General features: G+C 37.8%; 1 protein-coding gene across 2 annotated transcripts; it reads left to right on the top strand.

Annotated features, from left to right (window-relative positions):
* The first annotated feature begins 32,229 nt into the window (after nt 1–32,229).
* CLEC2D (C-type lectin domain family 2 member D) lies at nt 32,230–46,550 on the top strand. Of its 2 annotated transcripts, XM_039223983.1 has the most exons (5): nt 32,230–32,452; nt 35,931–36,041; nt 40,259–40,443; nt 44,925–45,028; nt 46,186–46,550. In XM_039223983.1, the coding sequence occupies exons 1-5, from the start codon at nt 32,353–32,355 to the stop codon at nt 46,322–46,324; spliced, it is 639 nt and encodes a 212-aa protein (XP_039079914.1). In that variant the 5' UTR covers nt 32,230–32,352; the 3' UTR covers nt 46,325–46,550. The 2 variants fall into 2 exon arrangements, with proteins under 2 accessions (XP_039079914.1, XP_039079916.1); XM_039223985.1 differs by lacking the exon at nt 35,931–36,041.
* Nucleotides 46,551–72,089: the final 25,539 nt, after the last annotated feature.

Here is a 72,089-nt window from a genome sequence, read left to right as displayed (position 1 = left end):
ATAGATGATAGATCTACCTGTCTATATCACATTTATAATATCTATCTATCTACCTCACATTTCTTTATCCATTCATCTGTTGATAGATGGTTAGTTTGTTTCTATACCATGGCTATTGTGAATAATGCTACAGTGAACAAGGGGGTCAGATATCTCTTGAAGATAAAGATTTCCTTTCCTTGGATATATAAACCAAAATGTGATTGCTGGGTCATATGGTAGTTCTATCTTTAATTGTTTGAGAAACTTTCATACTGTTTTCCATAGTGGCTAAACCATTAATTTACATTTCCAACAACAGGGCACAAGTGTTCCCTTTTCTCCATATCCTCACTAAAACTTGTGATTTCTTGGCTTTTGATGCTAACCATTCTAACAGTATGAGGCAATATCTTATTGTGGTTTTCATTTGCCTTATTCTGATGATTAGTGACATTTTCTATCTTTTCACTGACCTGTTGGCTATGTGTATGTCTTTTGGAAAAAAAAATCCGATCCACATCCTCTGCCCATTTTGTTTGTTTGTTTGTTTTCATGTTATATTGAGTTGTTTGAGTTTTTTAAAAATATATTTTGAATACTAACCCTTTATCAGATAGATGGTTTGCAAATATTTTCTCTAGTTCTATAGGTTGCATTTCATTTTGTTGATCTTTTGCTCTACAGAAATTTTTGACAGCAGTGAGCCCAATGCAGGGCTTGAACCCATGAACCATGAAATCACGATCCAAGCTGAAGTTGGTTGCTCAACCGACTGAGCCACCCAGGTGCCCCTATGCAGGAGCTTTTTAAGACTACAGCAAATTGAATGATTTTTCTTTGGTTGTTTGTGCTTATAGTATCATATCCAAAATACTATTTTAAAGACCATTGTAAACGAGATTCTTCCCAATTATTTCTTCTAGATGTTTTATAGTTAGGGGTCTTGTGTTTAAGCCTTTTATCCATTTTAAATTAATTTTTGAGTGGTATAAGTGTCTAATTTTTATTTCCTGCATGTGGATATCCATTCTTCCCCATACCATTTATTGAACAGATAATTGTTTCCTCATTGCATTCTCTTGGCTACCTTGTCAAATATTGGTAGACATTCTTGGAGGATTATTTCTGGACTTTCATTCTGTTCCATTGGCCTATGTGTCCATATTAAGCTGGTAGCACGTCATTTTGATTATTATTTCATTATAGTATACTTTGTTTTTTTTTTTTAATGTTTTTATTTATTTCTAGGAGACAGAGAGACAGACAGCGTGAGCAGGGGAGGGTCAGAGAGAGAGGGAGTCACAGACTGAAACAGGCTCCAGGCTCTGAGCTGGCAGTCAGCACAGAGCCCGACGCGGGGCTCGAACCCACGAACCGCGAGATCATGATCTAAGCGAAAGTCGGACGCTTAACCGACTAAGCCACCCAGGCGCCCCTCATTATAGTATACTTTGAAATAAGAAGTGTGATACCTCCAGTTTTGTTCTTTCTGGGCATTACTTTGGCTAATTGGCTATCCACACAAATTCTAGGATTTTTTTTTCTGTTTCTTTGAAAAATGCCCATTGGAATTTTAATAGGGATGGCATAGAATCTATAGGTGGCTTTGGGTATTATGGACATTTAACAATATTAATTCTTCCAATCCATGAATACGGGATATCTTTCCATTCGTGTCTCTTTCTATTTATTTCATTAAAGTCTTATAGTTTTCATTGTACAGGTCTTTTACCTCTTGGTTAAATTTATTCCTAAGTATTTTATGTTTTTGATATTATTATACATGGGATTGTTTCTTGATTTCTTTTTCAGATATTTCATTGTTGGTATATAGAAATGCCACTAATTTCTATATCTTAATTTCATATCCTACAACTTTTCTGAATTTGTTAATTAGTTCTAACAGTCTTCTGGTTGAGTCTTTAGGATTTTCTGTATATAAGATCATATGATCTGCATATAGAGACAATTTTGCTTTTTCTTCAGATGTGGATACTTTCTATTTCTTTATCTTTCCTGATTGTTCTAGCTAGTACGTGCAGTTCAGTGTTGAGTGAGTGTGGTGGGAATGACACCCTTGTATTGTTTCTGATCTTAGAGGAAAATCTTTCAACCTTTCACCACAGACTGTGATGATAGCTCTGGTCTTGTTGTATATGGCCTTTATTATATTAAGATATATTATTTCTATGCTCAATTGTTGAATCTTTTTATGGAAGGATGTTGTATTTTGTCAAATGCTTTTTCTGCCTCTATTGAGACGATCATATAATTTTAAAAATTATTGTATTCATATGGTATATCACATTTATTGATGTACATATGTTAGATCATTACTGCATTTCAGGAATAAATCCCACTTGATCATGCCATGGGATTCTTTTCATGTGCTGCTGATCTTGCTTTGCTAATACTTTGTTAAGAACATTTGTATCTATATTCATCGGGGATATTGGTCAGTTTTCATCAGGGTAATGCTGAACTTGTAGAGTGAATTTGAGAGTAGTCTCTCCTGCCCAATTTTTTAAAAAATGTTTGAGAAAATTTGGTATTAATTCTTCTTTAAATGTTTGGTAGAATTCACCAGTGAAATAATCTGGTCCTGGGCTTTCCTGTGTTGGGAAGCTTTTGATTACTGTTATATTATCCTCACTTGTTATTGGTCTGTTCAGATATTCAATTTTTTTTGTGATTCATTTCTGGTAGAATGGAATTTATCCATTTCTTGTAGGTTATCCAATTTACTAGCATCTAATTGTTCTTAGTAGTCTCTTGGGATTCTTGTATTTCTGTGCTATCAAGAGCTGAAGTGATCTCTTACAACATATAGTTGGTCTTGTTTCTTCTTTTCTTTATTTTCCATCTGACCACTCTGTGTCCTTTAATTGGACAATTAAACCCATTTACTTTTAGAGTAATTATTGATATCTTAAGAGTTCATAATCCCATCCTATTAATTGCTTTCTATTTTGTAGTTCCAAAATATTTTGTTCTTTTTTTTCTCACCTGCTGCCTACCTTTGTGAATCGGGGATTTTCTGTGGCAGTGTGCTCTGGTTCCCTTCTCTTTGTTTTTTTGTGAATCTACTATAGTTTTTTGTTTCGTAGTTACTATGAGACTTAAATAAAGTGTCTTACAGATATAATAGTCCATCTTATGCTGATAGCAGCTTAAATTAGATTACATACAGAAACTCTACCCTTTTAGCTTTCTTTTTTATATTTTTAATGTCAAAATTTGCCTCTTTTTATATTTTATGTTTAAGTAATTATAGTAGCTATAATTTATTTTAATATTCTTTTGCTTTAACCCATGTAATATAACACACTATCAAGTTACAGAATTAAAATTTTCTGAATCTGATTATATATTTACCTTTACCAGTGTTGTCTAACTTAGTATTTTCTCATGTTTCTAGCATTAGCATCTTTTCATTTTCAGTTTGAAGAACTCCTTTCAAGATTTCTTAGGAGGTAGTTCTAATAGCTTTTGTTTGTCTGAGAAAGTCTTGATTTCTCCATTTCTAAAGGACAGTTTAGCCAGATTGTGTATTCTTGGTTGGTAACTTTTTTTCCAGCACTTTATTTTTTTAAATGTTTGTTAGTTTATTTATTTATTCATTTATTTATTTAGGGAGAAAGAGAGAGAGAGAACAAGCAGGGGAGGAGCAGAGAGAGGGGGAGAGAGAGAATCCTAAACCCACTCCATACTCACCACGGAGCCCGATACGGGGCTCAATCACATTAACCATGGGGGATCATGACCTGAGCCAAAATCAAGAGTCTGAGGCTTAACTGACTGAGCCACCTAGGTGCCCCTATTTTGGCATAATTAAGAATTATGCATAATTTGGCACAATTATGAATTGTATATATCTTCTCCACCTTACAACAGAGCAGACTGGCTTCTGTAATCTCTCTTTTCTTTTCCTGCAGGTGGTGCTACAGCTGAAGGTGCTACAGCTTCCTCCCTTTGCCTCTAACCATAGCTTGTTTTCTGCATATGCTTTTTTTTTTGTCTACTTAGCCTCCTCTTGCTTCCACCCTGGGAAGTGCACACAAAAACCAGTCACGGAATTGGGGGGAAATGTGAGCTTGGCACTTAGGGCCAGTTGGGGGAATTCCCAGGTGTTTTCCTAGCTGTTGACCAGACTTCCTGCTGGAGACTAGAAGGCAATTGGCAAGATCAATGTCACTTTAATGCTCTGTGATAGCCTCCTCTCTCGCGCTCCCAATCTCCTCCCTTCTCTAATTCACAGAATTCTTACTTCAATCCTCCGGGCTGTGTGGGAGAGAAGGCTTTCTCTAGCAGTGTCCTGCACAAATTGGGTAAGTGAGGCGCTCACTCGTTCTTCCTTTTTCTCTCATGGGGGGAATCACAGGTTTCTTTTTTCTCTAAATTGTGCCATCTTCTGGGAGGAATAATGTTTGCAATGTTCCTCTTACCCCACTCCAAGGCATTCAAACTCTCCTGGGTTTTTTGTTCTTGTTGTTGTTGTTGTTTATTTTTTCGTGCTCTAGTGGTGTACTGGAACTTTCCTTCTAGAAACCTGAACTTCCAAAAAGGCTCTCTTGTCTGTAAATACCTGCCAAGACCGTGTTTTCCGGGCACCATGACCAAAAGGGATTGGATCTGGTTCACAGGATCCTGCTGGTTTCACTGGGGTCTATCTGCCTATTATCTAATTCACAGGTGAGTAAGGCTTCTCCTAAGTTCCTTGGCATGTGGCGCTAGATAATACAGGCTCCCCCAGAAGCACTTTTGTTCATGGACAGATGCCCAATTTTAGATGCTGAGAGGGGACAAATGAGGAATGTCTTATCCTGCTATGATGTTGACGTTGCTCTGTAACTTTTATGATTTAAGTTAATTTTCTTAATTTCAAATTTGTTGGCTGATCAAAAGTCTATCACATGAGCTTCTACCTTTGCCAGAAGAATTTAGGCACATTTACATTATATATAATTTAGGTACTGATAATTTCAATTGTGACTTAGCCTTAGTTCTTACTTCATCATACACAGGGTTAATATTAGTTATACCGCACCACCTTAAAATTTATATTAAGTACAATCATTACTTCTAGTAATGAATCTGTACTTCCAGTCATTTCATACAATGTCTTTATCTTTTCTGAGATCCTTAGGTTTACTCATCCATTAGTGGGCTGAGTTTATTCATCAGGTTGTTTAATTTTAGAACAATATATGGTGTATCTGTCATATTCGGTAAGTTCCTAAGGTTAAGTTGTTATTTTCATTTGCACAACAACTAAATGAGTATAAGAACTTGCCTCTTTCACTGCTTTTCTCAGACAGTGTCGACATTATGCTGGTATTTCCAGCCATTGATGTGTCTGTAAATGAAGTCTAGAGTGGGGTTGACATTCCCCATTGTAAGCAACATACTTTTTCTTTGTACCGAAAAATAAGAAACTTTACCAAGACTGCTTTATTTATTTATTCAATGCTCAGATTTAGTGGTCTTCTTATTTCAATGAAGTTTTCTTCAATTAATACTTAGCTGTTTTCCATCATGGGCTAGTCTTTAGGAATACCAATTTTATGCATGCCCAAACTGCTTACTCTTTCTTAACAACTACTTTTTAACTGCTTTGACCTGGTTCACAAAATTACTTTTACATCATAATTATCTCTAACATAGTTTCCCCTTAGGAGACATCAGAGGGCATTCTTATCTTTCTGATAAGAATATCAAAGGTATTTTGCACCTTCCTTTTCTGTGGTGAAAGCCACCAGCTCATGTTTTCTTTCTCTTCTATATCTTACCCTTTCAATTTTATCTGTTAGAGGAGGTCTTTTTCCAGCCTAAGTTGTCCGTAGTTTCTTCAAGTATGAAAAAGTATTTCTATGAAATTACCTAATTTCTCCTGAAACATTGATTCTAAGACAAAGTTTTCATCTTCTTTTTTATGCTAATTTTAACAGGATAGCAGTATAATATGGTAAAAGGAGTGTTTATGCATAGATCCTCTGGAATTTCTTTCTGGACATTACTTATTTTCTATGGGGAAGTTTTCCAAGCCAGTCATAGTTTTGGAAGGGATGGGTATGGTAGTATAGATGATCCAGAAATTTTCAATTTTATACCAGGGATGATATGAAACCATCAAAAGATTTTAGTAAAAAGGAAATCACATATACATATATTAAGAACAATGCAAGTAGAATTTGTGTGAAATAGAGAAGTAAAAACACACATAAATAAATATGATACCATTTTGAAACAACTGAAAGGAAAACAAAAATCCATGGTTTGTCTCTAAATATTTAGGCAGAACTCTTAAAATCAGCTCATTTTCAACTTTTCAACCCTCCCCCCATTTTCTGATGGTACTGGAAATGGTCTTCACCTCCAGAACCCTGAGTGAATTATTTTATTTTATTCCAACTAGTTATTTCATTGAGATGTAGTTGACATACTCAAGTGATCTCTTTAATGCTTAATGTCTCATTTATGAGAAAAATATTTTAAGTATTAATAATAATACCATTCTAATTTAGAAACTTTAGTAGTCACTAACCTACACTTAATCCTCTTCTAACCGACTTCACATTTTCTATTTCTTGACTCATTTTGATGGGTTTGTTGGCTTCATTGTTGTTTAACAATTCACCTTCAGAATTTAGCCTCTTAAAACAACAAACATTTATTATAGTGCAGTCTCTGTAGATCAAGAATTTGAGTGCCGCTTAGCCAGATGCTCTGTCTGAGTTTCTGAAGATGCTGGACAGGGCAACAGGTTTGTCAAGGTTCAAATGGAGGAAGTTCTGTTTCCAACTTGATTCACGTGGCTGCTAGTTGGCTTCAGATCTTCAAAGCCTTTTTGCTGTAGACATCAGTTGTTTGACCTGTGAATCTCTTCACAGGGTCGTAAGAAATAAAGAGGAAGAAAGTTTATGCCATACAGAATTCAGGTTTTTTGTAGCCTAATGTCAAAAGTGACATGCCATCATTTTGTTGTATTATATTCATTAGAAGTTAGTTGCGAGGTCCAGCCCATGCTCCTGCATGAAAAATACATTCATCCTCCCAAATTCCCCAGACATCTAATCCCACTAAAATATCAGCTCTTAGTGCAGAATCTTATCAGATAAATCAGGTTCATATGTGGATGTTTCTTTGACTATAGTTCTTTAAGTACAGTTTCTTTAGGTATACAGATCTGAGAAACTAAGGAGACAAGCTATCTGCTTCCTGCACACAAAATATACACCATCATACAAATGAGAAGAATTGGATTTTTGTCCACACTGTTTATCTTTGGGTCTTTAAGGACTTAAAAATTTTAAGATTCTCGACCTCTTACTAATTGTTTGCTAGAAAGTTTGTGTCAACTGAATCCCATGCTAATTAAGTATAACAGTGCCACTTCTCATCCATCCTCAGCATCCCCAAGTACTTTCCTTTTACTTCTCTAATATTTGCCAGTTTAATAGGTGAAAATGGTACTCACTTATTTTTGTATTTTATTCTAGTCATTTTGTTATCTTAGGGATCATTCATACACATTTTTAGCTTGAATGTACCTTAGTACAGTGCAAAGGATTAAGCATAGCTTTGGTTCAGACCCACAGAGCTGTGCATGACTTATCTTTCCCTTATTCATTGCAACATACTAGGTCTTCCAACTGTCAGTTTGTATAAATCCTAGAACCAGATTGTGGGGATTCAAGCCCTCCCTTTCCTGCTTACTTATTTTGTTGCCTTGGACAAGATACATAATCTTTTCAGACCTATTTCTTAGTATAATCAGGAGATTTCTTAGTATAGTCGGTACGATTGGGAAACAATGATGTTTTGTGGAGACTGAGACCGTGTGTGTAAGGGTTTAAGAAAGTTTCTGGCTGGTGGTAAGCTCACTCCTCTGTTAGCCTAATATATGTTGCCTGTGCTAAGTTACAGTCTCTACAAAAATTAAAAAAACACACAAATTATCCACTTGAAGTATATATGACATCCTTTGGTCATTCAAAGAAAATGGTGTTATTGTTATCTTTTAAGTGCCTTGTGAAGTAGGGAGGAAAGTCGTTATTGTGTATATCAGATTTTTAATCTGCAAAGTGTTCTTTGCAGTTTTGCACAGGAAGCACTAAACTTTATCAGAGGGTGTAGGCTTGATCTGCACAGTCAACAACACAGGCATTGGTGCATCAGATTAAATAATGGGAGTTTAAGCACTTGGCAGATAGCTTTAACTTTCTTACTTCGGTATATATCTTTGTGAAACTCAGGTACAAGAAGGGATGCAGATTATTTAACCTAACAAAGATTTCAGAATCTGTTTCAGACTTCTTTAAAGCCCAAGACATATTTCTTCCTAAAACAACACCTCTTTCTGAGCCTGGCAATGGGGAAAGGGGGAAAGAGCAACCGAGCAGTTTTGAAGTTGACTGAGACAGACATGGAAGTGACTTTCTTACTGGGAAAGAAGTTTTTAAGGAAAGTGAGTTAAGGAAGGAGGTATGATTCACAGTTATACTTCACTCCTGCCTCTGGTCTATCTGGGAGGTGCCTAAAGGGAAATCTACTTCAAGAGTATGTGGAAGGAATTAGAGGTTTATGGAATGGCATTCATGGTCTTAAAAACAAGACAACAGGCCCCAAATGGAGTCGCTTGTATTAAGCCCCACATTATCAAACACACTTAATTATAATTTCAGCATTCCCAGGAATGGAATCTTAAGCCAGGCACTCAGAAATCGCCTGATCAGTGCTAGTGAGGTTATTTGCCTGAGAGACCCCTGCTATCCCCTGAAGGAAGGTAACTTTGTAAAGACCAATCTACTGTTTTGCCTAATACAACTTCCTCAATGCTACTTCCTTCTTTCATCTTGCATAATCTTCCCTTTTGTAAAGCCTCTCAAAACTTCCTTCTGTCTGCTAGACCAGATACTGCTGATTCGAATGAATCCATTTTTGTTCAAATAAACCCTCAGCATTTTTAATATGTTTCAGTTTACCTTCAACAATGCTGTGATCCCTCCAGGAAGCAGGTCAGAGGAGAAGGTAGGAGTTTTAGTGGTCAGGGTATGTCCACTTAACAGCCTACCTCCACCTAGTAAGAGATGAAAATAAGTTCTCATATGCCAACTTTTCCCTCCCTTCCCAATTTTCCCTCTTACTAACATCTTGCATTAGCATGGTACATTTGTGACCAAAGAATCCATAGTTTACATTAAGGGTCCCTCTATGTTATACGTTTGCTGTGTTTTGACAAGTGTATATGACCATGTCCAGCTTTACAGTATCAGAAAGAATAGTTTCACTGCCCTGAAGATCCCGTGGGTTCTGCCTATTCATCCCTCCCTTCTCTTACCCCTCAGCCTTGTGAATCACAGGTCTTTTTACTGTCTCCATACTTTTGCTTTTTCCAGGATGGCAAACTGTTGGGGTTTTATAGTATGTATCCTTGTCAGATTATCTTCTTTCACTTAGCGACATGCATTAAAGTTTCTTGACTTAAGGACCCCTCCCCCTTCCTATTTAAGTCCCTAGATAATATGCCATTGTTTGGATGTTCTACACTGGGTTTGTTTATCCATCCATCTATTGACAGACATGGTGGTTGCTTCTAAGTTTTGACACTTATAAATGTGGCTGCTACAAAAAAGCTCAGGCAGGTCTTTTGTGGACATTCGTTTTCAAATCAATTTTCAACTCATCTGTGCAATGCCAAGGAAATAAAACTCATTTGTGAAACACCAAGATCTGGATGCTACGATAAGCATATTCAGTGTCTCAAGAAACTACTTACAGTCTTTCAAAGTCATGTGCTTTATTATCATCACCTACTGAAACTTTTAACACATTTCAGAGATTAAAATAGTCCGGGGAGTCGAGGAAGTTGAAACTAAGATGGATTTTCTCAGTTACTGCCTTGTTTTAACAGTATGAACAAATGCTGCTCCAACTGGACAAATTTCACTGTGGACAATCGTCGGCTTTAAAATCTAATCCCCTTAAGAAAATCCAACAGAGGGTGATGGAGACAGACTTAACCCAAAGAGGCAGAGCCCTGTCCTCATCTTTGCTAGGCCAGGCCATACCCACGAGGTACAGCCTTGAGCCGACTTTTCACCTGCAGTGGTCCCGCAGGGAATGGCAGGGACCCTGGAGGAGCTCTATCCCCAGTCCCCAGTCAGGACAAGGGGTAAAGACGCCCCCACGGGTGCCCACCACGACCCCAAACTGCAAGGAGGTTAAGTGGCCCAGCTGCGTGTGGAGAGGAAGCCAGTGGACGGTGTTGGTTTCTGTTTGCAAGCTTGCTTGGTTTTGTCCTTCCTCTTTGCCTATTTTAAAGGTCTCACAGAGAAAAGAAACACAAGGAGATGAAAGTGAAAGCAAGAAACTGAGCAGGTGGTGGTCAGGCCCTCTTTGCGTCCTGGGCAGCTGCCCGCGCCGCCTTCCATGGGACTGGACAGGTCTGCGCGGCCTGGAAGATGGGGCCTGGAGCCCAGCCGGGCGGACGCAGCCACGGGCGAGAAGGCAAGGCCTGCAGAGGTGGGGGCCCTGAGGCTCCTATGTCCACACTCTTCCTCTTTCTCCGAAGCTCCCAGTAAGTGAAGGAGGAACTACCACCAGGGGAACCAAAAAAAGGCAGAAGAAAAGGCCTAACGGGCTTTGCCCAGGGTATGACCTACAACGGCCTTCCTAGCCTGGCGAACATCTGCCCTGGCCAGGCCGTTTGAAAAATCTGACCTAAGTCCCCCACCTCAGACGTCCTGAGTCCCTGACCTGATCTGTTCATCAGAGTTTGCAGAACTTGGGGGGAGAAGGGGACAAGTAATGGAGTCCCTGGGACAGACCCCGTGGGCCAAGGCTGAAGGACTTTTGGGAAGGCTGCAGGGGGAAAACCAATGTTTCGTGTTGTAGTTCCGGTTCCCTAGCCGTCTTATTTCTCAATCCCCTCCCTTCCTCCACCCCCACCCCAACTCCTTGGCCTTGCTGCGTTGAAAATTTGTGAAAGCTGCTCTCAAGAAGCATTGGTATTTTAAGTGGAAGGTAGAGATCCACTTGGAACTCTTTCTCCTTTTCCAAGAACACAAATACCCCAATTCTGGGGTGGAGACTTGTTTTTAAAGTGGGTCTGGGTGTCCTCAAGCTCCCTGTGGCAGAGCAGGGGTGTGTTAAAAAAAAAAATGTTCCTTTCCAGGTGTCAGGTGCTTATATGTGCCACTGTTTTCCTAACGTATTGTTCTTAGCTCTGTCATGGTTTTCAGGGTACAATATGATCATGATCTTTAGAGATGTCCTCTTGAATAGACACCAGAGTGATGACCGACCTTGCCTGGCTCATTCTGGAAAATTTGGCCAGACCTTCCCTTCAGGTGTCCAAGGTGCTTGCCCTCCTCCCCAACCTACCCCCATCAGAGTATGCAAAACTTTTGTTTCTCAGGCCACAACAGTAAACATTCTGCAAATATTTGCTGATTGGATAAGAAATGATTAGTTACATCTTGTTTTTAAATCCTTTTAGCCCCTCTGTGCCTTTTGATTGGAGAATAAAGTAATTACTGACAAATAAGAGCTTGCTAACACCATCCTGTTGTTTTTCTGGCTATTTTCGTAGTTCTGTGTTCCTTTCTTTTTCTTTTGCTGCCTTTTTTGGGTAGATGATTGATTTTCTCTAGGGGTATGCATTGAATTAGTTCTGTTTATGCTTGGTGAATTTTCCATGGGTTTGGGTTTGCGGTTACTATGAGGGTTACATAACAGGTGTTGCAGATAAAACAGAGTGTTTATGCTGAAAGCTGATCCCTCCCCCACACTTTACCCTTTTACCTCCGCCTCAATGATTTGTGTTTTCAGGGTCATAACTTACTTCTTTTTATAATGTGTGTCCATGAAAAAATTCTCATAGCTATAGTTATATCTTAACAGTTTTGTTCATTAAGACTTTATGCTAGAGAAGCACTCTCCACAATAGCTAAAACATGGAAAGAGCCTAAGTGTCCATCAACAGATGAATGGATCAAGAAGATGTGGTTTATCTATACCATGGAATACTACATGGCAATGAGAAACAATGAAATCTGGCCATGTGTAGCAACATGGATGGACCTTGAGGGTGTTATGCTGAGCGAAATAAGTCAGGCAGAGAAGGACAAATATCATATGTTTGCACGTATAGGAGGATTAGGAGGAACTTGACGGAGGAACAAGAGGGAGAAGGGCAGAAATGGTGGGGGAAAGGGAGAGAGGCAAACCATGAGAGACTCTTGAATGCTGACAAAAACTGAGGACTGATGGATGTGGGGGGGAGGGGGGAATGGGCATGGAGGAGGGCACTTTGGGGATGAGCACTGAGTGTTATGTAGAAACTAATTTGACAATAAACTATTTGTAAAAAAAATAATAATAATAAAATAAATTTAAAAAAAAAGACTTTATGCTAGAGTTGTGTTACATACCACCATATTACAGCATTTGCATATTCTGAACTTGACTATATATATTTACCATATACGTCTTTCCCAGGATGTTTTGTAATTTCATATGTTTTCTTGTTACTAACTAGCATCCTTTTGTTTCATCCCAAGGAACTCTTTTTTCAGCATTTCTTGTGAGGTACATCTACTGGTGATGAACACCTTCAGTTTATGTTGGTTTTGGAAAGTCTTTATCTCACCTTCGTTCCTGAAAGACAACTTTGCCCCGTAAAGTATTCCTGGTTTGCAGTTTTTTCTTTCGCACTTTAATTATATCATCCCAGTCTCTCCTAGCTTGCAAGGTGTTGGCTGAGGAAGCTAATAGCCTTATGGGGGTTACTTTATTTGTGAGAAATTTGTTTTCCCTTGCTTCTGTAAAGATTCTCTCTTTGTCTGTGATTTTAGACAGTTTTGTTATTTTGTGTTTTGGAGAAGATTGTTTTAGGTTGAAAGCGTGGGGTGACCTATTAGTTTCGTGAACTTGGATATCTAAGTCTCTCCCCAAATTTGGGAAGTTCTCAGGTGTTATTTCTTCAAACAAGCTTTCTGCTCCTTTCACCCACTCTTCTCCTTTGGAGGGTACAACAATGCACAGATTATTTCTGTGCATGATATCCTGTAATTCATATAGGCTTTTTTCACTCTTTTTTTTCCCATTATTTTTCATTTTGCTTCTCTGGCTATATGATTTTAATAGATTTGTATTCTAGTTCACTATGCCTTTTGCTTGGTGGAGTCTCCTGTTGAAGCTCTCCTTGAGTTCTTCAGTGCAGACATTGTAGTCTTGGACTCTAGGATTTCTACTAGACTTACTCTGTTTTCTGTTTCTTTGTTGAACACACATTTTGTTTATGCATCATTTTCTGAATTTTCTTTAGTTGTCTGCCTGTGTTTTCTTACAGTTCACTGGATTTCCTGAGGAGGATTCCTCTGAATTCCTTGTCAGACAGTTCATGGATCTCCATTTCTTTACGGTCCATCATCGAAATTTTATCAGTTTCCTTTGGAGATGGTGTCATGTGTCCTTGCTTATTCATGATTATTGTGGCTTGTATTGGAGTCTGTACATTTGAGGATGTAGGCACCTTTCCAGTCTTCATAGACTAGTTTTGGAAGGCCAGCCTTTCCTTAGTCAGCTTGTCCAGAGATTGGGTGGGCAGTCTAGTGTTGTCCCAGAGTGGACTTGCTATTGGAGTCCTTGGGTGACCTGATGCTGAAATTGGTTGTAAGTCTGGACCAGCTGTACTCAGCATGATGTTGAGCCCTAGTGAGACATTGGGTTCATAGGTGTTGCTCCCATGAAGCTAAGGTTTGTGTGTATTGATTGGGAACCTGAGTTCATAGGAGTCACCCAGAGCCATGGGAGCCAGCTGGTGCTGGCATGTGGCAAGAGCCTGAGTTTGCTGGAGCCCGCTAGGAATGATCTGGTGACATAAGAGCTGGGAAGGGGTGAGCTGGGAATGTGGGTTCATGGGAGCCCACTGGAGCTATCTGGGGCCATAGGAGCCTTGTAGGTGATGGAGTGGACCAGGGGCCCAAATTCTTGAGAACAGTGGAAGATACCTGGTGTAATGGGGATTCCCAGTGAGGGTCTAGATTCTTGGCAGTTTTCAGGAAACCCTGCCTTGGAGGCTGCCTGGAGCCATGTATGGGATCTGGGACCTCTGGATCAGGCAGGCACTGGGTGAGCTGGTTTCATGATTCATGGGAGCTGGCAGGGGAGTCACAGGAGTGGCTTTGGGTCACTGGAGCCAGCAGGTGCCTGAATGAAATGACACTTGGATTTCCAGGACTCTGCCTGGATCCTGGTGTATGGGGCAAGTTAGCTGGTCCCTGGAGCTGGCAGGCACTTTCAGGGAGGAGACCCTAGGTTAATGGGGACCTGCAGGGAGCCCCTTAGACCTCTGTGCCTTGGCGCTAGTGCTCAGTTTGAAACTCTGGAAAAACTGGTAGAAAGTATTTTTGGATCATGTTGTTTGTTGAATACTTAGCCCTCTGAGAGGAGTAGGCTGCATAGGGTGAAAGCTGAAAGATAAGGCAGAACCCTATTCCAGGTTGGTGGCCTGGGTGCATATTAGTGCCTAACCTTTATTGTATTCTCTGCCTGGAACCCTGTGAGATATTTTAGATCCACTCTTTCGTGGAGTCTGCATAATTAACCTCCAAGACTAGATGTGTTGCTTCCACTGGATGAAGAAGTATGGAAATCATATAGTTTATCACGTAAATATCATCTAAATCATCTTCATTTAGGAAGTGAAAATGATAAGAGTGCTCCAGAACAACAGGCATAACCTGGGACTTTCCTCAACTGGGATTCTTTGGTCAATTTCACAAAAGTAATTTAGAATCAGAGACATTGACTGAGTTAAACTAAAAACTGGGAAGGTCAAACCCTAAAGTCTATGCTTCTCAATCTTACCATGCTACCACGCACAAAGAGAAGGCTGTAGAGAAGAAAGGCTCAAGAGTAATGTGACAGAAAGATAACACACATACTCACTTTCCGTGTTTTAGAATAGAATTTCCTGTAATTCATTAGATAGGCCTTAGCAGAGAATTATTCTATCAGACTTGGAAATGAACAGACAACACTGAATATAGTGTCCGGTATATTTTGAGATTTCTTTCTACTGTGATTATGTATGCGCATACACGGGCATTACATTTATGAGAAAAGCTTAATATCATGGGCCACTTACTGCACCATGGGGTAAGATATATAAATCCTTTTTATGCTCTTCCAATTATTAAATTATTTTAATAACCAAAGAGAACAATTACAAGCTGGCCTGCGACTCGCCTTTAAAAAGTGTTAACACATTCAAAATTCTCTTATTGTTAGTTACAAATATATAGGAATCTTTAAAAAGTGCTAAAACTATTTGCTTTGTACTCTGTATTTTAAAAACTTAGAAACACTGAAGAGTGCTGTTTACACTTTAATTATTGGTGTCTTAAACTACAGGTGCTAGATAAATATTATACCTGTAAACCCATACTGTGCTTTATTTTACCCTTTCTTGGATTTAAAATTTTGCTTTTATCCCAGATTACATCACAAATAGTTAATTACTTGAACTCTTTGAGCATTCAATCCCCCATGTCAAAGTTCTTTATATACTATTGAATTTATAAAACAAAATGTTAAAAGTTTTTATAGCATTAGCTACACTGTCCTGAAGATTCCCCGAAAGAACAAATAGCAATTTACATTGTATCTTTTCTCTTATTCCATTTCTCCTCCTCTGTTGGTATACCTGTCAATTTCTTCTTGTAATTTTGCAAAATTTTATTATATATACTTTAAGGCTATGTTATTAGATGCATACAAAGAAACTTCGTTCAGGAATTAAAATTTTTTCCAGTGAGTAGTAACTTTATTTCACCCTAATGATGCTTTTTGCCATACAATCTGTTATTGCTCAGGTTTCAAAGAGGCAGGAACTCGATCTAGCTCACATCTGTATCCTCAGAGATTAACATGGTGTCTCAAATACAGCATATGTTCAAAACCGGTCTGTGGACATGACTTCATTATTATAAGACTCTGTCTTGCTTAGTTTCCCTGACCTTTATCGGGAAGAAAGGTAAGTTCTTGCAGATGTCTGGAGAGTAAAAAGTAGAACAAAGCAAAAACCCCCAAGACTTTATATTGATAAACTGTGTGACTGACTCACAAATGAAGTTTGAGTCAAAGCGTGACCCTAACTGACCTAGTATCCTTTTATAAACTAGGTTCCTAGTTTCTAAAGCATGGATTCCATTTCTTAACCAGCTATGACCTTGATCAAATTACCAAGTCCCTTAAGCAGAGTTTCTTCATATGAATGGTAAGTATAAGAATAGCAATTTCACTGCCTAGTTATAAGATTCAAATGGGATAACATGAAAGTCTTTGCCAGCATATCAAGCTCATAGTAAATGTTAAATGTGTTGTTCTTCCATCATAGCTCTATGGAAATAAAAATAAAATAACAGAACTAGTTCTGCCACCAGAGAATTCTAAGTGACATTTAAGTTTATTTACAGTTTCCTGCTACTCCCAGCAGAAAGTCAGTGAGCTGTTTTAGTCAATTTCTGATACTTCTGTGGAAATTATGATTCTTTGAATTAATTATTCAAAGCACATGTGCAAAACATTTCCTTATAAGAACAAGCTTGCAAAAGTACATGGTTTATAACAGAAAAAGTCCATGTAATTTGGGACTTACCCAGTTTTCTCATTTAAATACATTCTGATTCATTCTTTACATTGCAACTAGAGTGATCATTTTAATACAGATGGGATCGGGTCACTTTCTTGCATAAAATCTTTCTATAATTCCTCCTCTGCTGTCAGTATACAACCCTAACTCTAACAGTAATTAAGGCCACGTCGTAGAACTTTGTCACTGTTTCCTTTCCATATTTAAAATGCCTGCCCCTCCCAACTTGTTACCAAAAAAACAAATAAATAAAAGACATTGTACACCAAGTATGTTTCCAGCTACTGTATAGCACCAAACTTGCGGAAGGGTTCCAGAATGTGCAATTATCAAGTCAGAGCTTGTACAGAAAGTCTATGGTGTTCATGTCCATTGGGCATGATACAGTGGTTACTCTCTTGTGCATGGTTTCTTTTTTCTGTGGTTTCAGAGACCCTTGGTAAACTGTGGTCTGGAAGTAGACAATTCTGACATAACATCAGAAAGTCAACCGTTGCCTAACATTATATCTCGATGTCTACCTACATCATTCACCACAGTTCATCTCATCATATAGGCATTTTACCATCTCAACCATCCCAAGAGGAAGGGTGAGTATATTATAATCATATATTTTGAAAGAGAGAGAGACCACATCTGCATAACCTGTATTATAGTGTATTGTTATAATTGTTCTATTGTATTATTATTACTTATCTCTTACTGTACCTAATTTATAGATTAACCTCTATCCTAGGTGTGTGTGTCTAGGAAAAATACAGTATGTATAGGGTTTGGTACTATCTGCACACATCCACTGGGGATCTTAGAACGCGTTCCCCATGAATATGGGGGGACTGCTGCATTGCTGTTTTAGCAATCTGAGAAGTAAGCAGGGCAGTTTGTCTCCTTCTCTGTTTTTATCTTATCTTTGCGTCCCTTCTCCTATGTTCATCTGTTTTGTTTCTTACATTCCACGTATGAGTGAAATAATATAATTGTTTTTCTCTGACTGATTATTTTGCTTAGCATAATACACCCTAATTTCATCCACGTTGTTGCAAATGTTAAGATTTTCATTATTTTAGATTGCAGAAAATATTCTATTGCATATATATGCCATTTCTTCTTTATACATTCACCAGTCGATGGGCATTTGGGCTTTTTCCATACCTTGGCTATTGTCAGTAGTGCTACTATAAACGTTGGGGTGCATGTGCCCCTTCTAATCAGCATTTTTGTATCCTTTGGATAAATACCTTGTAGTGCAATTGCTAGGTCATGAGGTGCTTCTACTTTTAATTTTTTTGAGGAACATCCACACTGTTTTCCAGGGTGGCTGCACCAGTTTGCATTCCCACCAGCAGTGCAAGAGGGTTCTGCCTTCTCCACATCCTCACCACATATACTATTTCTGGAGTTGTTCATTTTAGCCATTCTGACAGGTGTGAAGTGGTATCTCGCTGTGGTTTTGATCTGTATATCCCTGATGATGAGTGATGTTGAGCATCTTTTCATGTATCTATTAACCATCTAGATGTCTTCTTAGGAAGAGTGTCTATTCACGTCTTTTGGCCATTTCTTCACTGGATTGTTTTTTTGGGTGTTGAGTTTGAGAAGTTCTTTATAGACTTTGGATACTAACCCTTTATCTGATATGTCATTTGCAAATATTTTTTCCCATTCTGTCTGTTGCTTTTTAATTGTGCTGATTGTTTCCTTTGCTGTGCAAAAGTTTTTTTTTTTTTATCATGATGATGTCCCATGTTCATTTTTTGCTTATTTTCCCTTGCCTCTGGAGATATGTCAAGTAATACATTGCTATGGCTGAGATCAAAGAAGTTGTTGTTGTTGCCTGTTTTCTTCTCTAGGATTTTGATGGCTTCCTGTGTTATGTTTAGGTTTTTCATCCATTTTGAGTTTATTTTTATGTATGGTGTAAGAAAGTGGTCCAAGTTCATTCTTCTGTGTGTCACTGTCCAGTTTACCCAACACCATTTGCTAAAGAGACTGTCTTTTTTCCATTGGATATTCTTTCTTGCTTTGTCAGAGAGTAGTTAGCCATATATCTGTGGTTCCATTTCTCGGTTCTCTATTCTGTTTCATTGATCTATGTGTCTGTTTTGGTGCCAGTACCATACTGTCTTGATGATAACAGCTTTGTAATATAGCTTGAAGTCTGGAATCTTGATGCCTCCAGTTTTGGTTTTCTTTTTCAACATTATTTCACCTATTCGGGGCTTTTTCTGGTTCCATACAAATTTTAGGATTGTTTGTTCTAGCTCTGTGAAGAATGCTGGTCTTCCTTGGTAGAGACGGCACTGAATATGTAGATTGCTTTAGGTAGGATCAACATTTAACACTGTTTGTTCTTCTAATTCAAGAGCATGGAATGTTTTTCCATTCTTGCGTCTTCTTCAATTTCATTCATAAGCTTTCTATAGTTTTTAGTGTATAAATTTTTTTACCTCTTCAGTTAGGCTTATTCCTAGGTGTCTTATGGTTTTTGGTGCATTTGTAAATGGGATCGATTCTTTCGTTTCTCTTTCTGCTGCTTCATTATTTGAGTATTGAAATGCAATAGATTTTTGTAAGTTGGTTTTATATCCTGAGACTATGCTGGATTCATGGATCAGTTCTCAAGGTATTTTGGTGGAGTCTTTTGAGTTTTCCCCATAGTGTATCATGTTGTCTGCAAAGAGTGAAAGTTTGACTTCCTCCTTGCCGACTTGGATGTCTTTGATTTCTTTTTGTTGTCCAATTACTGATGCTAGGACTTGCGACACTATGTTGAATAACAGTGGTGAGAGTGCACATCCCTGTCGTGTTCCTGACATTAGGAGGAAAGTTCTCAGTTTTCCCTCATTGAGGATGATATTAGCGATGGGTCTTTCATATATGGCCTTTATGATCTTGAGGTATGTCCCTTCTATCCCTACATTCTTGAGGGATTTTATCAAGAAAGGATACTGTATTTTATCAAATGCTTTTTCTGCATTTTTGAGAGGATCATGTGATTCTTATCCTTTCTTTATTAATGTGATGTATCACATTGATTGATTTGCAGATATTGAACCAGCCCTGTATCCCAGGAATAAATCCCACTTAATCGTGGTGAATAATTTTTTCAAAACATTTTTAGATCCAGTTGGCTAGTATCTTGTTGAGAATGTCTGCATCCATGTTCATTAGGAAAATTGGTCTGTAGTTCTCCTTTTTAGTGGTGTCTTTGTATGGTTTTAGAATCAAGATAATGCTGGCCTCTTAGAATGAGTTTGGAAGTCTTCCTTCCATTTCTATTTTTTGAACAGCTTCAAAAAAATAGGTGTTAACTCTTTAAATGTTTGGTAGAATTTTCCTGGAAAGCCATCTGGCCTTGGACTCTTGTTTGTTGAGAGATTTTTGATTACTGATTCAATTTCATTGCTGGTTATGGGTCCGTTCAATTTTCTATTTTTTCCTCTTTCAGTTTTGGTAGTTTATATGTTTCTAAGAAATTGTCCATTTCTTCCAGATTACCCAGTTTGTTGGCATATCATTTCTCATAATATCCTCTTATTATTGTTTGTATTTCTGCAGTGTTGGTTGTGATCTCTCCTCTTTCATTTGTGATTTTATTCATTTGGGTCCTTTCCTTTTTCTTTTTGATCAGTCTGGCTAGGGGTTTATTAATTTGTTTAATTCTTTCAAAGGACAAGTTCTTGGTTTCATTGATCTGTTCTAATGTTCTTTTTTTTTTATTTTGATATCATTGATTTCTGCTCTAATCTTTCTTATTTCCATTCTTCAGCTGGTTTGGGGCTTTATTTGCTGTCCTTTTTCCAGGTCTTTTAGACGTAAGTTTGGGTTGTGTATTTGAGAGCTTATTTCATTTTTTTAAAAAATTCTTTTAACGTTCATTTATTTTTGAGAGAGAGCAAGAGAGAGACAGAGCATGAGTGGAGGAGCGACAGAGAGAGAGAGGTAGACACAGATCCACAGCAGGCTCCAGGCTCTGAGCTGTCAGCACAGAGCCCAATGCGGGGCTCAAACTCATGAACCATGAAATCATGACCTGAGCCAAAGTGGGATGCTCAACCAACTGAGCCACCCAGGCACCCCAAGAGAGCTTATGTGATTCTTTAAGAAGGCCTAGATTACTATATACTTCCTTATTATGACTGCCTTTGTGGTATCTCAGAGATTTTGGACTGTCATGTTTTTGTTTTCATTTGCTTCCACATACTTTAAATTTTCTCTTTAATTTCGTGCTTAACCCATTCATTCTTTAGTAGGATTTTCTTTAATCTCCAAGTGTTCCTGGTCTTTCCAAATTTTTTCTTGTGGTTGATTTCGAGTTTCATAGCATTGTGTTCTGAAAATATGCAAGGTATGATCTCAATCTTTTTGTACTTGCTGAGGGCTGATTTGTGACCCAGTATGTAATCTGTTCTGGGGACTCTTCCATGTGCACTAGAGAAGAATGTGTAGTCTGCCACTTTAGGATAAAATGTTCTGGTAGTATCTGTTAATTCCATCGAGTCCAGTCCAGTGTGTCATTCAAAGCGATTGTTTCCTTTGTTAATTCTCTGCTACCTGATCTGTCCATTGTTGTAAGTGGAGTATTGAAGTCCCCTACTATTATAGTACTGTTATCAGTGAGTTTCTCTATGTTTGTGATTAATTGATTTATATATTTGGAATCTTTCACATTGGGGTCATGAATATTTATAGTTGCTAGATCTTCTTGTGGACAAACCCCTTACTGATGATATAATGCCCTTCTTCATCTGTTAGTCTTTATTTTAAAATCTAGTTTATCTGATATAAGTTTGGCTATTCCAGTTTTCTTTTTATGTCCATTAGCATGATAGTTGTTCACCATCCCCTTACTTTCAATCTGCAGGTGTCTGTAGGTCTAAAATGAGTCCCTTGTAAGCAACGTGTAATTTGGGTCTTGTTTTCTTATCCATTTCTAATACCATATGTCTTTTGATTGAAGCATTTAGTCTATTTACATTTAGAGTGAATACTGAAAGATATGAATTTAGTGTCATTGTGTTGCCTGGAGAATTGGTGTTTCTGGTGATGTTCTCTGGTTGTTGTTATTGGTGTTTTGTTTTGTTTTGCTTTTCTAGTCTTTGTTGTTTTTGGTCTTGTTTTATTTTGTCTTTTGTACATTAAATGAATTCCCCTTAAAATTTCTTGCAGGGCTGGTTTAGTGGTCATAAACCCTTTAGTTTTTGTTTGGAAAGCTCTTTGTCTCTACTCCTGTTTTGAATGACAACCTTGCTGGATAGAGAATTCTTGGCTGCATATTTTTCCAATTCAGCATATTGAATGTATCCTGTCACTCCTTTCTGGCCTGCCAAGTTTCTATCAATGGGTCTACTGTAAACCTAATCTGTCTTCCCTTATACGTTAAGGAGTTTTTTTTTCCTTTACTGCTTTCATAATTCTTTCCTTGTCTGTGTATTTTGTGAATATGACTATGATATGCCTTGGTGATGGTCAGTTTTTGTTGAATCTAAGGGGAGTTCTCTGTCCTTCTTAGATATTGATGTCTGTTTCCTTCTCCAGGTTAGGAGGTTTTCCCATTTGCTCCATAAACCTTCTGTACTCCCCCCCCCCCCATCTTCAACTTGTGAGACTCCTAGGATTTGGATGTTACTCCTTTTTAATAAGTCACTGAATTCTCTAAGTCTTATATCATGATATTTTGCTTCTGTTTAACTCTTCTTTTCTGCTTTATTATTCTCCATAACTTTATCTTTTATATCACTGATTCGCTGCTCTCTTTTGCCCATCCTTGCTGTCTTGGCATCCATTCCAGTTTGCATCTTGGTTATAGCAATTTTAATTTTGGTCTGACTATATATATTTTATTTATTTTATATTTGCAGAAAGGGATTCTCTAGTGTCTTCTATGCTTTTTTCAACTCCAACTAGTATTCTTATTATTGTGGCTATAAATTCTAATTCAGACATCTGATTTATATCTGTGTTGATTAAGGGATGCCTGGGTTGCTCAGTTGGATGAGCATCTGACTTCGGCTTAGGTCTTCATCTCTCATTTCATGGGTTCAAGCCCTGCATCTGGCTCTGTGCTAACAGCTCAAGGCCTAGAGCCTGCTTCAAATTCTGTGTCTCCATTTCTCTCTATGCCCTCCCTTCCTCACACTCTGTCTCTCTGTCTCTCAAAATATAAACAAAACATTTAAAAAATTTTATATCTGTGTTGATTAAGTCCATGGCTGCCATTTCTTCTTGTTCTTTCTTTTGGGGTGAATTCCTTCCTTTTGTCATTTTGGTATAAGAAAAAAATTTAAAAAAATAAAAATTTAAAAATTAAAAGCAAAACAAAAAATTAAAGGAAGCTAGATCCTAGGTGTGATTCAGTCTCCTTGTTGAAAGAATCTTGATAGAGACAAAAAAGGGAAAGGAAAGAAAAAAGGTCAGAAAATTTAAAAAATTAAAAAAATATGTAATAAAGTAGAATAAAATAAAGAAAACGAAATTGGATAAAAAATTTTAAGAAATAAAAACTAAAAATAAATAACAAGTTTTCTCTTTTTGTATCCAAGAAGAAGAAAAAAGGAAAGAAAAGAGAAAACAATTTAACCAAAAACTGAAGCAAAGAAAACAAATAATAAACTATCCAACAGAATGAAACTCAGATGAAGTTAGATCCAATTTCCCCTAGAACTGAAACTATGAAGCATTCTATAGTTTGTACACTAAGCAGGTGGGTGACTTGTGCTGGTCTTCTGGGGTATGTGCTTGGAGGGCATAGTTGGGTGGGCCTTGGTATGATGGCTCTGTTCTCCACTAGGTGCTTAACTTACTGGGGTGGATCCATGTGCATATGTGCATGCACATATGTGGGAGAGGTGGAAATGACTTCACCCAGCTCCCTAGTCTCTGATGAAGGAACTTGCTCTCACTGACCCACATTCAAGCACTTCTCCTTTGTCTCAGGCCTCTGTCCACTCCCCACCTCTATCCTGTCCATGTCCAAGCTGTTGGCCTATCAGGTGGCAACTCCCTCCAGAGTTTTATCTCAGATGGAGTTGTGTTTCAAAACCCCACACTTCTGAGATCTCTGTGGCTTGGACCCACACTGACTGTCTGGGGGAGGGTCTCGCTGAGCAATGGCTTGCCCCAGAAAACGTTCTTATGATCACCCAGTGGCAGAGGTTCAGAGATTATGGCAAATCACAACACAGAGCCGATGCCAGGTTTTGCTGCACTCTGGCTTCTTTGTCCCAATATCAGAAAACGTGGCTACTCTCTGGGTCCGCTGGGACCTTTGCCTGTGGAGAGGCAAAGGCATTCCAAGCCTGGTACTTCCATGTGGGGAACCACTTCTCCCCATGTGGCACACAGACGCCTTAGAATCTTGAAGATTCACCCTAGTTCCTCACCAGAGCATTGCCAGGCACTAAGCTCTGCATCTTCAGACTCAGTGCTCCACTGTTTATAGAATCCTGGTGGTACTGAATCCCTTTTCTTTCTCCATGTCAGTGGTTTTGGGGAACAGATTTCCTGTTTAGTCCTCTGTGAGTGTTTTTACTCTTTCTCTTTCTTTTTCTCCAGCTATTTTCAGGGGGAGTGCTTTTCTTGCACAATCCCAATGTGCCACAATTTGCCCCCTTTCTCTTTCTCCCTGTCCTCTCTTCTTAACCTTTGCAGCTTCTCTTTCCCATAGCTCACCTTTCTACCGAATTCTGTGCCCAAGTTATGCAGATTGTTGCGTTAATCCTCAGGTCAGTTTCCTAGGTGTTCAAAATGGTTTGGTACTGATCTAGCTGCATTTCAGGAACAAAGACAAGCTCAGGGTCTCCAAGCTGTTCCTCTATTTTAATTAACTATCTATGTATTTTTGAGAGAGAGAGAGAGTGGGGAGGAGAGGCAGAGAGAGAAATAGAGAGAGAGAATCTTAAGCTCCATGGTGCCAGTGCAGAGCCTGACGTGGGGCACAACCTTAGGAACCATGAGATCATGACCCCAGCCAAAATCAGGAGTCAGGCACTTAACTGACTGAGCCATGAGGCAGCCCAGAAAATTGGATTCTTTCAGTATTCCAGTTAGATCTAAGATTGGACTTCTGTGTCTCTTACAATACAATGTAATAACCAGAGAGACCACTGAGACCTCAAGAGCAGGAATAACCACAGAACAGGTGGAGAGCAAGACAGAGAAAGATACAAGTAATAAAAATGGAAAAGGAGAGAAGGACAAAAAAGTGAACTTGGATAAGATTTATTATAACAGGTATTCGGATAGAAAATATGGGTGGGAGCATAACTTCTGGTAGGACGATCTGGGCTAGAATTATCTCTCCCTGACTCTCATCTGAAAATCACATAAGGGATAGGCAGTCGAGAATTTTTAAAGATGGTAGGATGAAGGGGACCTGGTTTGGGATCCTAAACTGGAGAACTAACACAGTGGCAGGGTATCTTGTGTGCCCTTCCCAGTGTACCTAAAAGAAGTTCACTACAGCTTGGAATTTCCTGACCCCCCCCCCCCCAACAATGAAAGACAACCCAGGTAGATTTTCTTGCACTGATTGATAGCTTCCCACTAATAATACCAGGCAAGTCCAGTAGCGCTAGTGAAAGGGATCTACTGGGATACACACTGTCAGTAAGCAGCCGAGGAAAGCACTCACCCTTCCAGATCTGAGACTCTCCTTTCCCATGCAGAGACACTACAAAGTCAAGAACCCCAGCAAGGGTGAACATACCCTAATGAGCACAATGTCTAGGCAGTTTTCTTCATTTCTGTGGCTGAAGACTCCTTTCTTCTAGCTGGATGCACCAGGCTGGGCAGATGGGAATGCCCCTTCTGCCCCCTCATACAGCACCAGCAGACACCTGAGGAGCCCCTGTGGTACCAGATAAACCAAGACCAAATTTCACAGTGACTGTGAAAATTGTCACTGAAACCACAGATCACAAAGGTGGGCCATAACATGCATTCTAAATCTAAAAATTTAGAATGCTCAAATAAAGGTGAATAGTTCCCAGAGTCTCCAAACATAATGGCCAAAATGTCTAGGACATGATAGAAAAGTATCTATATACCATGAACCAGACAAAGAACTTGATAAAAACTCTCAGAAAAGTAGGAGTGAGGGGGAGGAGCACCTCAGCTCAATAAAAAGCATCTATGAAAAACATGCAGCTGACCTCATATTTAATAGTAAAAGAATAAATTATTTCTTCCTGTTATTTGGAACTAGGTAATTATGCCCTCTCTCACCACCAGTGTTCAACATCATAGTGGAGTTTTAGGCAGTGTAATGAGACAAAAATATAAGTGAACAAACAAAAATAAATAAGATGTATAGAATACAAAGGAAGAATTAAAATTGCCCTTATTTGCAGATCATAAGATTGGCTATACTGACAACCCAAGAAATATAAAAACAAAACAAAAGCCTCCAAGAATTAATAAGTGAGCTCAGAAAGGTTGCAGGATACAATTTGAACATACAGAAATTAATCACGTTTCTCTATACTAACAATTAACATGTGAGAACAAATAAAAAAATGCAATAGAATCTACAACCCAAACCCTGGTCATAACAGGCAAAGAGATCTATTGCAGACAACTGGACTTAAGGCAAAGGCATCTCAACCCTGATGAGAGGATACACACAACACACTTAGCATCAAGTTCTGGTACACAGGGGACATTGTACTACAGGGCACTACCAGACCTCTTCTTCAAAAAGCCACTATTTTTAAGAGCAGGAGACATAGCTGACTTTCCTATTACATAGAAAGAGACATAAAGAATTAGACAAAATGAGAAGATAGGAATATGTCCCACATGAAAGAACAGGGCATAATCACAACAAAAATGCCAAACAAATGAAGATAAGCAATATGCCAGAGAGAGAATTCAAAGGAATGGTCATAAAGATCCTCACCAGACTTGAGAAAACAGTGGAAGGTCCAGTGAGACCTTCAACAAAGAGACAGAAAATATTAAAAATAACCAAACAGAGATGAAGAATTCAATAACTGAAACTGAAAATACATTAGATAGAATAAATAGTAGACTAGAGAGAACAGAAGAATAGATCAGGGAGCTGGAGGACAAAATAATGGAAAACTATCAAGCTGAACAGGAAAATGGAAAAAAGAGTAATAAAAATAAGAATAGGCTAAGGTAACTCAGAGACACCATTAAGTGTAATAATATTTGTATAAGAGAGATCCCAGCAGAAGAGTGAAAAAAGGGGGCAGAAAATTTTAACTGAAGAAATAATAGCTGAAAACTTCCTTAATCTGGGGAAGGAAACAGAGATCCAGATCCAGGAGGCACAGAGATCCCCAATTAAACCAGTCCAAGGAAGTCCACACCAAGACACACAATAATTAAAAAGGCAAAAAGTAGTGATAAAGAGAGAATTTTGAAAGCAGCAAGAGAAATGAAATAGTTACATACAATGGAAATCCCATGAGGCTACTAGCTGACTTTACAGCAGAAACTTTTCAGGCCAGAAGGGAGTAGCATGCTATTTTCAAAGTGCTGAAAGGAAACAAACAAACAAACAAACAAACACCCTCTGTCCAACATGACTATGATTCAGAATTGAAAGAGAGATAGTTTCCCAGAGAAACACAAGCTAAAGGTATTCATCTCCAGCCTTCTAAGAAATGTTAAAGGCTATTCTTTGAGTGGAAAAGAAATGCTGTAATCAAGAAAAAAGAAATTACAAAAGGATAAAATTTCACAGGTATGTATAATCATAATAAAAGGAGTCGATGAATCACTTATAAAACCAGGACAGAGGTAAAGCACAATAACAAAATCAATTCTGTCTAAAGAAATTAGTCAAAGGATTAAAAAAAAAATAAAAAGATTTAGGCATGAGAAAGTACCTAAAATATGGGTCAGGGAGAAATTTAGTGCTTTAAGAATGGGTTCAAACTTAAGCAACAATTAAACTAACATAGACTGCTATATGCATAGAATATTATGCATAAACATAATGGTAACTACAAATCAAAAACCTGTAATAGATATGCAAAAAATAAAGAGAAAGGAATCCAAACATATCACTAAAGAAGGCCATCAAACCACAAGGAAAGAAAGCAAGAGAAGAAAGGAACAAAGAACTATAAAACCAACAATGAACCAAGTAGCAAAATGCTGTAAGTACATACTTGATCAATACTTTGCTTGTAAAAGGATTCAACACTCCAATCAAAAGACATAGGTTACTGAATAGATATAAAAAGAAGACACATCTATATGCTGCTTACAAAAAAGACTCATTTCAGACCTAGAGACACATGCATATTGAAAGTGAAGGGTTGGAGAAAAGTACCTAGACACATATCTAACATCCTTCCCAAAAGCTAACTAAAAGTGGATCATAGACCTAATAGTAAAGTGCAAAACTGTAAAACTCATAGAAAATAACATAAGAGAAAACCTAGATGACTTTAGATATAGTGACGTCTTTTTAGATACAACATCAAAGACACAGTCCATGAAAGAATTAGTGAGTAAGTTGGACTTTATGCCCAAAGTAGATATACAGATAAGCATATGAAAAGATGCTCTGCATCATATATCATATATACCATATATCACATCATCAGAGAAGTGAAAATTAGAACACCACTGAAATATCACTACACACCTGTTAGAATGACCAGAATCTGGAACACTGATGACACCAAATGTTTGCAAAAATGTAGAACAACAGGAACTCTGATACATCGTTGGTAGGAATGCAAAATGAAAGTCATCTTGGAAACAGTTTGGTGGTTTTCTCTAAGACTAAATATAATTGGACCATATAATTCAGTAATCATGCTCCCTGTTATTGGCTGAGTGGTTAAGTAAACTATGGAGCATTCAGACAATGCAATATTACTCAGAGCTAAGAAGAAATATGCTATCAATGCATAAAAATACATGGAGGAAACTTAAATGCATATTACTAAGTGAAAAATCCATTTGAAGCAGTTTATGATCCCAAATATATGACTTTCTGGAAGAAGCAAAACTATGGAGACAATAAAAAGATCAGCGGTTATGGTGGTGAGGGGCTCGAAGAAGATAAATTAGCAGAGCAAAGAGGTGTGCCCTGTTACTGTGGTTCATATGTGTTTGCCTTTGGTCTAGTTGTCTGCAATGGCTCTCTTTGCCTGTTGTAGACAGGGTTTGGTCTCTGTGATGTTAAGGGGCCAGTCTTCAGACACCTTGGGCTTGAGTTGGGTCAGACCAGATGCCTGCCCTCAGCCCACTGCTGAGGCTAGAGTCATACTTAGGTTTGTGGTTATCTTATCCTCTCCCCAGGACAAGTCACTTTGGAGTGGTCCTGGCCATTGCTGGGGACGCTCGCAAGATGAGACCTGCAGCCACGTTAGGGTCACTCTGCTGATTGAGGGTGGTTGGATGGTGCCGTCTGCAGGAGAGTGAGGGGACAGGGTTCACTGTTAGCAAAACTAAGTGGCTGATTCCCGCCGGTGTCCATAAATCTAGGCTGGTGGGCAAAGGAGAGAAATGGCGCCAGCCAGCTCCTTTGCTCTTGGAGAAGTGTCCCAAAGATATCTGCCCCCCCCATACATGCTCTGAGAGCAGAAAATAAATGTACTTTCCTGCATACCCCATATGCTATGCTTTTCAAACTGCTGCTCTGATGCTAGATCTATCTAGATGGGGTTCCTTGTGATGCTGTTTCTTTAAGGGTTAGGACTCAGTTTCCCTATCACCCTCAAGCTCCCTCAGAGCCAAACCTGCTAATTTTTAAAGTTTCTGGTGTTAAGCCCTGCTGATTATTATAAAAACTTGTGAAGTTAGGCCCCTGTGATTTTCAAAGGCAAGCATGATGGGGATTCATCTTCTCAGTGCAAGTTCCCCTTGTCTGGGGTGACTGGTGTGAGCCTCTTCCCCTCCCTTCTCCATGCTTATGGTGTACTTCCCTTGTGTGGTTAGCCTTGCAAGTTAGTTTGGTTCCCAGCCAGTCTCCAGCCTTTCTTCCATTTTTGGTGTGGCTTCCTCTCTATGAGTAAGCGTGGAAAGTCCGTTCAGCAAGTCTTTGGGTCATTTTCTAGGTTAGTTCCACTGATGTGGGTGTTATTTAGGTTACCAGTGGGACGAGGTGAGCTTCAGATTCTCCCATGCCACCATTCTTTCTGGAAGTCTCAGTATTTTAAACTTCGATGTTCATTAAACCCTTGTCTTTGTTCTTAGTGACCCCCAGGAGTTTAGAGTATGGCAGCCTCCATCAGAATTAGTATTGTTTTGGCCTTGTTAGCTTTCTGAAACTGGCAAGTTAGACACTGATGGTAGCATATTAAACTGAGCAGGCAAAGTGGTCGTGTGATTTGTGTGGTCCACCTCCTTTTAATGAAAAGCTGGCAAGGGACTTTACTGCCTCGGCACTGAACTGAAGAGCTGTGGGAGATGCCTTCTTGCTCTTTCAAAGTGGCCCCTTAGTCCTCTGTAGTTCCCAGGAGATTAGTGTACCTCTTGTTCATTAGCAATTCAAGACAGCTGTGTTAGAAGCCAGCCCTTTAGGGAGCACCTTGTGAAGTTGGGATACTGAATGTGCAGTCCAAACGCTTTGCTCCTCATGGAGAATCTGGGAGTTGGTCATTCCCTCCTGATTATATGCCACTGTAGAGAGGATGGGGGTTATGGTGAAAGAGTGTTGTCAGCTTTTCTTACCAGTTTGGATGTGGGTAGTTAGGCCATTCCCCACCCACCACCCCTCCAGCAAGCCTCAGTTTATTCTCTATAGTTAGGTCTCTTATGGTTTGCTTCCCTCTTTTTTCCCTTCCCCTATGTTCATCTAATTTGTTTCATAAATTCCACAGATGAGTGAAATCATATATTTGTCTTTCTCTGACTGACTCATTTTGCTTAGCATAATACATCTAATTATATCCATATTGTTGCAAAGGGCAAGATTTCATTCCTTTTTGATCACTGAGTAATATTCCATTGTATATATACACCACATCTCAAGATTCTTAACCACATCTTCAAAGACATTTTTTTATTTTAAATTAATAATTTATTTTAGCGGGAGAAAGAGAGTGAATAGGACAGAGGGACAGAGAGAGAGAGAGAGAGAGAATCTCAAGCAGGCTCCATGCTCATCATGGAGACCCACGAGGGCCTCGATCCCATAAGCCTGGGATCACTAGCTGAGCCAAAATCAAGAGTTGGATGCTTATTTGGCTGAGCCATCCAGGCGCCCCTCTTAAAGACATTTTAAAATCTTTTCCATGTAAGGTAACATATCCATGGGCTTAGGTATTAGGACAGGGAATCTTTGAGGGGCCAATATTCTGCCTACTATATACAATGAAAGTTAAACAACTACCAGGCTATATGAATTGTGTCTAAGTTGAGAGTATTTTGCTCCAAAGGCCATGTTCTTTCACACAACCTTTTATGGTTCTCTCACACTGACTACGTTAAGAGGCGCTATTTCAGAAATAGAAACTGAGAGATTTTTTGGGTAACTTTATGACTAACAAAGTCAACTTTTGATCTTTACTGACTGTGGAGAGTATGAGTTTCAAATTCTTTCCTAAGTCAGATCATTTAATCATGGCGTCTTTCAGTAACTGTGAATTTAGACAAATTCCTTTGTCCTTACTTGAGGAGCTCATTTTAAAATAAAAGTAATAGGGGTGCCTGGGTGGCTCTATTGGTTAAGCATCCAACTTCAGCTCAGGTCATGATCTCACGGGTCATGGGTTCAAGCCCTGAGTCAGGCTCTGTGCTGACAGCTCAGAGCGTGGAGCCTGCTTCAGATTCTGTGTCTCCCTCTCTCTCTGACCCTCCCCTGCTCATGCTGTCTCTCTCTCTATCAGAAATAAATAAAACATTAAAAAAATTAAAAAATAAAAATAAAATAAAATAAAAGTAATAATGTCAACCCCATTATCTAGTGGCACCAGTTAAACGAGAACACATATTTAAATCTTTTGTCAGTGTTCCTAGATCATGGTAAGGGATAATAAACTGTAGTGTTTTGTTATCATGCCATGATAATAATAGTAAAAGTGATGTTATTAATTCTGCTGTGTAGGAATTCCAAAATAGCGTGAAATCTCTCAAGGTTCACTTTCTGTCCTCTTTGATGCCAAAATCATGAAAAACTACAAAAAGGGTAAACCTGACAATTCATATTTACCTCTGTCGATGGTATTACAAGTTGAGAGACACTACGCTTAAGCTGAGAACTAGAAGAGGTGGATTCAGAGAATAAAAACAAAACCAAACCCAAAACAAGAGCAACCTCTTGTAAGTCAATGGAGAAAAGCCTCTTTTAAAGTATTGGAGAGTTTCAGGGTTAACTGGAAAAGCCGCAATATTCTGGATTTAAAAACTTTTTTTTTTTTAAAGGAGAATGAGTTCTTGAAATAGGTTTTAATTTGAGATTTGGATTGCTGTCACTTTTATGTGCCTAACACTTACTGCCTCTGAGAACCAATCACTTTATCTTCACAGCAGTAATTCTGTTAATGCTCAAATATTTCAACTAAACTGACTAGCTTTCCTGTATTTTTTTTTAAAAAGTTTCACAAACACCCACCTACTCTGCTGGGGCAAGTTGCTTTCTGATTCAAAGTGTGCCTCTTTATGAGGCATTTGAAAATCAGGAAGTTCTAAACCGAAATAATGAGGTTTTGTCTCGGTTTTGAGACATTCTGAAGCAAACGGACGCTGTGGACTGTTTCATTTCACTGCAATGTAGGGGCAAAATGCATGACAGAGATTGTGTGGAGAAAGGCTCTGTGCCCGTTGAATTGCTGGGGAAGCCAAGAAGCTGGTCTGTCTACAGCATATATGGAAATCAGGGTGGTAAGATAATGGCAGTAATGGGGTCTAGTGTCTGCACAGGGAAGATGATTGACAGTCTTTTTAAAAAGAGTTTTCAAGGGTGAGGATGGAATGCTAGAGGTTATAAATTGATTTTTAATTTGTGTAAAAATATGCTGATGCTTGAGTACCACTTGTCCTAACAAATAAGGAGAGAGAACTGTAAGAGAAACATGTCAGAGAATTGAATCAGGTTAACTTTAGGATTGAAGATAAAAATTTAAAAGTTAATCTCACTGAAATATACATATATTAATATTTATTAATAAATATCAGTTCATAAACATTAAAGATTAAAAATTTTTAATTTAAATTAAAAATTAAATTGTGGAATTAAAAATTAATAACTATTAAGAGAAATTATTTTCACTGACAACAATACATGTTTTAAAGTGTTATACAGATGTAAGGTTTATCATTACTAAATAAGATAGAAAATAAGAGTGCCTGGGTGGCTCAGTAAGTTAAGTGTTTGACTCTTTATTTTGGCCAAGATCATGCCCTGAGGGTTGTGAGATCCAACCCCATGTTGGGCTCTATGCCTAGCATGAAGCCTCCTTGGGATTCTTGATCTCTCCCTCTACCTCTTGCTCTCTCTCCCTCTCTAAAACTAACTAAATAAATAAATAAACAAACAAATAAATAAAATGAGGTAGAAAATCTATCATGGAAGCTCAAAGGAAAGACAGAAATAAAAAGTAAAGAAAAGGTAAACAGTATACAGTTCTTTAACAAATAAAAAAAGTAAACCGAAGTCAATGGAAAAATAGTATAGCATTCAAATGGAATTATAGTTGTATTATATATTTATAATATTATGTATGTATAATATATATTATGTTTGTGTATCTATACAATACATGTATAATTATTATATTATATGCACTAAATATCATACATGTATATATTATACACATGTAATATTATATACACATAATATGTGTATGTATATATTATATATGTATATATTATACATGTATTATATATTTCTAATATTATATGTATTATATATGTGTTATATTTGTATGATATATGTATTATGCATGTATCATCATATATGCAACATATATTATATATGTATTTATTATGTATATATAATATCACACACATATGTGTATGTATATATTATATATTATATGTGTATATGTGTATATATGTGTGTGTGTATTATAATACATAATATTATATGTGTATGTATATATTATATATTATATGTATATATATGCATATATATGTATGTATATATGTGTGTATATATAGGTGTATATTATATGTTTATGTCATACACATATAATAGTTATACACATATAATAATTATACACTTATAATCTCATATATATATCATACATATATATGAAGCTTGAAACTTTAAAAAACCACTTGTATTTGAGGCTTTATATGATGATTTAATAGGTGAAAAAAATAGTATTTTGTACCAGTTGAAGAAAATTGAAGTGTCATAATTTAGGACTGAAAAAAAACTTTTGTCTTTGATAAAAGTCATCAATTCAGAGGAAAAAGGAGTTCAGATGAGGAAAAGATGATTTCTAATTCTTGTTAAATGACTTCATTTATTTTTTTATTCATTTGATATTTTGAATATTTCTATAATAGCTGCTTTAAAGTATATGTCAGATGATTCCAACATCTGTCATCTCAGCATTGGCTTCTGTTGATTGTCTTTGCCCATGTTTGTTGAAATTCACATGGTTATTCATATGGTGAATAATTCTTGAATGCAATCCGCACACTTTGAGCAAACATTTTGTTATAAGAATTTTGACTTTGTTTACATTTTTGGAGTATATGGGTATTTTTGGTTTTAGGAGGCAATTACTCTGGCTAGTTCAAGCATTCTGTAGGCTTTAATTCCAATGTCAACTCAGTTTTTGGATCCTTTGTAGTGTATTTAGATCTTTCCTGTGTGTGCATCAACCATTGGTTATTCTGGGAAAAATTAATGAAAAATTTTCTAGTGTGGAGAGAATGTTAGAGGCAAATATGTCTGTATCACCAAGAACATCTTAAAAATTTTTTAATGTTTATTTATTTTTTGAGAGAGAGATAGGGTGTGAGCCAGGAAGGGGCAGTAGAGAGAGGGAGACACAGAATCTGAAGCAAGCTCCAGGGTTCAAGCAGTCAGCACAGAGCCCTACATGAGACTCGAACCCATGAACCATGGGATCTTGACCTGAGCCCAAGTCATACACTTAACCAACTTATCCACCCAGGGGCCCCTAGCCAGGAACATATAGTAGCTAAACGTGTGTATGGTGGCCAACTGATGGGCTCTAAAGAAAGTTCCAACAACAAAATTTACAAGAGGGTTTAGGGGCACCTGCGTGGCTCAGTCAGTTAAGCTTCTGACTTTGACTCAGGTCATGATCTCATGGTTCATGAGTTCAAGCCCAACATCCGGCTCTCTGCTGTCAGCACAGAGCCCACGTCAGATTCTCTGTCCCCTTCTTTCTCAGTCCCTCCGCTGCTCAGGCTATCTCTCTCAAAAATAAATAAACATTAAAAAATATTTACAACAGGTTTCAGATAATATAGGATGTTTTGAGATACAACACAAATAGAGAAAATTGTACAAAACACTTATACAGCTTAATGAATTATTCTAAGGTGAGCATTCTTGTTAAATGCTATCTTTTTCTCGGGTGCCTGGGTGACTCAGTTGGTTGGGCAGCTGTGACTTTGGTCAGATCATGATCCCACTGTCATGAGATCTAGCCTGCATTGGGCTCCATGCTGATTGTGTAGCCTGCTTGGGATTCTCTCTCCCTCTCCCTTTGCCCCATCTCTGCTCAAACACACTCTCTCTCTCCTTCCTTTTCTCTCTCTCAATAAAGAAAATACTGTCTTTGTTAGATAAAGAAACTTGGCATCCACCTCAGAAGCCCTCTAGGCATTCTTTAGGAATAACACTAAGTTGACTTTTATGAGGATCATTTTCTCACCTTAATTTTGACTTAAATAAAAAGCCTTTAAATCCCTTTTAACCAAAAATCCCCTATGATTACTTTTCAAAATTTGCTTTTCACAGTTTTTTTTTAAGATTTAAGATACTTTATTATGTAGAATTTCCAATAGTCTGAAGTTTGCTGATTTTATTCCTGTCATTTAATTAACATGAATCTCTCTTACATTTCTTTTAAATTGGTAGCTGGGTCTGTAAGTAGAATGAGATTTGTACTTAGTTTTTGGAAGGGGTGCAAAGCTACTTCATGGCTTGTGTGTTAAGAGCAGTGCTTCTGTGAGCAAGTAAACTCCAGAGGCAAAATTGCAAATTCATAGAATGACAGGCTAATTGTCCCCTCTAGTGAGAAGGAATGAAGAGGAAGTAACATTTTGATGATTAATGGTTCTAGGAGTCTGATGGGTGTTCTGCAGTTAATGTAAAAAAAACAAAACAAAACAAAACCTAAAGAAAAATGTGTTCTTCATTCTTTTTTTCCAGGTTCTCTGCTTTCAAAAAAGTATTTTACTGACATTAAAAAGATTCTAGCTGTTTCCCTCATAATCATAATCTCCATAATTTTATTATGTATGCTGTTTATTTTTATTTCTGGTAAGTAAATTGTAATCTTGTTCATCTAGAGAAGTTCACTTTCCAAAAGAAGAAGGCACTTAGTGATAATTTTCCTGTTCTTTACAGTTCCTATTTTTTTTTTCATTTCACCAATTAAGTTAAATTCCAGTAACCTTATAAGTGGGGTCTAAGATTTTAATTGTGTAATATAGGGGTTATATTATTACAAACTTAAGAGAATGACCATAGTTTGCAAAAGGTAGAACCCAATTGCCAGTCATATTGTGCTTTAACTTATGTTATTGCTAGGCCTTTTATCATGTAGTTTTACTATATATATTTATACATATATATCAGAAAATTATGCCCTTGAGTCATAGAAAACAAAATCCATGATTCAACTCAAATGCAAGTAATAACTGTTTAAAATATATGTTTGTGTCCTTCTATATTTTTATGTCTTTTTTAATTCTTTTCACACCTAATCACATACTTCTTAATCCTTTATTAAATTCTTGGTCACCAAATTGCTGGTCAAATAATAGGTTAATCAGAGTATAGAGTTTAAAAGCACAAATTTGAGTAAAAATCCTGGATTTAGATGGCTTGGGTTTGAATTCTAGCTCTTTCATTGGTGTAGCTTTGTAAACTTGGAGAGCTCTAATACCCTCTCAGTGCTTCAGTTTACTTAATGTTGTTGAAACAATTAAATATATTTGTAGATGATTGAACTTGGACAATGTCTGGAGCACAGTTAGTATACAATGAATATTGTTATTTGTTAGAAAACTCAAATTATTTTTAGTTAAAATAATATTGGAATCTGTATGTTGCTAAAAATTTCAAATTTCCTAAAATCATACAAATCCTTCATGTAATGAAATCTGATGAAAATCAGAAATGGTTGAATAATTGTCCCAAAGTCATACATTTCATATAGGGCAAAGGCAAGACTCTGATCTAATTATTTTGGATCCATTAGAATTTACTCCCTTTTAAAGCAGGTATATGTTCACACAAATTTATAAAGTGTTTCCATTTTTCAAGAATAATATATTAATTTATACTGGTCATACCCCTAAGTTCTCATGGCATTTGTTATCTGAGGGTTATAATTATTAATTTGTATGTGCATTTTTTATATTTGCTGTGAGCAACTTCAGGGGGGAAAAACCTTTTTTTTTTCTATATCCTTAGTCCCTAGCTTAGTATCTGGAACAGAATAAGTGTTCAATAGATGATCACTGATTGCATACATTTCTAATATTTTACATTTTGAATACAATTTTAAATATCTAGGCTTCCTTTTCCAATTTTCCAACTTCTCTAATCATACTATCCATACTAGAATTTTGGATAAGGATTGTTCCTTCTAAAAGAGAGTAGTGCAGTCTAGTAATAAGGCACATACACATTTTCACCACCAAACTCTCTGGATTCAAATCTCAAATCTGCGAGCATGAACTGTGGAAATTTTAGAAAATTACTTAAACATCTATTCGTAATCTCTCCATCTGTAAAAATGGACATGATACATCAATCCACCTCATAAGCTTATGAGCATTAATAAACTAAACCAGTAGATAAAGTAGACAGAGACTTTTCTTTTTAAATCATTTTGGTTTTCTTTTTGTATGTTCTGTATAGTCACTATGTGACTGTGATATGTGAAGGACTAATTTTCAGTCCTAGGTGGACTACTATAGTTTTACTTGTTTTTAAATTTTTCATATTATTTTGACAGAAAACTAATCTGAGCCCTGTGATACAAACCACTCAACATGGTTGACATGTAAATGAACTTAATAGTGCCTTCCCTTGGACTGTGAGTTTTGCTATTATCCAGTCATACCAGAAATTTTGAAATCTGTGACTTCCCTCTAGTGTTGGTAAGAGATTATATAGACTCTTTTAGCTGAAAAAAGTCTGATTTTATTAATTTATTTTTAATTTTTATTTTAAGCCCAGTATAGTTAAGAGATAGTGTTATATTAACTCAAGTGTACGATAGAGTGATTCAACAGTTCTAAAATTACTCAGTACTTGTCAAACTAAATACACTCTTTAAAAAACTTTTTTTAATGTTTAGACAGGGGGGAGGGGCAGAGGGAGAGAGAGACACAGAAGCAGGTTCCAGGCTCTGAGCTGTCAGCACAGATCCTGATGCGGGCCTTGAACTTACAAACTGTGAGATCATGACCTGAGCCAAAGTGGGCCACTCGACTGACTGAGCCACCCAGGTGCCCTAAGCAAAATACACTCTTAATCCCCTACACCTATTTCACTCATGTCCTCACTCAGCTCCCCTCTGGTGACCATCTGTTTGTTTCTTATAGTTAAGAGTCTGTTTTGGGGGGACGCATGAGTGGCTAGGTCAGTTAAACATCTGACTCTTGATTTTGGTTCAGGTCATGATCTCACGGTTTGTGAGATGGAGCCCTGTGTCCACAGAGCCTGCTTGGGATTCTCTCTCTCCCTGTCTGTGCCCCTCCTTGCACATACGCGTGTGAACACATTCTCTTTCAAAATAAATAAATAAATAAATAAATAAACATTGTTAAAAATCTGTTTTTTGTTCGTCTCTTTTCTTTCATTCCTTTGGCTTTGTTTTTTAAATTCCACATAAGAGTGAAATCGTATGGTATATTCTTTCTCTGCTTTTAAGTATCTGGGTGCAAAAGGCCACTAATAGACAAGAGACGTGGAATTTATCTTTAACTCTAAAGTGGAAAGGTAACGGGTAAGTAATTGCAAATTTAGTGTATTGAAAAATAATCAGGATTGGGACGCCTGGGTGGCTTAGTCCGTTAAGCGTCCGACTTTCGCTTAGGTCATGATCTTGCAGTTCGTGGGTTCGAGCCCCGCGTCGGGCTCTGTGCTGACTGCCAGCTCAGAGGCTGGAGCCTGTTTCAGAGTCTGTGACTCCCTCTCTCTCTGACCCTCCCCTGCTCACGCTGTCTCTCTCTCTCTCTCTCTCTCCTAGAAATAAAATAAAAAACATTAAAAAAAATAAAAAAAAAGAAAAGAAAAATAATCAGGATTAAATAATTGGATGCATTGGATAATTGGATGCACCTAATAAAAAATAAACTGTTTGCTGTTATTTTATTACCATAAGTGGCATCACTACCACCGTTATCATCTTTAATGGAAATGTTATAAGGTTACAGATAAAGAGAAGGTAGAAAAAGTGATCATTAATCCATTGTGGTCATCCTCAGTTTAAAGATTTCTCAGTGTGATATTTGCTTAGGATCACCTCGGGACAGCAGCCCTGAGTAGAGTGATTACTTATCACTTTCTCTGCCTAAACTCGAACTTTGCAAAACACATACAAAGAGGGAAGACTTGTTTGAATTTGGTCAACATATGTAGCAGTCTCTTGTCTAGTCTGAAAGTTGGGGACAAAGATTTGATTTTACTTCTACAACACAAATACATGAAACAAGCAAATCAGATAGAGAGAGAGAAAGCAAAGAGAGGGACTATCAATGCGACTAACTGGCTGTATAATAGTGCAAAAATAAAGCCATGGGGATTTAAATTAACATTACTTATTTAATAAAGAAGCTGTGAGGTTAATTAGAGAAAATGGGTATAGAAATAAAGGAGTTGGTTACTAGTAAATCAGTAAAGGTCACCTGGGGAGACTTTTCTTGTTTTCAATCTCACCTGCAGAGAGCATCTCTCCTGGTTATATGGGAAGTGTATCAGAAAAGCCTACCCAATGGGGTCCTGTCAGCTTCAAAATAGAGAGAGCCTCACAAAACTTCCTTAGTAGAAGGCTGCTCAGGGTAAAACTACTTCTTTCATCATCATGGGACTCTTTACATATCTATCTGGCCATTTCATTTCTAGAAACTCTATTCACAAAAGGTATCTATACCGTCTCTCTTTTTATTGAGGAAGGCATCTAGAGCTCTTGAACTGTCTATTATCTAAGAGTGATAAAATGTTGCTATTGATGTACCTAGTATTTTAAGAAAGGTAGCATTGTTGAAATCCAAGTAGACAGGTCTATGGTCCAGATTTTAAGACATCATTAATTCTTTCAACTCATCCACTAACTAAGGCATTAGTTTGAATCTCAGCTTTGACATTTGCTGTGTGATATACACAGTGACCTTCAGAATCGTATTCCTTGTTTGAAAAATAAGGATTATATATTTAGCAGTTCACACAGTTATTGAACAGTGTATTAGAAAGCACTTGCTAATGTATACAGGAAAATGTAAGTCAGCTGTTTTTATTTTTAGTAAGGGGAAGACGATCCCATGAAACACCATCAGAGTGCTTTGAACCTGCATGCCCAGAAGACTGGATTGGTTTCCAAAGAAAGTGTTTCTATTTTTCTGATGACATCAAAAATTGGACATTCAGCCAGAGGTTTTGTAAGTCACACGGTGCTGATCTTGCTCAAGTTGAAACCCTCCAGGAACTGGTAAGAAAATAGTTCTGTCTACAATAAAATCATGTGCCCCACCTATACACTACATAATTCTATGGAGAATGTCTAAGGTACCAGTTTAGACACTTACCTAGACATTGATTTTTTTAACATAAGGAGAGAAAAACCAGTAGGTGTTACATTCTGCAGTGAATCACCTACAAGTTACCTTAACATTCATAGCAGGAAAGTGGCCAGAGAGCAACCCAGGGCTTTCTTTGACTACTGAGCAAGAACTGTGCAAATAGAATTAGAAAATTAGAGAGGGAAACATGATTTTAAATCTGAATTAAGTTAACATTGCTTCAAAATAAATCAGGCAGGAGTGATGTCAGAGAAGATGGCAGAGTAGGAAGCTCTGAAATCTGTACCTACACCTGAACAGCTATTGGACTGGTAGAAACTCTCTCAAGTAATGGATCTGGAACTCTGGAGTCTTGCAGCAACCAAGGGATAACTTAATGCAGAGGTTAGTAAATTTACCTTAATCTCCATGGATTTCAGCCTTCCCACTGAGCAGCTAACATTCCCCACCATCATGTCTGGGAATCATGGGGCCTCCTGGCCATGTATCTGGTAAAGCTTGCTGGAGCCAGGATGGTCAATAAGAATGTGGTGCTTCAAATACTGTGGTTATGTGGTGTTACTTTTGACTGCTGCTTTTCATTGTTGAAGGGCAGACAAAGAGGTGGACTGCCATTTTTCTTCTTCAACTCCTACCAAATGAAGTGATTTTCAAAGCACTTAAAGAAACAGTACTTGTTTTTCCCCCCTTTGGGGATCTAGGCATTTAAGAAAACCCTGGCAGGTAACTGGCTGACCATAGAAATAACAGAATAGAAATTTCAGTGACCACACACCGTAGGGAATAGACATTTTGTAAAAATTGTTTGGAAAAGTCATAACCAGATGCCTTTGAATCACAATAATCAAAATTTCAACAATCTCTGAAGAAAAGAAGTATATTCCCAAAGTTAACACAATAGAGTATGCATAATGTCCAGTTCTGAACAAAGAAATTACAAAACATACAAAGGAATAGGAAGCCATAGCCTATTCACAGGAAGGAATATTTGACAGAAGCCATCCTTGAAGGAGCCCAGACATTGGAAATATTAGTCAAAGATGTTAAATCTATTGTATTAAATATGTTCAGTGAGCTAAAGGAAACCATAGACAGAAAAAGTAAAAGAAATCAGAAAAAATGGTATATAAATAAAATGAGACTGTCACCAAAGAGGTAGAAATTATTAAAAGGAACCAAGTAGAAATTCTAGACCTGAAAAGTACAATAATTGAAAAGAAAAACTCCCTAGAGGAGTCAAAAGCATATTTGAGCAAGAAGAAGAAAGGGCCAGCAGGGGCGCCTGGGTGGCTTAGTCGGTAAAGCGTCCGACTTTTGCTTAGGTCATGATCTTGCGGTTCGTGGGTTCGAGCCCCGCGTCAGGCTCTATGCTGACTGCCAGCTCAGAGCCTGGAGCCTGTTTCAGTCTGTGACTCCTTCTCTCTCTGACCCTCCCCTGCTCACGCTGTCTCTCTTTCTCTCTCTCCTAGAAATAAATAAAAAAACATTTAAAAAATTTTTAAAAAAATAGAAAGGGTCAGCAAACTTGAAGATAAGAAAACTTAAAGAATCTTGTCTAGGAATAGAAAGAAAATTTAAAAATAATGACAAAGAAAGAGATCTCAAAGGAACTATAGTACGTCATCAAGCAAACCAACATATGCATGGTGAGACTCCTAGAAGGAAAAGAAAATAAGTAGAAAAAATATGTAAAGAAATAATGGCCAAAAACTTCCCAAAGTTGAGGAAAGATATGAATATACATGTCTAAGAATCTCAACAAACTCCAAGAAGGATACATCCAAAGAAAACTACATTAAGACAAATGAGAGTCAAAGCCTAAAGAGAAGTTGAAAGCAGAAAGGGACGAGGCATGTACCTAGGATCCTCAATAAGGTTACTAGTTGACTTATCCTGAGATACCATAGAATCTAGAAAGCAGTGGAATGGCATATTTTAAATCCTAAAAAAAAAAAGCCCTGCCAGTCTAGAATTCTGTATCTGTCAAAACTATCTTTCATAATGGGAAAAAAATTAAGATACTTCTAGAAGAACAGCAGCTAAGTGAGTTTCTTATCAGTAGACCCATCCTATAAGCAATGATAAAGGCTGAAATTAAAGCACATTAGAAAGTAACTCAGAGCCAAAAGAATAAAGAACTACTCATAAAAGTAACCACACAGATAAATACAAAAGCCAGAATTACTATACTTTTCATTTAGTTTGTAACTTCTCTCCTTTCATATATGATTTAGCAGGTGAAGTCATAATTCAATAATTATAAATCTATGTTAATGAGCATATAGCATATACATATATAGTCTATGACAATATTATAAAGAGAGGGTTGGAGATGTATAGGGGCAAAATGTTTATATGCCATTGAAACCAAGTCCACATTATAAACTAGGTTGTTAGATGTTTAAAGTGTTAATTGCAATCCCCAAGGTAACCACTAATAAAATTACTAAAATATATACAGAAAAAGAAAAAGGGAATAAAAACAGTACTTACAAAAACTCAACTAAAAAAATTTGCAATAATAGAGGATTTGAGAATAAAAACCACATAAGACATATAAAAATAAACAGATATATGGTAGAAATAAGTCTTTCATTGGGAATCACATTAAATGCAAATGGATGAAACTATCTGATTAAAAAGCAGAGACTGGCAGTAGGCTAAAAACAAAGCAAGATCCATCTCTATGCTATCAGAGACTCACCATAGGTATAAGGACACAAAGAAGTTTAAAGTAAAAGGATGGAAAAAGATATGACATGAAAACTGTAAACAAAATAAAGCTGTGTGACTATATTCTTGTTGGACAAAATAGACAAAAGCAGAAAGTTTACAAGAGACAAAGAAGGAATATTACATCTTGATAAAAATTTTGTTACAGTAAGAAGAGATAACCACTATGAACATATAGTACTCACAGCCCCCAAATGTATGAAGGAACAATTGATAGAATTGAAATGAGAAATAGATAGTTTTATAATAATATCTGAAGACTTAATGATTCCACTTTCAATAATGGATAGAACTGGGGCACCTGGGTGGCTCAGTTGGTCGAGTGTCAGACTTCAGCTCAGGTCATGATCTCACGGTTTGTGGGTTCGAGCCCTGTGTCGGGCTCTGTGCTGACAGCTCAGAGCCTAGAGTCTCCTTCAGATTCTGGGTCTCCCTCTCTCTCTGCCCTTTGTCCACTCACACTCTGTCTCTCTCCCTGTCTCAAAAATAAATAAACATTAAAAATTTTTAAATAATGGATAGAACAACCAGAAAAGGAACAGTGAAGAAGTACAAGTCTTGAGCAGCACTGCAAACCGGTTAGACCTAAAAAACCTGCAGAGAACGCCTCCCAAGAACAGCAGAGTACATATTCTTCTTAAGTGTGTGTGGAACATTTTTCTGGATAGTTCATATGATAGGTCACAAAACAATAAGTTTGAAAAGATTGAAATCATGCCAAGTTCCTTCTGTAAACACAATAGAATGAAACTAGAAATCAACAGCTGAAGGAAAATTGGAAAATTCAGAAATATGTAGAAATTAACCAACCCACTGTTCAATATTCAGTGAGTAGAAAAGGAATCACAGGGGACATTAGAAAATACCTTGAAACAAATGAAATGAAAACATGCAAAACATAAGTTTTTGGTAACATACCAAAACTTATGGTATGCAGTAGAAGCAATACAAAGTGGGAATTTACAACTGTAAATGCATACCTTAAAGAAAAAAAAAGAAATATCTAAAGTCCATAACCCCACTGCATACCTCAAGGAACTAAAAAAGAAAGAGAAAAAATAAATGTCATCTCCAAAGAGTAAGAATTTCCCTGAGAAGTCATCAAATCCATAATCATAAAGGAATATTATACATTTTGTTGTATTGAAATTAATACTTATAATCACAAAAAGACACTCTAAGTGTTGACAAGGATGTGTAGCATGGAAAACTACAATGATGGTATGAATATAATTTGCTACAATGCATCCTAAAAGAGTTCGATGTCATTTGGTAAAATTGACAATAACCATTACTGTGGCCTAATCATTCATTCCAGGACAGGTGTCACGAGTCATGACAGCATTCATAATAACTTCAAACTTGAAATAATACTAGTGGAAACCAATAATAGAATAGATAAACAAATGATGGAGTGGTAATACAAGGTGGCACTAGCCTGAATTAAAAGCAAACAAGTTATCAGCAATTTCTCTGTTTTAATACTCATTTGCCTGTGCTACTATAGCATATCTATTCTCTATGTATTATTAAACAATACAAAATTAAAAAGAAGAAACTTATAAAAACAGTTAAGAATATAGCATAGAAACAACATTTCTTCTGGCAGAGGCCAGACAATGTCCAGTTAATGCATATCCTCTTTGTTTTCTGAAAGGATTTCCTAATGCGATATAAAGGCCTCTTCGACCACTGGATCGGGCTCAGCAGAGAACAAGGCCAGCCATGGAAATGGGTAAATGGCACTGAATTCACCAGCTGGTAAGTCCTGAATAATATGATAGCAATATTTGTATCATAGTGTACCCATACCTAGTGTTTAAAGGACCAAATATATTGGAAAGAGCACTGGACCAGACATTGGTAAGTTTGACAACTGGATCTTACCTATTCGCTTTTTGATCGTGGACAGATACAAAGTTTTAGGAATTAGAGCTTATATTTATACACTGTTGTATCTGCAGTGCCTAGCACACTGTGGATGCTTGATAAACATATAGGATGAACTTTACTTCTTCCTTTATAAAACTGAAACCATAATGTTTACTTCATCTAATTCTCTAGTGTTTAAAGGAGTAAACAGTGTTAACTAAGTTGTTGAAAATTGTTTATCACTATAGACATGAAAAATATACTTAGTAAGGGCTGGCACGTCTTAACAAAAGGCAAATCATGTCACACTGAGCAATTTCAAAGAGTAAAGGGGGAAAACTTCTAGTCTAAATGCTGACCCAGATGTCTGAGTCAGGCCGCTTAAATGCTGAGTAGACCACAGAAGATCAGGGCCTAGAAAGAAGAAGAACAAAAAAATTACTTGTGAAATAGCAGCATTTCTTCCTTCTCCTCTTTCCCAAAGTGAAGAAGGTGGGAATAGCCTGGGCCCTGCGTTTTCATTGATTAAGTCATGAATCCTGGTTTTATTTGTTAGGGACTCTTGGGAAACTCTGTTAGTTTCATTTGTTTGTTTGTTGCCCCCAATCCACTCCCCCTGCCGGCTATAAAAAGTGACGATATATATCTCACAGGGTAATTTTTAATACTAAAGAGAGACTATGGATAATGCCTCTTATATTTAGAGGCTGAATTAATGTTAGTCTCCTAATTTTCTCATCTTTATTCCCTCTGCTTTATTTTTTAAAAAAATTTATAGTTTATTTATTTTTGAGACAGAGAGAGACAGAGCATGAGTCCAGGAGGGTCAGAGAGAGAGAGAGAGAGACAGGATCCAAAACAGGCTCCAGGCTCTGAGCTTTCAGCACAGAGCCTGATGCGGGGCTGAACCCACAAACCATGAGATCTGACCTGAGCTGAAGATCTGACCTGGCTTAACCGACTGAGCCACCCAGGCGCCCCTATTCCCTCTGCTTTTAAAGAACGATCCAGTGGCCCACTGATTGGTTCTCCTTCTTGCATTGCAGTTTTCCAATCAGGGGAGGAGGAGAGTGTGCTTATTTGAATGACAAAGGTGCCAGCAGTGCGAGGCATTATACGGAAAGGAAGTGGATTTGTTCCAAATCGGACAGATATGCCAATGTGCGGTCGCAAACTGCAGCATAGTTCTTCCTTTGATATTTTCTTGTTCCCTCTCTCTGTGCCCCTCCCTTGCTTGCACTCCCCTTCAAAAATAAATAATATTTTTATAAATGCAAAAGATTTCTGTACATAGATTTTGTATCCTTCAAATTTATTGAATTCATGTATCAATTCTAATAGTTTTGTTGATGAACTTCTTCTACATAGGGCATTACGTCGTCTACAAATATTACATTTGCCTTCTTTCTTATTGGTTTGGATGCCTCTTATTTCTTTTTGTTGTCTGATTATACCATATCTTTTTTATCCATTCGCCTACCAATGGACAGTTGAACTTATTCTATAGCTTGGTTATTGCAAAACTGCAATAAATTAGGAGTCCATATTAACATTTTAGTAAAATTTCAAGTATAAGTAATGTTCACACTTGTATTTTACTGAAATAGAATGAAAAGATTGCACAATGAAGTATTTCATAAAATTATTTCTAGTGTAATTCTCTGAATAAATTCCTTGAGAGGCAGTAAGCTGCAACTGTTACAGTTATCTCTTGTTCCTCAGGGTGAGGTTCCAATTATGTAAAAGAGAATTGGTATTCTGTTTTCATTATTGGTCTTTTGAAACTAGCATTTTACACAATATGTGTAAAACACTTTAAGAACTGCTCATTGAGGGGCTCCAGGATGGCTCAGTGGGTTGAATGTCTGACTTCTGTTCAGGCCATAATCTTATGGTTTGTGGGTTCAAGCCCTGCGTCAGGCTGTGTGCTGACAGCTCAGAGCCTAGAGCCTGCTTCAGATTCTGTGTCTCCCTCTCTCTCTGTCCCTCCCCTGGTTGTGCTTCATCTCTCTCTCTCTCTCTCACTCTTTCAAAAATAAATAAAACATAAAAAAATTTTAAATGTTAAATCATTATGTTGTCCACTTGAAACTAAAATAATATTATATGTGAACTATACTTAAACAAAATAAATAAAATAAACATCTGTAAGTGTATTTGTTATGTATATACTTTTTAAATAAAGAAACCAATCAGAACTTCTGGGGAAGATGGTAGATAGGATGATCCTAAGTTCACCTTGTCCCCCAGATATACCTAGGTAACACCCACAGCAGTGTAAATAACCCAGAAAATGACCCAAAGACTGGAAGAACAGGATCTCCACAGTTAATCTTAGAGACGAGGCCATATCAGATAACAGCGGAAAATGTGGAGATGCAGTCAAGAGCCAGACTGACACTCCCTCAAATAAGAACCAAACTGACCCATGAGACTGTGAACACTACAGGCACAGAGAAGGGAGAGGAAGAGACTCCACACCAGGCACCCAAGGCCTGGATGACCTGCATTGGGAAGACGAATCCCATAATAATTGGCATTGAAAACTAGAAGGGCTTAACTCTGTGAGTTTTTACAATCAGTGGGCCTTAACCCTCGGAAACTCAAAAATCAGGGAAAGCCTCAGGGTTATTAGGAAACTGAGTCCACACCCTTAAAAAATCAGCGCAACAAACAACCTCACCAAGATACCCCATAGAAGCAGCAGTTTGGGAGTCACCTGGGTATTCAGGAAGGAGATTTATTTACTGGTCTCAGAGCAAGCACAAGAAGGGCAGGAATCTTCGGGAAATTTCTCCAAGACCAAAGGATCTGGTTAGTACCATTTCTTTCCCCCAGCCCCTCAGCCTAATACACAGATGCCTGCAGGCACCAGCATGAACACTTCATCTAGCTTTGCTAACAGTGCTCCCTGCCCCTGCATTCTCCTGTAGACTGCCCAATCTAATCTGCCCTTCTCTGTAGGAGTTGCCCCAAAGCAACTCCAGGTCTCTGCCCACAAGCAGACCAGCAACATAGCTTTTTAACACTGTGAAGCACACCCTTGGGTCTCCTACATCTCCACTCCACTTGGCAGGAGTCCATCCAAAGCCGAGCAACAAGTGTGGTATTGTGTAAGCAGCCCCAGCAGTGGCCAGGACCACATAAAAGTGATTCTTGCCTTGGGTAAAGGGGAAGAGAACCATACACACTAGGTCATCTGCAGCCCCTGCAGTGGGCGGGGGACAGACATCTGATCTGACTGCTGGTCCTGACCACCAGCAAAAGCCTTACAAGGGACAGCACAAAGAGGGAGCCCAGCAGGTTGGGGTCACTGCAACCCCAACAGACACACTAGGGGCAGACATCTGGTCTGACGACAGGCTCCTCCACCCACCAATGAAAGCTTCTCAGGGGACAACGCTGGAAAAGCACCCTGCAGTCGGGTATGACCACAGTTCTTACTAGTGATCTGAAGGTAGGCATCTGGTCTGACCCAGTTCAAGCTCAAGGCATACCCAGATTGGCCCCTTAACATCACAGGGATGAAACCATGTCCACAACAGGCAAAGAGACCAATTGCAGACAACTGGACTGAAGGCAAAGCATCTCAATCACAACAGTAGGGCACATACAACATACTTAGGAAATACCCTTGAAGCATCGAGTTCTAGTGCACAGGGGCCATTCCACTATAGGGCACTACCAGACCTCTTGTTCATAATGTCACCCTTCCCTTCCCTTCCCTTCCCTTCCCTTCCCTTCCCTTCCCTTCCCTTTCTTCTCCTTTCCTTTCCTTTCTGAGATAAAGAGTGTATGTGTGAGAAGGGGAGGGACAAAGGGAGAAGGAGAGGGAGAGAGAAAATCTTAAGCAGACTCCACACCCCAACATGGGGTTTGATATCATAACTGTGAGATCATGACCTGAGCCAAAATCAAGAGTTGGACACTCAACCAACTGAGTCATCCAGGCACCACTAGACCACTATTTTCAAGAGCAGGTGACACAGCTGACTTTCCTGACACATAGAGACAGACACAGAGAGTAAGATAAAATGAGGAGACAGAGGAGTTTTTCCCAAATGAAAGAACAGGACAAAATCACAGCAAAAGAGCTAAACAAAATGATGATTAGCAATTTGCCAGATAGAGAATTCAAAGGAGTGGTCATAAAGACACTAGAGTTGAGAAAAAAGTGGAGGGTCCAGTGAGACCTCAACAAAGAGATAGAACATAATAAAAAAATCAGAGATAAAGTACACAATAATTGAAATTAAAAGTATACTTGAGAGAATAAATAGTAAACTCGATGAAGCAGAAGAAAAGGTCAGTGATCCAGAAGACAGGGTCATAGAAAGAAACCAATGAAACAGGAAAAAGAAAAAAGAACAATAAAGAATGAGAATAGGTTAAGGGAATTCAGTGACACCATCAAGCATAATAACATTTGCATTATAGGGACAGAGAGAGAAGGAGAAGAGAGAGGAAAAAAAATGTAGCTGAAAATTTATTTGAAGAAATAGTTGCTAAAAACTTCCCTGATCTGGGGAAGGAAACAAACATGCAGATCCAAGAGACACAGTGAACTTACAATGAAATCAACCCAGGGAGGTCCACACTAAGATACATAATAATTAAAATGGCAAAATGTAGTGAGAAAAAGGGAATTTTAAAAGCAGCAAGAACATAAAACAATACAAAACAAAGCAAAGCAAAACAAAACATACATACATAGTAACATACAATGGAATCCCCATGAGGCTGATTCTTCAGCAGAAACTTTCCAGGCCAGGAAAAAGTGGCATGATATATTCAAAGTGCTCAAAGGAAAAAAATCTGTAACAAAGATTATCCTTTCTAGCAAGGCTATCATTCAGAACAGAAGGAGAGATAAACTTTTCCAGACAAACAAAAGTTAAAAGAATTCATCACCATGAAAGCAGCCTTAAAGAAATATTAAAGGAGATTCTTTGAATGGAAAGAAAAGATCATAAGCAGAAGTAAGGAAAATAAGAAAGGAAAAAATTTCACAGTTACATACAAACATGTAATGAAAGTAGTAGATTAATTGCTTATAAAACCGGTATGGAAGTTAAAGCATGAGAGCAGAAAAGTGAAATATATCTGTAGCAATTAGTCAAAGGATTCACAAATAAAGGATATAAAGTATGACACCATATACCTAAAAAGTGAGGAGAAGGACAGTAAAAATTTGGTGCCTTTATAACGGGTTCAAACAAGTGACCTCAAACTTAATATAGACTGCTATATGCACATATGTATATTGTGTTGTATATATGAATATATATATGCTATATACAAACCTAATGGTAGCCACAAATAAAAAACTTGCAATAGATATGCAGAAACATAAAGAGAAAGGAATCCAAGCACATCACTAAAGAAGGCCATCAAACCACAAGAAAAGAGAGCAAGAGAAGAAAAGAACAGAGAAGAGCAGAAAACCAATTCTAAAACATATAATAAAATGGCAAGAAGTACATACACATCAATAATTACTTTGGATGTAAATGGACTAAATGCTCCAATCAAAAGATGTAAGGTGACAGAGTGGATAAAAAAGCAGCATTCATCTATCTGTTGCCTACAAGAGATTCATTTCAGACCTAAAGACACAAGCAGGTTGAAAGTGAAGGGATGGAAAGACATTTAAAAACAAATTTTTTTTTAATTTATTTCTGAGAGAGAGAGAGAAAGTGTGAGCAGGGGAGGGTCAGAGAGAGGGGGATATACAGAATCCGAAACGGGCTCCAGGCTCTGAGCTGTCAGCACAGAGCCCGACGTAGGGCTCGAACCCACGAACCTTGAGATCATCACCTGAGCTGAAGTCAGATGCTTAACCGACTGAGCCACCCAGGCGCTCCAGAGTGACATTTATCATACAGAAGGAAGCAAAAAGAAAGCTGGTGTAGCAGTGCTTATGTTGGACAAAATAGACTTTAAAACAAAGACTGTCACAAGAGACAAAGAAGGACACTATATAATCATAAAAAGTACAATCGAACGAGAAGATATAATAATTTTAAATATTTATGTCTCGAACACGGAAGTGCCCAAATACATAAGCACCTATTTAACAAGTATAAATGAAGAAATTAATAGTAATACAACGATAAAGGGAATTTTAACACCCAGAGAGAAAATCGCCCAGAGAACATTGGCTGTGAATGACACATAGAACTAGATAGATCTAGCATATATATATATGGAGCATTCCATTCTCACTCAGCAGAATACACATTCTTTTCAAGTACGCATGGAATATTCTCCAGAAGAGATCACATATTATGCTGCAGGACAAGTCTCAACAAATTCAAAAAGATTGAAATCATCATGTAAATTTTTTCTTTTTTACCATAATGTTATGAAACAAGAAATCAACCATCAGAAAAAAGTCTGGAAAGAACACAAATAATGGAGGTTAATAACATGCTACAAAACAATAAATGGGCCAACCATGAAATCAAAGAGGAAAGGAAAAATTCTGTGGGAACAAATGAATATGAAAACACAATGATCCAAACTCTTTGGGATGCAGCAAACCCTGTTCCAAAAGAAAGGTTATAGCAATTCAGGCCTAACTCAAAAAGCAAGAAGAACCTCAAACAAACAACCTAACTTTACACCTAAAGAAGGTAGAAAAAGAACAAAGCCTAACTCTAGTAGAAGGAAAGAAATAATAAAGATTAGCATAGAAATGGGGCACCTGGGTGGCTCAGTCAGTTAAGCATCCGACTTTGGCTGAGGTCACGATCTCACAGTCTGTGGGTTTGAGCCCCGCTTCGGGCTCTGTGCTGACAGCTCAGAGCCTGGAGCCTACTTCAGATTCTGTGTCTCCCTCTCTCTCTGTCCCTCCCCCACTCACTCTCTTGTCTCTCTCTCAAAACAAACTAAAGACAAAAAAAATAAAAAAGATTAGAATAGAAATAAGTGAAACAGGATGGAAAAAAAAAAGTAGAATGGATCAATGAAACCAGGAGCTTGTTCTTTGATAAGATAAAAAAATATCATAAACTTTTAGCCAGACTGACAAGAAGGAGGAGGAGGAGGAGGAGGAGGAGGAGGAGGAGAAGGAGGAGAAAGAAAGAAAGAAAGAAAGAAAGAAAGAAAGAAAGAAAGAAAGAAAGATCTCAATTATATAAAATCAGAAGTGATAAAGGAGAAATAACAACCAACATCACAGAATAGAAGAAATTATGAGTATATTATGAAAAATTATATGCCAATAAATTGGACAACCTAGAGGAAATGCATAAGTTCCTAGAAACATATAACCTTCCAAAACTGAATCAAAAAGAAATAGAATTTTTGTACAGCTTAAATGCCAACTAACTGAGCAGTAATATGAAAATTCAACAAACAAAAGTCTAGGACCAGACAGTTTTACAAGTGACTTCTATCAAACATTTAAAGAAGAGTTAAGACCTATACTTCTCAAACCGTTCCAAAAACAGATGGGGAAGGAAGTCTTCCAAGTTCATTCTATGAGGCCAGCATTACCCTGATTCCAAAAGCCAGATAAAACATTCCAAAAGAAAGAGGATTACAGGCCATATTTCTGATGAATGTAGATGCAAAACTCCTTAACAAAATATTAGCAAGCCAAATCCAACAATATATTTAAAAACCCCCATTCACCATGATAAATGGGATTTATTCCTGGGATCTAAGCATGATTCAGTATTCACAAACCAATCAATATGATACATTGCTTCAGCATGAGAATGAATGAAAACCATATGATCATTTCTAGATGCAGAAAAATTATTTGACAGAGTACCACATTCATTCATGTTAAAAACTCTTAACACACTAGATTTAGAGGAAACATACATCAATATAATAAAAGCCATATATGAAAAACCCACAACTAACATCATACTCAATGGTGAAAAACTGAGACTTTTCCCCCCAAGATCAGGTCGAAGACAAGGATGTACACTCTCACCTCTTTTATTTTTCATAGTACTGATAGTCTTAGCATCAACAATCAGGCAAGAAAAAGAAATAAAAGGCATCTAAGATTTTAGTGAAAAAAGTAAAACTTTAACTATTTGTAAATGATATGATACTCCACCAAAAAACTTACAGAACTGATAAATGAATTCAGTAAAGTTGCAGGACACAAAATTAATATAAAGAAATCAGTAACATTTCTATACACTAACAATCATGTAGCAGAAAGAGAAATGAAGAAAATGATCTCACTTACAATTGCACCAAAAATAATAAAATACCTAGGAAGAAACTTAACCAAAGAAGTGAATGGCCTGTATTCCAAAAACTACAAAAAAATTGATGACATAAATTGAAGGGGCACCTGGGTGGCTCAGTCAGTTAACCATCTGACTTCGGGTCCAGTAATTGAGTTCAAAATAAAATATATAAATAAATAAGCAGAGACATAAATGCTTTGAGTCCCTTTATTTGGAGGTGTACAACCCTAGGGACTCGTTTTTCTTGAAGTCTTCATTATGTTACGGTATGGCTTTAACCTCCATGTTCAAAGTGAATCATTAGCATGCATTTCATTTTTTTCCATATGCCCTCTTTGAGACAGTAGGGTGAGAAGAATGGACTAGAGTGTGCAGACACTAGACACATGATAGAGAAAAGATAAAGGGGAAGGTTCTTAGAGGTTACACTGACAGTATGAACTCAAGACATACTGCTTGGTAGGATAAATTCAGGAGCCATGTGCCCTTAACGTTTTGTGATTCTCCTAAAGCAATACCTAGAAGGCAGGGGTGACATAAAGGAGATCAGCTGTCTGTTCTGTGTTCAAGAAATAAATGACATGGAAATAAGAAATAATATAGCTTCAAAAAACGGTGTAGCCTATGCACGATGATCCTCTCCTTTAATTAAATTCTCTATAAGCCTTCGATAACACATAGGTGTCCTGCTATGCTTTGGAATGAAGGATTCATTATGGTGATGGGAGATAATGTCGAGATCTGCCCAACAAGCGGTGAAAATAAAAACTACCCGAGGGGATAGCTAGAGTCAAGGTCTGGTTAATGCTTTGTCACAAAACAAAGGACACATGGATAGAAGTCCCATGTGGAAAGCAGGTCATACTTCATTTGGGAAACAGCAACAAAACTCTTCTAAACTTGAAAAACAAAGCAAAACGAAATTATCAGCCTTTCTGATAGGATATGTGAGCATTTTTCTGACAGCCTTTTTGAAAGAAAAAGATCCTTTTCTATCTCTGCTAGTTCACCCTTATGATCCCCTCGGGTGTACAGGCACCTGTCTGTTATGTTTCCTAGGAGCTAAAGATACTAACAAATGGGTGGTTGTTCAATGAATGACTCAAAATACTCTTGACAATGGATTATTATTTGTTTGTTTTTGTTTATGTCACAGAAATGAATAATATAAAAACATACTTGCAGAGAAAATTACTTACTAAACAGCTAACTAACTAACTGAACATTTCTGGTCACGTTTTCAAGTCCTCAGCTCTTTGGATTCTGGGCCATGACCACAGCAGTTAGGTTTTTCTTTACAGATTGTGCTGCTCTCCAATCATATTTCATTTTTCTCTGAAAACCACTAGCATGTTTCTCGGTAAGGTGTTCTCTCTGATTAACCAGTAGAGATCTCGGCTTCCCATAACAAAACGTAAATACGATAATGTGAAGATTGTGAGCACGGGGTGCCTTGGGAAGCCTTGTGAAGAATAATGTGTTTTTCTTATTGCCCTTCAACATTATTCTCTCAGTGTTCTTCAGTTCCCACTCCCCGTTTTGAAACTTCTACAGGGCTGCGGGCCGGACCCACCCTTGCAGACAACGTTTGTTGCTCTTACCAGATTACCTTCAATCATTAGCTATTCCATTCAAACTCACTTTATGCCCTCTTCCCTAAGAGATTAATTTAACTCTCTGGCGGGGGTGAAACAATGGTTTTAACCTAACTGATTTAACTCCTAAATAAGTTAAAACAAAGCCAGTGTCTAGAGAAGTTTAAGGTTAAGTTAAGGTTAAAGATAGCTTTAATCACGATTGCACTGTGGATTACAATCCCAGCTGCCCTAGCTCTTCAGGAGGGCTGCCTAAATCCCCTTTTCACTTCTCTCTTGAACCCGCATGGGTAAGTCTGGTTCATCTGCTTGCTTTCGTGTTTTCCTTACCACCTGTTCAGGCCACCAGTGCCTCCCTTTGTGGGAATCCAGAACCTGCGTCTCCTTCCCTCCAGTCCCCCACACCCTACTTCTGGCACCGGGCAGGAGCTCGGGGTGGGGACATAGCTGAGGGCGAGAGGGGGTGGGAGGGCCTGCAGCGCCCCTCGAGCTCCGGGGAACTCGCCCGCGGAGCAGCGGAGGCCGCCACTTCCTTCCCGCCCCCAGCCCCGGCTAGAAAGCGCCGCCGCACGCACGCAGGGGTGGGGGGCTCTGGGGGACACACGGGGCAGCGCGCGCCGCACTGCGGGGACCCGCGAGCGCCGGATGCCCCCCACCCACTTGTGTCCCCGCCCCCACCCCTGCTCCCCGACTTCCTGGCTCCCCGCCGCCACCGCGGTGAGAAAAATAAGTAAAGCCGCTGCACCACTTCCTGCAGCTGAGACGCAGTACGTTGTTTCTTCCGTTGAGGGTTCTGCAGAACCTCGTTTCATCACGGAACAGAGAAAACGCCCTAGAGCACTGACTTCTATCCGGGGAAGATGATCAAATCCGCTGCGGGTCCTGGCAGTGCGCAGGATGGGCTTGCTGGTTTTCCTGTGCGCGCACCGTCCGGAGAGCCTTCCGGCCCCACAGCCCCGATGCTGTCAGTCAGTTGTAGAGAATGGCGCTATCCCCACCTATGCAGTCAGTTGTAGAGAATGTTACTATCCCCACCTAAGTTGTCAGTTGTATAGAATGGCACTATTCCCACCTATGCTGTCAGTTGTAGAGAAAGGCACTACCCCCACCTATGCAGTCAGTTGTAGAGAATGGCACTATCCCCAGGGCAAAATACTCCAGCTGGAATGTTGCAAGTGGCGAAGGTAATGTTAAAAGCAAACAATTCTGGATTAAAAGATCGCCTGTGTCTGCAGAAGGAGAAAACAGCATGAGGCGTGATTAGTTTTAAGAAAACCCAGAAATCTTGCATCTGGGGGCGGTGCTACCCTAACCCCAGCTGGAGCACCTTTAGTAATTCTTCAACACGGAGGAGATACTTTTATGAAAAGTATCCTTACCCACTCCATCCTCATCCAGGGGAGCTTTTCCTCCTGTGTATGAAGGTTATCACATGGCCGGTAGTGGCCTTGGCCCAGCCACTCACAATTCACAGGGCTTACTCTTGCACTTGAATTTTCTCCAGTCACATGGACAAGAGCTTCAAACTGTGGGCCCCTTGGGGCTACCCTGAGGGAAGTGCACTGACAGCAACACTTCAAAACCAAGAGGGCGGTCAGAGATTGTGGAATCTCAACCTCTTGGGACTGGGAAGGCCCCTCTGATTTTGCTCACAGTAGCTTTGCCAAGAGCTCCAGCATCTCGACCACAGATGAGTAGTGGTTTAAGTGTAGGCACCAGCCGGCCTGTGGGAAGCCTTGACTTTCTACTTATTTCCTCTGTGACTCTGGGCAAGCTACTCAACTTCTGTGTAGTTCAGTTTTACCTTCTAGAACATTCCTGGCTGAAGTCATCAACATTTAATGCCTATTTGTAAACTAAAAAGGTAGAAATCTCCCGGGAATCAGATTTGGTAACGGGAACTTTGTGAATGCTGACTTTCTTCTGTAAAAACAAAACAAAACAAAAACAAAACAAAACAAAACAAAGACGAATAGAGAGAGCTTGGAATAGTGTGATTCAGGCACTAAACGAAAATACGACCTAGCATATGACCTAGCTAGTAAAGACAGATGTTTGGGGTAATAAAAATAACAAGATGCTCAATTTTACTTAACTTCTCTTTTAAGCTATCAATTTCATTTTTGTCACAGTACACTTATGGAAATAAAAGGATCACTTTTGCAATCACATGCAATAATTAATAACGCAATATTATATGATAAGAAGAATCCTGGAAAGAGAGTCAAGTGTGTGCCAGTTTCTTCTTTATCATAGGTATCTGGGTGAACAGCTAATATCATAAGATCTGTTATCTTTTCATTTTCGAAACTGAACTGTTTGTTTAGATCAATGCCTCCATATTAATATGCGTGTCATAATAATCTGGAGAGTTTTTTGTTTAAAATATATATTCCCAGGTACTGTCCAGTGTCTGTTGGACTAGATCATCTGGATTGGGGACCAGTAATCAGCACTTGTTAAAGCTATGATGACAAATTTGGAGCAATGCTTAATCTCTATGGTTGATTTCAGCTCCATAGTTACAAATGTCATCGGTTTCATTATCTCCTTGTACACTCAAATTCTGTGATCCACAGTTAGGTATTTCATTAGTTACTAAGACACTGTTTACACCACTGGAATTATTCCTGCATTGTTCCGATATATATTGTCATCCCAGGGTCAACAACTCAAATCTTTATGTTAAGGGATTATTACTAGAGGAGTTATGAGACCCGACCCTAAAACAATGTCTTAGTTCTATTAGTTTAGGATTTCTTTTCAATTGTGTTAAATTGTCATCAGCACACAAAGAAAAAAGGAAATCTTTCAACATATAATGAGTTGCCTTGACTGAGTCCTGTAGAGCTTGTGGTTGAGGTCTGCTTTTCTCGAACAATCATGTAGAAATAACATCAGGTTACGTGTGAACAGGGGATGTTATTTTTCCTTTTCACAGAAATTGCACTTAATTCTCTGACTAGTGCTTCCTTTCTCTAATACTCAGGAAATCAACTCTTTCACTCAGAGTTGGTATTGTTTCAAAGATGACTATATCATTATATTTCAAAAGATCATCCAGAGTATGTAGTAATGATTAGAGAAAACAAGAATATTTGTACTTGCTTGCTCAGGAAAAAAAATGTAAATGAATAGATTGAATGCTCATTTCTGACTTATGGATGCATTTCCCCCGCAAAGTATAAGACTATTGGAATGTGTCAAAATGTATCAAGAATCTGAATGGACATTTTAAATAAAAAAAAAAAGTGCATATACTTCTGTCTCATCCTATATATTTCCTCACTATAGACCAGTAATGAAAAACAGTCTTTCCTTCTATTTGTGAGATGTGAATTAGAATTCATTATAGAAAAATAAGTAGCAAATATTTTTAATAATTTTATGAGAGGAAAGGCATTTCATGATTTCAACTGCCTTATTTATAAGGAATAAAACAATATTAAGATTTAAACGGACATAAAATTCACTCATACATGATTAATTCTTTAAAAAATGAAATAAAACAAATGGAACATAATCTCAATGTTGAAACAGTAGTATAATGAGTTTTTTCAGGTCTCAAATTATAGATAAACTATCAGAGAGCATTAACTGGTGCTTTAACTTCTCTGGATATTTTGATATCTAGTCCAAATTCACTGATCTCTCAATAAAGTCATGTTGGCTCACCACTACTTTAATCATAAACCAGCAGTAACAAATTTTTATTTTTGATTCAGAGCTAAAATGGTTCTCAAAAGACTTAGGTTATATATTCTTACATTCAAGAAGTCACTTCTTTAGTCTCAAAAGCAGCAGATTATTTGCTCCTACATTTGTTTTCTCCTCTGTCCACAAATATAGATGTGTATCTTTCCCACACTTCTGTGACCTCAAAAAGCATTTGTTAATAGCTTTCTTTTGATATTTATTTCTTTTATGATCTTTTAGATTTGCTCACAGTGGTCATGTTTTCTGATTTTTAAATTGTAATTCATATTCTGCTCCCTCTGAAGTTGACACAAGGGTAAACTCTCCTATTTAAAAATAACCTGTAATGTATTTTTGGTATCAAGCATAGTTGACCAACATTTGTTTATACGATGAAGAGCTTGTGTGGGAGCCCGATAGTGACCACAAGAAAGCGTGGTTAGGGACGCAGGGATGTGCCTGCACACGGGGCTCCCTGCCTGGGCAAGGCATTCCTGCAAACAGGATGCTCTGCCAGGAGGCCTGCACACAGTATCCAAGTTTAATGGTCCGCTTGCAAACGAGGAAACATGCCCTCCTTAGAAGTAAGGAGAGGGGTGGAATTACTTCTTATAATTAGAAGTAAGGAGCAGGCCTCTTAGTAAACATGTTGTGGTTGCTTCCTCCCTTTGCTCCCCCCCGCCCCCGTCCTTGAAATGTGTTTGGCTACTTGCCCTTAATTGGTAAAGAAATGCATCTTGTAGATTTCAGTTTGTATCCAGTTACCGGGGTATAAAAAAAACCGCAAGAGGGGCTTGCAGAGAATTGTTCCTCCGGCCGGAGTTGTGTCTGTGTCTGTCTTTTGTGTGTGTCTTGTCCTTTGTGTCATTTCGTCCGCAACAGCTTGGAAAATTATTTTTTTGGAAATCAAAACTTGTTAACAGTAGTGTTATACTTATCAAGTTATTTCCTAAAATACCTGTAATATTTGGAACATTTCAAGTGTTCTTGTTCAGGGATGAATCTTAAATACTCTTTGATTTGATGACCTTCATTTTCCAATGTGTCACAGATGTCCTCATTGCAGTGGTGTTGTATATTTTTATGTTATCCTACAGGAAAGAAATACAATTTTGTTGAGAATGGATAGAAATAAGTCCACTTAAAATTTTAACTTGTGTGATTCTTGGAAGAATTTTCCACAGACTAAGTTATGGCTTTGTACCTTTCAAATCTCATTTTTGTCTCATTTCCTACTTGCTTCTGGTTCTGGATTCCATGGGATCCAGTCAGATCACGATATGATTTCTAGCCTTGTACCTTTATGTCATAATACAAGGTATTTAAGAGTATTCTTGAAATACAGGGCAGATTAGAGTATTCCTGGCAGCCATAATTATACCAGGAAGGCTAGCAAGAATATATTTATTCCTAAATAGACTTTGATATGGCAGAAAACTACATAGATTCATGACAGTTGACTAAGTTGAAAATGCCACCTCAACTTCTCCTTCAGAAAATAGGGGGAAAAATACTGAGCATCCCTCCAATGACATCCAATACAAGCAGAAAGAAACATGATGTGATGGAAAGCAGATCAGAACAGAAAAATACAGCACTGATTAGTTATCTCTTCAGTTTACAAATTTGTAAAGACATACAGCCATGAAGACAGGCACATTGTCAAAGTTCATCCAATGTCTTAGAAGGGAGCCAGGCAAGAGAGGAGTTTGAAGCTTCAGCTTCACCAGCTTTGAAGTAGATCCATCTTAGGACACATTCCTGTGCTTTTCAGAGAGTAAGTGCTGAATGAATGAATGAATTTTTCTCTTAGTGTGGAAGTCTAAACTGGGAGCTGAGATGCCAGATGAGGGGGAAGACCTGCTTGGGGCCCTTTCCTACATTTGTGCCCCATGTTTGTCACATACAGTTCAGAGCAATGCCCAAGACTGAGCACAGTATTTCAGAAGCGATCCGCCTCGTGCAAGGCGAGCAAAGCAGAAACATCGTCTTGCTCGTTCCAGACCGTTTATCCTTGTGACACCAAACGAAAGTTGCTTCTTTGTGTTTTTTCCTTTCCTTCTCTTTGGCAACCTTGTTATGAAATCGATGCATAGTGAGCTCGTAGTCAACAAAAACCTTTTAAGTTTTCACACTTGCTAAACCAGTTCTTTCTTAGGCTGTAACTGAGCAACTGAAGGTGCATGTGATGCTTAATTTTGTGTGTTAACTTAACCAGGCGATGGGATACCCCATAGACGTGTATTTCTGCTGGAGTCTGCAAAAATGTTTCTGGAAGAAGTTAGCCTTCGGATTGGTAGACTGAGTCAACAAGATCATCCTCATCAAGGCAGGTGGACATCATCCAATCTGTTTAGGGCCTGAATAGAGCAAAAGGCAGAAGAAGGGCAAATTCTCTCTGCTTGCTTGAGCTGGGACATCCATCTTGTCTCTGCCTTGAGATGTCATGACTATCTGGCCTTTGGACTCAGATTGAATTACACCACCAGGTTTCCTGGTTTTCCAGTTTGCACACAGCGGATGGCAAGACATATCAGCCTCCATAATTGCATGAGTCAACTACTGTAATAAACAGACAAAAAAAATCTCCTATTAGTTCCATTCAACCCACTTGAAACAACTGAAAAGCCAAACTGTATCTATGAAAATGGGTTTTAGGAGCACTGCACGTCGGGCAATGAAATCATCTCTGAGAGGTGGGAAATAAATGAGGCATGCTCTGTGATTTCTCTAGCTTACTGACCTGAGGATGTTTCTGGGCTGCAGTGCAGTGAGACTCCAGACATAGCCCATCTTGGTAGTCCCTCTGAGTTGAGAAGAAGCCTAAAGAATAGAGAAACAAAGCCTGCTGGAATTTGCAGAAAAAGAAAAAAGCATGCTGTTATTAAGTTTTTAATATCCACATTCATAAGTAGTATCTTAAACACATCTTTTCATGTGCTTATTAGCTACTTATATATCTTCATAGGTGAAATGCCTATTCCTGTATTTTGAGCATTTTTAATTTAGGTTCCTTATTTCTTATCATTGAACTGTAAGTGTTCTTTAAACATACTTTATCAAATATATAATTTACAAATATTTTCTTCCAAACTATGGTTTGCATTAATTGACATTTATGGACCACTCCATCCAGGACCTGCAGTATATATATTATTTTCAGGTGCACACAGAATGTTTCATGGGATAGACTACATTCTGGGCCATAAAACAAAGATGAATCTTAATAGATATAGAATTACTTATTATAAAAAATAGGCTGTTGGACCAAAATGGAATTAAATTAGAAATCAACAGCTGGAAGATATCTAGGACATTCTCAAATATTTGTATATGAAAGAATACATTTATAAATAATTTATGGGTCAAATAAGAAATCTGGTGAAAAATTAGAAACTGATTGTAAATGAATACAAACATAACATTTGCAAGATGCTATTAAAGCAGTACTTATTCAAATATTTGTAGCTCTGGATATCATATTTTAAAAGAAGAAAAATCTGAAATGAAAGATTAGAGTTTTTGTCTGACAAAATTGAAAAAAGAAGAGCAAATAAAACCCATTGTAAGCAGAAGAAAGTAAAACAGTTAAGATAACATTGAAAAATTGATGAAATAGAACACAGAAGAACAATATAAAAATCAATGAAAACAAGAGCTGGTTCTTTGTAAAGAACATTAAGATTGATAAACCTCTAGCCAGATAGATGAATAAGAAGACAGAAGCTCGAATATCAAAACCAAGAGAAATGATGTGACTAAATTCTACAGACTCTGTTGGGGTAGTGAGGGAAAACTATGGGCAACTTTATGCTAATAAATTTAACAACTTTGATGCAATGGACAAATTCTTTGAAATATACAATCTATCAAAGCTTAGTCACTAATACGTAGATAACTTGGATGTATCCTTACACCTATATAATAAAAATGAACTAGCTGTTAAAAATATTCCCACCGAGGGACTCCAGGCCCTATGGTTTTACTGAAGACAGTAAAAAATAAATAAAATGAGTTCTTACAGAAAATTGAAGAGGAGGGAATATTCTCCAATTCATTCTATGGAGCCAGTATTAATCTAATAGTATAAATGACATTATCAGAGAAGTATAACAGAAATTATTATTCCTCATGAATATAGATGCAAAAATTCTTACCATTGAAAATACAGATGTAAATATGGATAGATAATTCATCATCACCAAGGACAGTTTATATATGAATGTGAGGCTTATTTAATCTATTCACCTACTAATAGAAAAAAAAAAGCAAAATATATGCTCCTTTCACGCCCAACATTCATTCTTTTTTTTTTTTTTAATTTATATTTTATTTATTTGAGAGACAGAGAGAGAGCGCATGAGCAAGCAAGGGAGGGTCAGAGAGAGAGGGAGACACAGAATCTGAAACAGGCTCCAGGTTCTGAGCTGGCTGTCAGCACAGAGCCCGACGCGGGGCTCGACCCCACGAACCGTGAGATCATGACCTGAGCCGAAGTCGGACACTTAGCCGACTGAGCCACCCAGGTACCCCCAACATTCATTCTTAATAAAACTTCTCAGCGAATTAGAAATAGAAAGAGGTTTTCTTAACCTCATAAGGAGTAGCTACAAAAACCTTGCATCTAGCAGTATACTTAATTGTGAGGTACTCAATGATTTCTCCCTGAAATTATTAGCATGAGCAAGATAGGGATGTCTCCTATCATAACTTCCTCAATTTTGTAGTAAAAGTAGAAAGTCTAGCCACTACAGGAAGCCAAGAAAAAGGGATAACAGGTATGCGGCCTGGAAAGGCAGAATTGTAGGTGACTTGTAGAAAATACTAGAGAAAACAGAAAAAAGTTGCTACAATCAACAAATGCGTTTAGCAATGTCATAGATTATAACATCAATATGCAAAAATAATAAACTTAAATCTATAATTCACATCATATACAAATATTAGCCTGGGGATAAAGTTAATTATCTCTAAATTAATCATAATGGGTCATTGATCTAATATAAAGCCTTAAACTATAATAGTTCTGGAAGATAGCAGAAAAAAAGCCTTTCTGAGCTTGAAATAAGTAAAGATATTTTTAAGATACAGCTCCAAATACAGAATATGCAAAAGAAAAAATATGTATAAATTGGACTTCACCAAAATTAAGAACAAGTATTTGAAAGAAGTTCTTAAAGGAATGAAAAAGGCAGGCCACTGAGTAAGGAAAACATTTTTGCAAACCACATATCAAGTCATAAAAGACTTGAAGAAAAAATAAATATTTTATATCTGTTAGATATAATACATATATTTATATATTTATATTTATTGTATATATTACTCTAAACTCGAGTATAAAACAAACAATTCTAAAAAGGTTGCATAGACACTACACAAAAGAAGATATATGGATGGTAAATAACACATAAAAGGATACTTATTATCATTGGTCATTAAAGAAATGAAAATGAATGCAAAAGTTTGATACCAGGACATCTGTATTATAATGTACAAAATCAAAAAGTTTGATCACATTAACTTTTGGCAAGTGTATGCAGCTACTGGAACTCATATGATATTGGTGGGGGAACCAAAAACTGTACAACCTCTTTGGAAAACAATTTGGCCATTTCATCTTTTGTTGGGTGTGTGTGTGTGTGTGTGTGTGTGTGTGTGTGTGTTATTGTTTTAACAATGTTGCCATTTCTTAAAAAGAAAAACCTTGTGTCAAGTGATAAAAGGCCACATATTATATAACATGTACATACATGGAGAATAAACAAATCTGTAGAGATAGTAAGTTTAGATTAGTGGTTTCCTTGGGTTTGGGGTAGGTAAGGACGCGGTGGAGAAGGGGAGTGAGTGACTACTATTTGGTACAAGGCTTTATGTATGATTATACAATCCTGAGTATGCTAGAAAACTTTGAATTGTACATTTTAAGCTGATGAACTTTATGGTATGTAAATCCTATCGCAATAAAGTTATTTTTAAAAAAGTAACATACACATATGTGACTAAATTATTCCACTCTTCGGTTTTTATTCAGGAATAATGAAAGCACATGCTCATACAGAGACCCGTATACAAATGTTCATAGCAGCTTTATTTGTAACAAGCCCAAACTGGAAATAAGCCAAATGTCCAACAACAAGTGAATTGGTTGAAGAAATTGTGGTAAATTCATACAAAAAAATACTACTCAGTGATAAAATAGCAATGACATCTGGCATATAAAATACTACCAATGAGATTTAAAATAATTGTGGTGAATGAACTAAGTCTGTTCATAAAACAGTGTATATACTGTATGACTCAATGTGCATAAAATTTCAAAAATTCACATCTAACTACAGTGACAGAAGACATAGCCTAGTGATTGAGGTGGGGCAGAGAGAAGCATTTGGAAGGGTCACAAAGGAGCAGAAGTCATCTTGAAGATAATGGATAATGGATATTTTAATTGTAGTGATGGTGCCTGGTGCATACATATATTGAAATTTATCAATTTGTATTCCTTAAGCGTGTGGTTTTTATTTTATGTCAATTATAACTCAATAGATCTGTTAAACGATTTTAAATATGAGAAAATACAATTAGTAAACTAATATACAAAAAAGGTGTGTGTCTGTCATCAGATGAGTCCCCGAAGAGCTCCATAGAGAATTTTGCTAAGAGCTCGGTGTTTTTCTGGTATCTCAACTAGACAGGCCCAAGATGACAAAGTAGGCTAAAGTTCGCATTATTTCTCCATTACGTTACATTAGCATACTAAAATCTCATCCCCAAGGACGCTATGACAGGCCACCCTTGACCAAATAAGGGAGAAAAAGGGATGTGGCCTATAGTTCTGGAAGTTTCCACCTCCTCCCCCTGGAATCTGGCTGACATCAAGCAGAGCTGGTCTGCCTGAGCCCGGTCATATATACCCTTCCATCTCTCAGGAGAAGGTGAATTTAGAATAGGAGCTCCCCTTACACATTCTCTGGCCATTGAATAAATTACCTGCTTGCCATCAAATACTGCTTTGATATTTCCCAATTTGGTGAATGATATTGAGAAGGGAAGGAATCTACCAATTCCATAACATTTTAAGCATTTTTGTGGGATGCTATAATATTTAATAATATTATACATTGTGGTCTAAACAAATGGAGAGACAGTCAATGCTCTCAGATTGGTTATTTTCTCAGACAAATAAGAATTTTTTCAGGTGGGTCTGTTCATATCTTCTGCGCATTTCTTCACTGGGTTGTTTGTTTTTCGGGCGTGTAGTTTGGTGAGTTCCTTATAGATTCTGGATATTAACCCTTTATCTGATATGTCATTTGCAACTATCTGTTCCCATTCCGTTGGTTGCCTATTAATTTTCTGGGTTGTTTCCTTGGCTGTGCAGAAGCTTTTAATCTTGATGAGGTCCCAACAGTTTATTTTTGCTCTTGATTCCCTTGCTTTTGGGGATGTGTCAAGTAAGAAGTTGCTGCGGTGGAGGTCAAGGAGGTTGTTTCCTGCTTTTTCTTCTAGGGTGTTGATAGTTTCCTGTCTCACGTTCAGGTCCTTTATCCATTTTGAGTTTATTTTTGTGCATGGTGTGAGAAAATGATCTAGTTTCATTCTTCTCCATGTTGCTGTCCAGTTCTCCCAACACCATCTGTTAAAAAGGCTGTCTTTTTTCCATTGGATATTCTTTCCTGCTTTGTCAAAGAGGACATCCAGATGGCCAACAGGCACATGAAACGATGCTCAGCATCCCTCCTCATCAGGGAAATACAAATCAAAACCACACTGAGATACCACCTCACGCCAGTCAGAGTGGCTAGAATGAGCCAAACAGAGAACTCTAGATGCTGGCGAGGATGTGGAGAAACGGGCACCCTCCTTCACTGTTGGTGGGAATGTAAACTGGTACAGCCCCTCTGGAAAACAGTGTGGAGGTTCCTCAGGAAACTAACCATAGAACTCCCCTAGGACCCAGCAATAGCACTGCTAGGAATTTACCCGAGGGATACAGAAATGCTGAGGCATAGGAGCACATGGACCCCAATGTTCATAGTAGCACTCTCCACAATAGCTAAAACATGGAAAGAGCCTAAGTGTCCATCAACAGATGAATGGATCAAGAAGATATGGTTTATCTATACCATGGAATACTACATGGCAATGAGAAACTATGAAATCTGGCCATGTGTAGCAACATGGATGGACCTTGAGGGTGTTATGCTGAGCGAAATAAGTCAGGCAGAGAAGGACAAATATCATATGTTTGCACGTATAGGAGGATTAGGAGGAACTTGACGGAGGAACAAGGGGGAGAAGAAGGGCGGAAATGATAGGGGAAAGGGAGAGAGGCAAACCATGAGAGACTCTTGAATGCTGACAAAAACTGAGGACTGATGGATGTGGGGGGGAGGGGGGTGATGGGCATGGAGGAGGACACTTGTGGGGATGAGCACTGAGTGTTATGTGGAAACTAATTTGACAATAAACTATTTGTAATGTTAAAAAAAAAAAGAAATTTTTCAGGTGGGACTGACCATGTATTTTCTTCTTTTATAAATTTTTGGTTCATATTTCCTGCCATTTTTCTGGGGTTTTTTGTTTGTTTTATTTTTGTATTTCACTGATTAGAAAGAGTATCAAGACTCCTTATTTTATATATGCATTGCAAATGCTTTCCATACTATTTTTTCTTTCATTTTTTTATGGTATACACAAGTTTTACATTTGATTATCAGTAAACCTATCTGTTTTTTTTCTTTATGCTTCCTGTCTTTTCCAGACAGTCATAGAAAATAATTCTTGATATAACCTTATTTCTCCTTCTTGAATCTTTTGATCTGGCATCCATACAACTAAATTGTTGTGTGGTTGTCCAAAGACCTCTTTACTCTGCTCTCCAAGTTTTGGAGACCCTGAAGTTTTTAATGCTCATTTTGATTATTTTACCTATCAAAGTGTTTCTTTCATAATAAGTAATTATTGTATTCTTCTTTTTATTATTATTTTATTCTTGGTTGAACCAAATGCACAATAGGCGATTTAAAAAGATTATTATTCACAGATTAATAAGCATGGGTAAAATTTCTCTTTGGGTAAACAGAAATGGAAGACTTTAAGATGGGATAGAATAGATCTCGTTGGGGAAATGTGTGTGTTTGTTTTGAGAAATGATATAGCCATAGGTTTAAGAGTTTGGACTCTGCATCAGACTGTATAGATCAGCATTCTAGTTCCAACCTTACATTAAAAAACTTGTTCCCTCTGCATTTAGTTTCCTCATCTATAAAATGGAGATAATGGCTCTCATAATGGTTTGAATGGTTAAATGAAATAATGTGTCCATTGAATATTGTAAATACTCAATACAATTTAAAACCAGTATCTATTATTTAAGTAAGTGATGTGAGTCATAAAATATTTGTGTTTGGTATTTCAAAATAAATACATACTTGTCTCATCTTTTGCATTTTCTGCTTCCAATCATAAGGCACACAAATCAAAGTGTGTTTGTGTAAACAAACTGCGCTTTGCATCAACTGGGCTTCATCAAACCCATTCGTGTATTTGTTTACTCAACACACATATTTTTTTTTTAAAAAAATTTAATGTTTATTTACTTTAGAGAGAGAAAGAGACAGAGCACGATCTGGGAAGGGGCAGAGAAAGATGGAGACACAGAATTCAAAGCAGACTCCAGGCTCCAAGCTGTCAGCACAGAGTTCAATGTGGAGCTTAAACTCACAAACCATGAGATCCTTTCCTGAGCCAAAGTCGGACATTCAATTGACTGAGCCATCTAGGTGTCCCCAACACACATATATTTCTAAGCTACATTTGTTAAGCATTCTACCAGGTGATGCAAATCCAAAGATAGACAAGAAATGATCTCTACTACTTATACAGGTTAACTCCAATATTCATATGGTAAGTAGAAGAATTCAAACAATTCTTAGTTACTCAATGATCTTGGGAGTTAATCTTAACTTTTTACTCTGCTTTAAATTACTATGAATTCTATTGCCATAATATTGTTACCATTTCCTTTTAGGCCACTATCATTTTTCCTCACTTTGTCCCCCCATATTCTGTCCTCTATTTCCTTCACTGCCCTCCAGCCTTTTGGAGAGTAACAATACTGTTGAAAGAGCTTCTCTTTTGGTTCTAAATCTTCTCCTTTTAATATACATATCTAGTAACATATCTATATTATATATATTATATATATATAATATATATATACCATGGTATATATACCAATATATATCCTTTTAATATAACATATATAATATAGCTATATATAATATATATAATATAGCTAGCTCAGAAGCAGTCAGTTTACTGCTTCATCTCTGCTTAAATACGTATTGGTCTAATTTGTTATTTTTTTTCTGTATAATTTCAAACAAATCACGAACACATAGGACATATACGAAAGTTTTAGGTTAACCACAGTCTTCAGAATTGAAGAAATACCAGAAGCACTGCAGAGAGGAATTAAGTAGCCAGCAAAGGATGAAACTGTGGTTGCTTTACACTGCTGCTTTTCTTCGATGTACAGAAACAATTTGTAGTTCTGTACACAACTCTCGGCAGGTTGAACCAAATGTGTGTAGAATTCAAAGCAGAGAATCATCCTTGTTCTAGTCACTAACAGTGTATATTTAAAACCTTTCTCCTTACCCATTTTCCGCACTGTTCCAGTAGAAACAATGTCTTTGCTCCTATAAGAATCCAACCCAGCCATGTGTACTCTGGAACCCACTTTCTCTTAACCTCTCAAAACGCTTTTCAATTATTCCTCTACCGTTCTTTCTTGCAGTATCGATTTTTTCCTTTACGCTGATTCATTTCTATTACAATAAAATGCACCAGGACTCACTGTATTTTTTAAAAACTCCCTTGACCAGGGGTACCTGGGTGACTCAGTTGGTTAAGCATCCAGCTCTTGATTTCAGCTCAGGTCATGATCTCATGGTTTGTGGGTTTGAGCCCCGTGTCAGGCTCTGCACTGATAGTGTGGTCTCCTTGAGACTCTCTGTCTCTTTCTCTCTTGGCCCCTCCCCTGTGCATGCTCTGTCTCTCTGTCTCTCTGTCTCTCTCAAAATAAATAAATAAACATTAAAAAAAAACAAAACCTTTGACCAGACATATTCCTCTCAGAGCATACTTGTCAATAGATTCGGTTAAATTCACACCCTCAAATTCCTCACCTGTTCTCTTTTCAATACATTTCATTCTCTTCACAAAATTGGTTCTGATCAGTATCACTAAAAATTCTGCATTTCCAATTCAATGGCCATTTTGCTGGCGTTGTGTTTCTTGAGGTTTCAAGCAGCATATAATACAGTTGACAAAAACTTTTTTCTATGGATTTCTGAACATGCCTTTGTATTTCCTCCTCCATCCTTAGCTGCAGTTTCTCAGTCTTACCTACTGGCTCCCCTCTGTTTTAGCTCTGACAGTCAAAGTCAAAGATCTTCAAAGGACATGACTCAGCCCCATATAAGTACTCTCTATCTAGATGAACTTACTCTGCATCATGTACGGTTCTTTGTCTTGAGCTCCTGGTACAAATATCTGAGTGCCTAGATGACATTTCCCTCTGGATATCTGATAGACATCTCACGCTTATGTCCAGAACCTGATCATCTTTTTCCAATTATGTCTTTTCAATCCTTTATTCCCCTATTTCTTTTCTTTCAGTGAAGTGAAGGGATTTAAATTTTAGGGCAATTGAACCTATTCTGTAGGATAGTATAATGGTGGATTCATGACATTATGCTTTAGTCAAAACCTGTAGAGCCTCATCGCAGAAAGAGTGAACCTTCGTGTATGCAAATTAACAAAGAATAATTTTGGAAGCTATGGTTCCCCAGTATGAAATGCAGGAACTGCGAGCCGCCTGGGTGGCTCAGTTGGTTAAGTGTCCGACTTTGGCTCAGGTCATGATCTCACGGTTCCTGGGTTCAAGCCCCACGACGGGCTCTGTTGCTGATGACTTAGAGCCTGGAGCCTGCTTTGGATTCTGTGTTTCTCTCTCTGCTCCTCCCCCATTCATGCTCCATCTTTGTCTCAAAAATAAATGAATAAACTAAAAAAAAATGCAGGAACTGCTAAAAGAATCTGACTGTATTGCAGAAGTATGAAACAGCCTCATTGAAGGATGTGGGAATAAAGTTTGAAGATCTAAGTAATCTTGGAAATGTGTAGTTTTAACTTATAAGACTAATAGCAAAAAGAATTGTACACAAGTACTGTCATTGGTAATTTCCCACAAGGTACAGGATAACAATTCTGAAGCCACAAAAAATGTATGCTAGAATTGAGCAATTAAGTAAATGAGCCGTAATGGTGGCAGCCATGTTTGTCACTGCTGGAGCAGGAGGTAATGGAAATGCAAGGGTGGGGATTAGGAGGATCCATTTTGTAATTTATTAAAGTTCATCAGCAGGGCGCCTGGGTGGCTCAGTCAGTTGAGCATCTGACCTCAGCTCAGGCCATGATCTCAGCGTCAGTGAGTTCGAGCCCCACGTCAGGCTCTGTGCTCACAGCTCAGAGCCTGGAGCCTGCCTCGGATTCTTCGTCTTCCTCTGTCTCTGCCCCTCCCCCGCTCACACTCTGTCTCTCAAAGATAAACAAACACTAAAAGAAAATTTAAAAAAATAATAAAGTCCATCAGGATGAATGCTTGGAACCAACTGAAAGAGTTCCAATGACCAAAGATGGAACAATGTGAGGAACAAAACAAATAAAGTAGTATTGGACTAGAGCTGAAAGTATAAAAAAAAGAATGAATTTTACTGATATAAATGATTGAATAAATCAGTAAGTGGGAGACTAGACAAAAATCACCTGCAGAAGGTTTCTAAATAATTAATGTAGACACTCTGTCATGAAAGAGGTTGGGTGTAACTCCACTTTTTAAGTGTGGGCTGCACATACTGACTTCCTTTCAAAGGGCACAGTATGGAAATGGAGAAAAAAGAGTAACTTTGTAGTAGATAAAGCTGACAAACACTGCTATAGACAAGTGATCAAAGTTAACAGTAGTGATAAACCATGTTGGTAGTATGTACTGTTTATAAGATGTGATAAGAATGGGAATTTATCCCTGTGGTCTTCCTCCAAAAACCTTTAACCCAAGTGTAATGATGAGAAAAACATCAGACTCTTCCAATTTGAGAATATTCTACAAGATATCTGATCAACACTCCTCAAAACTGTAAAAACAAAACAAAACACCTCCAAACAAAACATTAAAAACAAGGAAAGAGTAAGAAATTGTCAGCCAAGAATATCCTAAGAAGATGTAAAAAATATGGGGCACCTGGGTGGCTCAGTCAGTTGAGCATCTGACTTCAGCTCAGGTCGTGATCTTGTGGTTCATGAGTTCAAGCCCCACATCAGGCTCTGTGCTAATAGCATGGAACCTGGAACCTGCTTTGGATTCTGTGTCTC

Source organism: Hyaena hyaena, unplaced genomic scaffold (assembly GCF_003009895.1).
Source record: "Hyaena hyaena isolate Hyena2069 unplaced genomic scaffold, ASM300989v1 scaffold_1516, whole genome shotgun sequence".
NCBI classification, from domain to species: domain Eukaryota; kingdom Metazoa; phylum Chordata; class Mammalia; order Carnivora; family Hyaenidae; genus Hyaena; species Hyaena hyaena.
Note: the sequence above shows the minus strand (reverse complement) of the source record. Positions and strands in the feature narration are given on the sequence as shown.

Coding starts and splice junctions, on each gene's coding strand:
- CLEC2D (XM_039223983.1), top strand. CDS start 32,353: ATGCATGACAGAGATTGTGTGGAGAAAGGCTCTGTGCCCGTTGAATTG. Junction 32,453..35,930: donor CATATATGGAAATCAGGGTG/GTAAGATAATGG, acceptor CTTTTTTTCCAG/GTTCTCTGCTTTCAAAAAAG. Junction 36,042..40,258: donor GCTGTTTATTTTTATTTCTG/GTAAGTAAATTG, acceptor TTTTATTTTTAG/TAAGGGGAAGACGATCCCAT.